At 43.4% G+C, this 72,089-nt stretch overlaps 2 protein-coding genes across 3 annotated transcripts in view; one reads left to right on the top strand and one right to left on the bottom strand.

The window, feature by feature from the left end:
• Window positions 1-8,024, top strand: part of GPC6 (glypican 6) — a 1,097,931-nt gene extending 1,089,907 nt beyond the window's left edge. For both annotated transcript variants that reach the window (XM_034758270.1, XM_034758269.1), the window contains 2 exons: window positions 2,113-2,288; window positions 7,474-8,024. In XM_034758270.1, the coding sequence (XP_034614161.1) occupies window positions 2,113-2,288; window positions 7,474-7,676 (379 nt within the window). In that variant the 3' untranslated portion in view covers window positions 7,677-8,024. The remainder of the gene's footprint in view (window positions 1-2,112; window positions 2,289-7,473) is intronic.
• Window positions 8,025-37,730: 29,706 nt separating this feature from the next.
• Window positions 37,731-66,824, bottom strand: DCT (dopachrome tautomerase). The gene is made up of 8 exons (XM_034759338.1): window positions 66,512-66,824; window positions 59,055-59,354; window positions 54,399-54,499; window positions 53,538-53,704; window positions 49,419-49,598; window positions 49,167-49,302; window positions 39,084-39,285; window positions 37,731-37,912 (listed from the first exon to the last, which is right to left on the bottom strand). The coding sequence occupies exons 1-8, from the start codon at window positions 66,822-66,824 to the stop codon at window positions 37,731-37,733; spliced, it is 1,581 nt and encodes a 526-aa protein (XP_034615229.1).
• Between the last annotated feature and the right edge of the window lie 5,265 nt (window positions 66,825-72,089).

The following is a 72,089-nucleotide window of genomic DNA, read 5'->3' as shown; positions in this document are numbered from 1 at the left end:
GCTCCTGTAGTATCATCAATGTCAATAAATTCTAGAAAATGCTTTTTGACAGTCACCATTGCAGGGACATTTTCACTAGGTTCTGTTGTTGTTACAAAACACACCATTAAAGTCATTTGTTCCATATGGCTGATGTCAGGTGTGCAGTCCAGAATAACAGAGTAATATCTTGCTGACTTCAGATCTGCCACAATCTTCTGTTTGACTTTTGTTGCCAGTAACTATATGATCTCATTTTGAATTGTTTTTCCAAAGTAGTGTTGTGTGTACATTTCTTGGGTGGTGATTCTTAGATGCTTCTGGAATACAGCATCAAACTCAGCCATCACCTCCACAATTTTAAGGAAGTTTCCATTGTTTGGCACATACAGCTGATCTGAAGTGCCACGCAGTGCTAGGTTTTGGGTAGCAAGCATTCTCACAATGGCAATGAGCCTTTTCAGAACATTTTGCCAGTAAAGAGACTCTGATGCAATCTTCGCTTGACGCTGATCATCTATGGTGGCCTTTAACCTTAGTCTCATCTCAAGCTCTTTCCACCTAGGGAATAATGCTCTCTGGTGATTTGCTCCCTGCTCATGGCATGCCAGATTTCTAGCCAGATTTTTCCAGTCCTTTGTTCCTGTAGAACCCAATGTGGCTGGAACATTAGACTGGAAGAGTTTGCAACAAAAACAGTATGCCACATTCTGGGTTTTGAGTACATAAGCCATGGCCTTCACTTTGTCACCATTGGGGATTTCATGCCAGTAATGTGTTGGATGGAAACTTCTATTTTCATTGTTTTTGGGGAACATGAAGTTTTTCACTTGCTGCAGCCCATGCAGTACAAGGAAGTCCCTCAGGCTACTGCTCAAGTGGATCCACAGTCCTGGATCATCTAGACTTAAGGAACTAAACTCAGCAGCAGCTGTTTCTTGCGCCTCCACCACACTCTTCTCTGATCTATACTTTTCTTCAGGAATGTGCATGGTTACATCCATTTGAGATGGAGATATGGATGCTGCAGTAGCTGCCAGGTTACCTGCACTCTGACTAACTGGAAGATCAGGCATCTCCTCACCACTCACATCCTCACTGGGGCCGGAGAGCTCACTGTGTACCTTTGTGTCTATGTATCTCAGGAGAGCTCTTTCCTGCTTAGATAGAAAAGCTTCCTTTGCTTTCTTTCTTTTTTGAATGCTGCCCCGGAGGACACTCATGACTGCAGTTCTATGCCAGCTATAGTGGCTCTCAACACTCAATTGAAGGGGACAAATAAGCAGGCTGGTAGCAGGGCCTGAGTGAGGGAAGATATCAGCGTCTTAAAGGCCTAACTGGCTCCAACTACTTCAGTTGACAGCCTGTTCTCCTCAAGTGGGTTCAGGGAAGCAGCAGGAAACAGGACGCTCCCTGAGAAGCTGGTGTTAATTAGTCCTCCGCTCTCTCCCTGCAGCTCCTGCTGCTTTCTGTTATTCCCTCTCACCTTTTCTCCTGCCTGCCTGTTATGTCTCTTGTGCCCTCCTTCCTCCAGCACAGCACTCCACCATCTCTGTGCATCTAGAGCAGAGAGAACACATATGCCCCAGCAGCAGACACAATTTTCTACACTCTGGGTCCTAGTGGTGGCACCCCCCCCCTCCAGTCTGGCACCTGAGGCGGCCGCCTCAGTTCGCTTCATGGTAAGGCCACCCTGATAAAAGAGGGATAAAAATTTAAAAAGTACAAAGGAATACCAGGCTAGATAATCATCTGGTATAAAATAATGTAGCTCCTCTGACATAAATGGAACTACACTAGTTTTCATCAGCTGAGGCTCTGGACATTTAGAGTTTTCTCTCTATACTAGTAAATCTCAACTGTGGTTTGCAGAGGCAAGAGCGCTTGCTGATAATAGGCAGAGTTAACCAGTCAGATGATGTTAACTCTTCTTTGTTTCTATATGTCAAAGCTCTTCCAAAAGAACAGTAGCTATTAGACTCTGTAAAAGTGACAAAGTGGTTTTCTAAATATTTTTATAAGAAATGTTAAAGACAGTTAATACTGTCAAATTGCTTAGTATAGAATTTGCAGTATGGTCCACATTTCCATAAAACATTATATACTGAGCCAATTGTTCATTTTGCTATCTAGATACCTGCCTGAGATTATGAATGATGGGCTGACCAACCAGATCAACAATCCCGAAGTAGATGTGGACATCACAAGGCCCGACACCTTCATACGGCAACAAATCATGGCCCTAAGAGTCATGACTAACAAACTGAAGAATGCATACAATGGAAATGATGTAAACTTCCAGGATACAAGTAAGCAACTGATTTTGTGAACAAACATATCCTCCAAACAAATTCATAAACCCACCCCATCAGGGCCATTATAAATTATAATAACTCTCCTTAGTTATAGTAATCTGCTAAGTATACCTTATTCCAGATGGTCCTGGGCTGGAAAAGTGAAGCAATGTAAGGGTTTGTCTACATAAGACAGTTTAGCCTAAAGTGTGAATTTAGGCCATGTCTATACTACAGGGACTATAGAGGCATGGCTACTTCACTATAGCTATGCCGGCATAACCTCATAGTGTCAACCCAGTCTATAGCAATGGAAAGGATTTTTCCAGTGCTGTGGGAACACCATCTACCAGAATGACAGTAGCTAGGTCAAGGAAGCATTCTAGCTGTGTCTACACTGGGGGGTTAGGTCAGCGTAGCTATGGGGCTCAGGGTTGTAGATTTTTCACACCCCTGAGCACCATAGTTATGCCAACCTCAATTTTAAGCATAGGCCAGACCTCACACTGATTTAGTTAAACTGGTGCATCCCACAGTGTGGACATGCTTATTTCAATTTAATTTAAGTAGATTGGGAGCTAAATCACAATTGTCTGTTAAACCACGGTAAGTGTCCACATGGAGGTTTGTACCAGTCTAATTAATTAGTTTATCTGGCAAAACTTTCCCACGTAAACAAATACTAAAATTGCTTCAGTGATATCATTCCCTTCTCAAGGTTAACCATTTACTGGCTAGAATCCCTGCTGAAAGTTGTTACTGATCAAGTTCCACATTCAAGTTCTCAATCAAAGAATACAGTGTACTCCACGATCTTCATATTAGTAAAAGTCATCAAGGAGAAATCATATATGGGTGGAGTTCTGTGGTCTTCATGAGAAGGTATCAGTTTATACTTTTCAAGATCAGACTCACGCAGTATTTTTTTAAACGGATCTGATTTTGTGCTACTAGTTGTTATTACTGCAGTTTGTTAGTTAGATTATGGTAGCAACCAAAATACACTATAGACTTTGCAAGCACATTCTCATATAATGAAGATTGTATAACAGGGGTCAGCAACGTTTGGCACGCGGCTCGCCAGGGTAAGCACCCTGGCGGGCCGGGCCAGTTTTATTTACCTGCTGACGCGGCAGGTTCGGCCGATCCCGGGCCAATGGGGGCGGCGAGAAGCTCCACGGGCGAACGATGTACTGGCCGCGACTTCTCACCGCCCCCATTGGCCCGGGACGGCGAACCGCGGCCAGTGGGGACCACGATCGTCCGAACCTGCCGCGTCCGCAGGTAAATAAACTGGTCCGGCCCGCCAGGGTGCTTACCCTGGCGAGCTGCGTGCTGAACATTGCCGACCCCTGTTGTATAATCTGAGAAGAGGACAAAATATGGAGGGTGGGGGAAAGAGATAAAATGTACAAGTAAACTGATCAGGGAGGTGCTAGGCTTATGTCTTATTGAAGCAATTACATGTTTGTTTTGTTTTGTTTTTAAGATGTAGCATTATATTTGCCTCCCCCTTCCTCCTGCTACAATTCATCTCCCCAGCTTTCTACCACAGCAACTGCCTGAGTCTATTCCTGCATCCATAAGCTCCTTGTTTCAAAAATTCAGTCCCCTCCCTCCATGTGAATGTGCACCTGACTCAAAAGATAAAGAACAGTAATAATCAGGAGCCCATGTACTTAGCAGCACAGTGGGACCACATTCTGCTGCAATGTTCATTTGTTCTTTCTCCATTCTTGCCTCCTGCACCCAAATGCATACAGGACTAAGGTGGGAACTTAGAGTCAGTTTCAGCAATTTATCTTCTCAAAATCCCTGGGCCTCAGCATTTGCTCTATTCTCTAAACAGCCTAGCTGCACAGCTTGCTCCCCTGTTTTCTGGGTGTAAACTGTACACCAGCTCTAGCTCATCAATCCACCTCCAGCCTGGCTCCTAAAAACTGTGCCAGAATGCACACTGTAATCCAATTGATTACTCTCTGTGGGCAAAATGTAAAACAAGAAACAGTTGTAGGTGGGTCCCAGCAGGGCAGGGAGAGTGAAAATTGCCAAGTGCCTGGTTACAACAAAATAATGAATTCTACAGAAAAATGCTGAATTTTGTGATATTTTAGAGAAATGTCTAATTCCATGGCTGCACAATTCATAGGCCGAAGGGCTCTGAGTGAGATGACTGGGGCATTTCCCACCTCTCAGACCCATTGTTTCATGCTCTTTGACATTTCAGACAGGGATTGGTGTATCCTCTAGTCACTTTTTTGAGGTTATTATACTCCAATTCCTGTCTGCAGCCTCTCATTCAAACTGCCTCTTCCTCTGCGTATACTCTCTATCTAGTGTTATAGTTGTACCGGTTACACTAAGGCCTTGTCTACACTACACAGTTTTGTCGGCAAAAGGCAGCTCCTGAGGATGCTGCTCCTGGTAGCCGAAGAGACTGTGGGAGAACTCGGAGGGAATCACAAATATTAATGTGGAATTGGCTGGCAGGCAGACTGGGTTGCTGCTGCGGGGGGTGGGCGGAGAGAGACTGATGTGCTGTGCAGAGCCCAGGCCTCATGTGTGGAGGTGTCCCCTGCCCCAGGATTGGTTGTTCAGGGGCTGTCTGAACTTAAAGAGACAGCATGCCGACACACTCTCCCCCAACACGTACACTTCCCCAACACACACACTGTCTCTCTGACATATGCACCCCACACACACAATCTCTCACACACTTCCCCAACACACACTGTTTCTGTCTCTCGCTCTCTCTCTCTCACACACACACACACACACGCGCACACTCTCCCTGCCACACAGTCTTCCCTCCTCCCACCCCTCACATACACTTCAGTTGAAAAGTGACCAATAGTCTAATAGGATGCCCATGGAATGATGGGATTGAGAAATCTGCATCATGTGATGCTGTACCCGCCCCATGAGGCATTGCAAACCTGTCCCAAGGCACCCTGCAACCAGTTGCACAGTGGGATAGCTACCCACAGTGCACTGTTCTCTGTGTTGATGCAAGAACTGCTAGTGCAGACAGGGCTGTCCCTAGCAGGGTGTGGGGCCCAGGACAAATCAGCCTCCCTGCTACTCTCCTCACCATCCGCCCAGCCGCCGCTCACCTCCTCATCTCCCTCCCCCATCTGCCTGGCTGCCGCTCACCTCCTCATCCCCCTCCTGCCTCCTCACCCCCCCACCTGTCCGCCTGCTGCTCGCCTCCCTGTTCATCTCTTCATCCCGCTAGCCCACCTGCCTCACCTCCACGCCCGCCTCCTCACCTGAATATTGGGACAAATGATACCCCAATCGTACAATGGTCGGGACACAGGACAAAGGGCTAAATATCAGGACAGTCCCGATTTGATCGAAGCGCGGGACCCCCAAAAGCGCGGGGTCCAGGGCGGCCACCCCAATTCGCCCTACCCAAGGGATGGCTCTGAGTGTGGATGCACTCTGCCGACATAGGGTAGACATGCAACTGCGTGTTAATTACAGCGGCATAACTCTGTAGTGTACACAAAGTCTAAGTATCTGATACAGTGAAACTTCAGACATGAACTTCCTTAGTCTCATTTTGCTTAATCAAAAATTAAAACTCTAGTTCTTTACCATGAACTGCTTTGGCCACTGCTGACCAGGCGAAGAAAAGGTTTGGAAATATCAGGAAAGAAGCCAGATTTACTTCAGAGACAAATACACATCTGGATGTGATGCAGTAAGAAGATCTGGACAGATGCAATAAAGAGAACAAAGCATTGTTATCTCACAAAAGACAGTGAATGGAAGGGATTGAAGTGTTAGAAAAATTCTAAATGTAGGAATAAAATGAAAGGTGCACTTTTAATCATTTAAACTGTAAATTCTTCAGAGTAGGGACATTGTCTTCATGCTTGTTTGTAAAGTCCTGAGCATGCTGGTGCTACATAAATAATAATCAGCTATGTCATAACATAAAATCATGTATCCCTCTCCAAATTTTTGATGAAGAACTTCCAATATTCTAGAGGCAGAAAACAATGAGCATTATGCTCACATGTGTATACAGAAGATTCACTAGAGATAGGACAATACGCATGAAAAAAATATCATGCAAATAGCCATTAGGTGTACTAAGGAGAATCAACATACTGTCTAGTAGTACTATTGTCACTATAATTGCAGGCTAGGTCTGCTAGAGAGCTAGAATACATGTACAGAAAAAGATATGTTAAGAGACCAACACTTCTTTACTCTGAGTTATCACAATGTCCTGTATAAAATTAGCATAATTAAATGTAGTATAGTGACTAATGTCATATAATGGAATGATACAAGGTAAAGTAATTTTTTTATTTACTTTTTGAATATTTTATTTTATATGTTGTCTTGTTGGTTGCATGCCAGCAAATTGACATTTATGGAAGTCTCTCTTAGATACTGTCCCATTTAGAAGGTATGAGTTTATGAGACAGAGGAATCATTGCAAACACATAGGCATAATAAATCGAAGTGGTCTAATTTGCAGCTGGATTCCTAATTAATATATTCAAGAATCCAGATGTGCCATAGTTCAGCAAACAACCTTAAATTGAAAGCCTAAACACCTAAGGGTTGAGATAAAAAAGCTAAAGTGATCGTTTCGTCTCTTACCTACACTAGTGTTACTCCATTGACTTCAAAAGAGTTACTCTTGCTTTACACTGATGTACGAGAGAGAGAAGAGAATCACCTTTTCTGTGTATGTGCAAGGTTACTAATGTATTAAAACAGTATTATTTATTGAGCAAACGTGTTCTCTGTGCTGTTGATAACATAGAGAAAGTCACAGTCTCTGCCCCGTGCAGCCTGCATTCTAAAGCTTTCATATGATACTTGTTTCCTTTGGTACCATTTGGTTACCAACATACATTATGCAGGGAGTACATGCCATCACGTTAAGAACATGCTTAAACCCATCCCTATTCAGCAAGAGTTTAAGTACTTGCTTAAACTCCAGTGACTTTCAGTGACTGCTTTGCAGAATAGAGATGGATTTAAACACAGGCTAAAGAAATTTGCTGAATTGGGGTCTTGGACCACTGCATAATTCACCAATTATGAGATGGGCTTTTCCACCGTCCTCTGAGACATCAGGTGTTGGCTACTTCTCTGAAAGTCAGAACAATGGATTTGAGGGATGAATGGTTGAATTCTATGTTCTTATGTTGTTTTTCTTACCTCCCTGTGCTAGGTGATGAAACCAGTGGCTCAGGAAGTGGAAGTGGTTGCACTGATGATATCTGTCCGACAGAGTTTGACTTCATCACCACGGAGGCACCACCTGTTGACTCAGACAGGAGAGAAGTAGACTCTTCAGCAATCCAGTCTAGCCAGTCACTGTTTACGTTGTTCATCATCTGCATCGTCCTTGTACTGCAGAGACAGTGGAGATAATCCTGGTTCTGGTCAGAGAGACTGTGTTTTAGCTACAAAAACAGCCAACTTGCTCCTTTTCTTACACTCTTGGACTATGGACCATGCCACAAATACTTACAGATTTCTATGAGAAGAGAGCAGTACTGCAGCCTGCTTCCCTTTTTGTTTTCCCAAAGAGTACCAGGTGCCAGACTGAACTGCTTCCTGTTTCTTTCAAGATATCTGTGAAGACAATGTCCACTCTTGAGAGAATTCTTTCTCAGATCTTTATTATTGGAGACTTTCTGAGCTGCATTATGCTGCAGAAGTAAAAAGGATCTTACGGTGTGAGGGTTTCCTTAACAAGAAAAAAAAGAGAAAGAAAGAAAGAAAGAAAGAAAGAAAGAAAGAAAACAAAGTTCCTTCTAAATCAGGCCAAACTTAAGGCTGCTGCATTTTCAAGAAAAATAAAACAAAAAGACAACAACAAAAAAGGAACAAAAAGACAAAAGTTCTTCACAGACACCCAGGCATTCTCTAAGGGTTTCTGTCCAGTGATTCAGGTCATCAAAATTATCATTCCTATTGCAAGGAAGTTTGGATTTTTTTTCTAACACAACGATAAGAATATGTTTCAATGGTGAATATCTTGCACTCCATCTGCCAACAACATGAAATTGGTATGAAGGTACAGGAAGCTGAAAAAAGAAGCTTGTCTTTTAGTATTATAGTAACACCACTAAGCTCAGAATATCATGTTACAGTTGCTTATGATTTAAATCTTGATGCCCAGTAAAAATTTGAGTAGCTGCACTATTTCTCTAGCTTCTTTCAGTACTGATGGTTACATAATTGGCACTGATTTCCACCTCGCATCCCGTCAACAATTGTGGTGATGCTAAACAAATCTTCCCTCAAGGGTTTGGACAGAAAATAATATCTTGTGATAAAATCTCTTTTCTTTTGCCACAGGTTTGACATTGATTACAATTTTCTGCTACTGTGTTCATTATCCTACCGACCTGACAATTCTTTAATGGACTGATAAGAGTGATTGGATCAATAAGTGAGTTTCACACATAACTACATCCTTTGCATTTGTTAGTTTCTGTATCACAAGGAGTACTGTGCTACAAAAAGTCAAGACAAAAAAATATAGTACTGACATGGAGATTTCTTTCACTTTTTTAGTCTTAGTATGATCATCTATTTTTATATATATAAATATATAGAGATCACAGATTTTAACTTCTTAATTACAAGCTCAGGGTTGACACATCTTTGTAAGAAAAAAAAATGTTCTGTCAACCAGCTCTTCTTTTTTTGTGCTGCTCTGGAAAGGAACCTTTTAATGACTGGCGAGCACAAGAATCAAAGAAGACAACCTTTTTACATATCCAGTGTCCATTTCTTAAGGAGTTGAAAGGGGGAGAGAACCCCTTTTGTGTGTGTGCATTCGCGCGGGCATGTGAGTTTGTGTGAAATGCCTACAGAAGTACACAGAGCAGTATGACTTGTTTTGTGATGGCAATTGTATTCTCTCATGCAGTGTTTCCCAAACTTGGGACGCCGCTTGTGTAGGGAAAGCCCCTGGTGGGGGCAGGTTTGTTTACCTGCCGCGTCCGCGGGTCCAGCCGATTGTGGCGCCCACTGGCCACGGTTCGCTGCTCCAGGCCAATGGGAGCTGCTGGAGGTGGCGCAGGCCGAGGGACGTACTGACCGCTGCTTCCTGCTGCCTCCATTGGCCTGCAGCAGCAAACCGCGGCCAGTGGGAGCCGCGATCGGACCTGCGGATGCGGCAGATAAACAAACTGGCCTGGCCCACCAGGGGCTTTCCCTACACAAGCGGCGTCCCAAGTTTGGGAAACACTGCTCTCATGCTTCAAGAATATGTCACTTTAATAATCATTGCCCACATGGATATGGCTCTGGATAGAATATCCCTGGTTTGCATTGGATTGCATGACCTGAGTGTGGAGGCTATTTTAAAGCCTGGGTAAATGAGTGTCAGCAAGTAGGCATATAGCAAAACCCTTCCTTCCACCCGCAACAAGAAACAAAGGGCTTCTGTGAAAATTCTGAGCGGTATTGAAATGATTTGCTACAAATATAATTCCTGGTTCTTATAATGATTCTAGAGTTGTTAAGGACAAAATATGAAAACACTTTAAAGTAAGCCAGCCACGTTACAGTTAAGATGTTGAACATGTAAATCTTATATGTTCCAAACTCATTTTCTTATCAAATTATAATTAGCTATCAATTTAGCCATTAAATTAAAGTAGTAAACACACAGCACAATAGGATAAAGTATATTTAAGCACTTTTACCTATATATATATATATATATATATATATATTTACAAACTACTATCAATATATTGTCTAATAAGAAAAGCAAAATGTCAGTTTTTAAGACCCTGTATTCAATTTTTTGTTGTTGTTGTTGTTCATTTAAAACTTTACAAAGTTCAGCATTGTTGGCCCAATTCAGTATCACATGCTTTGTGGAGAAACTATCAGTTTTATAGCCAGGCTCTGTGTTCATAGCATACATTTCATAGATAGATCTGGGCAGTGTTTTCAGCCATCTTCATGTTTCACTTTAGAACACTTAGTGGCTAAAGTTAAATTTCTTCATTAACTCAGGCTATGTCTACACTAGCACTTTTGTCGGTAAAACTTTTGTTGGTCGAGGTGTGAAAAAAACCACACCCCTGACTGACATAAGTTACATGGACAGAAGTGCTGCTGTGGACAGTGCTAGGTCACTGAGAGACGCTCTCCTGTCAACATAGCTACCGCCGCTCATTGGGGGAGGTTTAATTATGCCGATGGGAGAGCTCTCTCACTTCAGCATAGAGCAGCTACACGGAGACCTTACAGTGGTGCTGCTGTAAGGTCTCTAGTGTAGACAGTCCATATCAGTTAAATCCAACCCATACAGCAGATTTGGTTGACCCCTGGTACGCCCCACACTAAGAAATTCTTTCCTCTGGATTTTTTCATTGATTTCTACATACAGTGGAGCGTGAGGGAGATTTCTTTGAAATCCCTAGGACTCCCCTAGTCCTCAGCCTTCTCATTCTATACATCTACTGGCCCTACTTGCACTGCTGCACTTCACAAGTCCTCATTCAGAGTACGAGGGATTCAATTTGACTTTTACAATTCAGTGTTTATCCTGTGGTAAATGATGTCAAGTTCACCTGATTACACTCTGTCAAGAAGCTTATGTAATGAAATCAACCCAAATATATTGAGGCACTTTCACTGCTGCATCCAGCTTCTGCTTGGTAAAGCAGAGCTGGGGTAGATTGCAAACAAGCCTCTTGTGGTTCCCTGAATCTTTGCACTATCCCTGGCGCTGGTTAGGGCAGCGTGCTGGCTGAAGCACATAGCTGGAGCCCGCATGCTCTTGCCACCTATCCCACTGTCTTGGCCCAGTACACACCTCCACCCACCTCAATATGTCATTTTGGAAGGGAGGGAGACATAGGGGCCAGCTATGCCTGCTGGTGAATCTTCCCATATCAGCAGAACCCCCAGCAGGGGACTTGCAAGAGATGTCAGCTCAATTTGCAGAGAGCAAAAGGAGTGGATGGTGGCAGAAGATCTGCTCTGCTGAACCAAATTCATCCTTAGTTTAACATAATTGGCTTCATTAGAGTTATGCCAGGAGTGAATTTTCCCCATAGTATTTCTCTGTTTCCCTATTATTTTTTAAAAAGTGAGGCAATGTCAGAACATGGAGATCCCTCTGTATGAGAGGTCAAGCACATAGCTATTGGAGAGTCCCTAGCTTGAATGTTTCTCTCACAAATCACATTTTGCTGAGATTTAAAGGAGCTATTAAAACAACAGAACATATGAAATTGGGAATTAAGAAATAAAACAAACAGTGGTGTTTATAAATCCAAGAATCTAGATCATTTAATGTGCCTCTACTTACATCCACTTTACTTCTAATAAGTATTTTGGTGATTTTTTGTGTGCCACAACTGAAATAATACGCTTCTGTTAATGGTTGTTAAAGTAAGAGAGAATAAATGACACTCAAACTTTTCAGGAGTCTGGACCTAGAGTCTGAGGCAAAATCTCTGGATTACACAGTCCTCCAGTGTCACATAATCCTGAAGTTCTGTGCAGCTTTGATTACAGTTTATAAATGGAGGATTTGAATGAATTATATATGGTAATGAATAATGCGGTCAGCACACTGTATTTTTTATTTTGGTATTAATTCCGTTTATTTTACCCTGTCCCCACCTTGTCAGAATGCTGCAGATTTTTGTATTGACAACTCATCGCTGTATCATAGAGGTTGTCAGGGGAGATGCTGGAGGATGCAGCAGTTGAGTAGGAGGAAGTTGTGGAATAGTGGATTGAGATTTCATCTTAAACTGGAGGAATGGGGGAACCTACTGTAAGGAGGTTTTCAGGACCACCAACCAGGCCCACAGTTTACTTTATGACCCTAGCAAAAGAGACAATCACTGCTTGCTGTAGTAGACAAAACCACTGCTAACTTCAGAGTTCAGATCCAGAGGTTTATTTTAGCATAGATACAACGTGCCACACTCCAGTGATCAGCTGAGGGTGACCAACCAATGATCTGGCTGAGTGCACGGCTGTACACAAACAAAGACAAAGACTTAAGTCTCTATGCATTCCTTTATACACAAGATGATACCATACTTTTATCAACACCTCCGCCTCTGATTCATTACATAATACTTAATAATGTTCTATGACCAATATAAGATTCCTCATTACACTCTAAATTATACCACTTATCTACTTCTGAACCATAACAAAACTATTCATCTGAATATTTGCCAGGGATTTGGGGACTTTTCTTGTTTATCCTAATTATATTTGGCAGGATCCTCTTAACCTTTCATTGTATCTTCATCCTTGTAACCTTGGCCGTGTTCTGTATCCAAATCAGAGACATGTCAAGAACTGAATAGGATATTTAGTACACTAAATGGCTTTGTTTTGCACTCATTCCCAAAAAGGAGTATTCAAAGGTCTTATGAACCAAACTATTAAACTAAGCCCCCATTTATATGGCTTATGCATTTGCTTATATATTGCTAGCTGATATGTAAAGTATATATTATCCATTAAATACATGTAGGCCCTTACCATTTTATATGCGGTAAGTTCATCTAATCACTGTCTCATCTCCTTACTCTGACAATGTGCTCCAGACAAGGTCATGGTAAAGGCCAAGATATCCCAGTTCCCTAGAGACCTTGTGTTATTATCATCGCAGCGCTTTGCTCACATCATTCTCCACACCTTTTTAGCATCTGAGTATGAATGGTAAAGATCAGCCAAGCAGTGGGTGGTCTCCATGTCCTGTGGAGCACCCTTACAGATGCAAGGTTTCCCACTATTGTCTGAACCGACCCTCACCACTTCCATGCAATAGTTAAAAAATTAGAGTTAGAAAATGTAGAACTGCTCATGGAGAGCTCTAAACCACATGCTAAGCCAGGTCACAAGAAGCATCACTTGTCCTTAGCTGCCAACCAACCCAAAGATCATGCTCAAATGTCAATATAATTAAATGGCCATTTAAACACTTTTTTTCATTGTTGTTTTTAACAAAAATCAAAAAACAAAAACACTGCACCTCTCCTGTGATTCTCCTTTCACTTTATGCATAAAGAAAACCCATTAAGACCAAATAAAGAATGTTTTAGATTGCTTTCAGCCATGAAAATCAGATCGTCACAAATGTATTTATGGAAACAAAAGAATGCATACAGATTGCAGTTATTAACAAGAATGCCAAATTTTTAAACCCACAAAGTTGGCATTTGTTACACTAACCCACAAAGTTTCTACTTTGCTATGCCTGATGGATAAGAAGGAAGAGAGCCAAGGAGAGTACAGTATCAAGTGGCATTGTGAAATCCTCAAACTGACACAGTTTCAAAGGGAGACAGAACATTAAAATGCTGAGGATTAGATGCAGAGTGTTGTGAATACATTGTCAGAGAGTGAGAGAGAGAGAGAGCGTGATGCATACATCCTACTAACTAAAGATAAACAATGCACTGAATGGAGTAACATTTCCATTCTACACAGACACACTCACTGTGATGATCACATTAATGTGCAATTATCCATCCTTGTTGAATGAGCAAATGGCATTCACAAAGATCTAGAATTGGTGGTAACTTGCAGTACAAAGCAAAAGACAAATGACATTTGCTATTAACCGCTTTCTCATCTTTTCTACAGCACAGGAAACCAAATGGAGAAACAAGAAAGCAGGCCTGCACTCCTAATCTAGTGCATTCATGAAGCTGTAGTTAAAAACAAAACATGTAGACATAAGAAAGGGAGAAGATTTAGAGATATTCCTGCTGGAAACTTTTTCAACAGCCTCTTGTAATTTTATGGGCTTATTTATTGACCCAGATTATTTGCATAGTTATCTGATGATAACTTGATAGTGGTAATATGAATTGCCCTCAGACTAGAGTTATTGTTTCTAATCAGTGGACCATGTTGTGATGGGTTGGATCACAGAAACCCCCTTGGGAGCTGCCACCTAATGTACCAAGACTACCTCTGCTCCTGTTTTCCCTGCCAGCTCAAGACTCCAGCACCCTGTCTTGCTGAGCCAGACACTCCCGTCTGCTCCAACACAGACCCAGGGTCTGAATTACTTGCCCCAAAGCTGCAGGTTTACCTGAAAACAGGTCACAGAAGTGTGCTTGTCTATAGCACTCAGATGCCCAACTCCCAATGGGGTCTAAACCCAAATAAATCCGTTTTGCCATGTATAAAGCTTATACAGGGTAAACGCATAAATTGTTTGCCCTCTATAACACTGATAGAGAGATATGCACAGTTGTTTGCTCCCCCAGGTATTAATACATACTCTGAATTAATTAATAAGGAAAAAAGTGATTTTATTAAACACAGAGATTAGGATTTAAATGGTTCCAAGTAGTACAGACAGAACAAAGTGAGTCACCAAGCAAAATAAAATAAAATGCGCAAATCTATGTCTAATCAAACTGAACACAGATAATCTCACCCTCAGAGATGCTTCAGTAAGTTTTTTCTCAGACTGGACACCTTTCAGGCCTACGCACAATTCTTTCCCCTGGTACAGCTCTTGTTCCAGCTCAGGTGGTAGCTAGGGGATTCTTCATGATGGCTCCTCTCCCCCATCTGTTCTCTTCCACCCCTTTATATATCTTTTGCATAAGGTGGGAACCCTTTGTCCCTCTGGGTTTCCACCTCTCCTCACTGGAAAAGCACCAGGTTAAAGATGGAATCCAGTTCAGGTGACATGATCACATGTCACTGCAAGACTTCATTGCCCACTTCCCAGCACACACATATACAGGAAGACTCACAGGTAAAACACAGCCATCTGCAGACAATAGTCCTGGTTAATGGGAGTCATCAAGATTCCAAACCACCATTAATGGCCCACACTTTGCATAATTACAATAGGCCCTCAGAGTTATGTTTTATATTTCTAGTTTCAGATACAAGAGTGGTACATTTCTACAAATAGGATGATCACACTCAGTAGATTATAAGCTTTGTAATGATACTTTACAAGAGACCTTTTGCATGAAGCATATCCCAGTTACATTATATTCACTTCTTATTATGTTTTTATAAAACCATATAGACTGCACAACGTCACACATGTAGTTTATAATTCTGTTTTTACATTTCAGATAAGGAACTAATTTGTGTCAGCTATATTTTATGGGTGAAATCCTGGCCCCATTGAATTCAATGAGAATTTTGCCACTGACTTCGATGAGGCCAAGATTTCAACGAGAAAGGTAATTCCCTTTTGCAGAGAACATTGCTATTTGCTTGCATTCTGATTCAGAACCAAAACCAAACATTTTAAACTTCTCTGCGAAAGGGAGTAGATCCCAGACTCCAGGGCAATCTGCCAGGCAGGCTACCTCCCAGCCCCAGACCCTGGAAACCTGGGTCCCTGACGCCAAGGCAATCTTCCTGGCAGGCTCCCCTCAGCATGCCAGTTAGGCTGCAGAGGAGCCAAGCAGGTGGGCTGACAGGAAACTAGGCAAGTTTCCCATGGAACCCTGCCTGGGTTTAAATTGAACTGGTTCCATGAATCATGTCTATTTTGTTGCATTGGCAAATTCCAATGAAAAAACATTTGTGGAATTTTTCTGACCAGCTCTAATTTAGCCTGTATCTGACCATGCAGCTTCAGCGTTACGCTGAGTCACAGATGCATTAGGGATTTTTGTCTCATAGTGCACTGGAAGTGCTCTCTCCATTCCCTTAGTCCTATTCCAGCCCTAGTAAATCTGTCAGGCTACATCTTTCAGGAAGCAGGCAGCATCTAGTGGTGAAGGGGGTTTTCTGTTACTAAGGGATCAGAAGTTGGCCCTTTTCTGTTTTCATTCATCACTGAGGGGGAAAGAGGTAATGGAAGGACAGTTCTTTCTCTTTCCTTTCAGCTAAAATACATTAAGCTGCAATCTACCAGACTTTCCTTGGACCTTACTTAGGCAAAACTCCCAGGGAAGACAAATCCAGTCTCCCTAAAAGTCAGTAAGCGTTTGACCTGAGAAAGGGGTGCAGTATTTGACTTTCAGTTTTGAGTAGCAGAGAAGGGAAGAAATGTAACTTCTCAAAAATTAGGGCAAGGCTACACTACAGCGCTACATCAGCCCAGCGGCACCGATGCAGCTGTGCCACTGTAGCGTGCCTGGTGAACATAGATGCTGGAACTACGGGTACTTGAGGTGGTTTCCATTATATACAGGGTTTACAGTTTGGTTCAATGGCTCTCAGGAGCCCCACTATAAAAATTGTTCCAGCACTCCTGACAACGCACTATGCCGACGGGAGAACACTCTCCCGGTGGCATAATTTCTCCACCTCTGCGAGAGGCAGAAGCTATGTCAGTGGGAGAGTGTCTCCCGCCAACATAGTGCCAGTGTAGACAGCATTTAAGTCGATGTAACTTGCATCGCTCAGGGGAGTGTCTTTTTCACATCCCTGAGCGACATAAGTCACATCTAAAGCAGTAGCCCTTAGAGGCCAGTCATTTAGACAGCCGTGCAGGTGTCACTCCGTGATCTGCTCTTATGTCTCTGCTGAACTTGGCACTCCCACTCAAATCATCTGAGACAGGAATCCTTGTAGTGTATCGGTATTCTGTCCACAGACTGTCTTATTCTTCCAAAAAGGCTGGGGGGATAGTTGGTGGCTAATTGGGAGAAGCAGTGATTTCAGAATGAAACACAGCAAGTTTGTGATGTAAAGAGGGAAAGGAGTTAGAATCAACAGGATTGCATAAGGAGTAAGGCAGTTACAATACCACTGTCCAGCTTTTGCTTTGCTTCTCCTGGCTAGATAGCTTTCATTTTACACTTGATTTTACAGCCTAACTGGCAGCTCCCCCACATGCAAGAAGTTGAAGGCTTCCTAGCTCAGAGAAGTTTTCTAGGCTGATGCTAGGCCTTACAGGCACACTGTCTGGTCCTGTATCTTTCTGTCCCAGGCAGTAGCTCTGCTCTCTGAAACAGAACTACGTGATTCCGAAGTCTCTAGTCTAAGAAACATAAATAATGTAAGCCCAAAAGCCCGAGTTTATTTGAATGACTCATTTCCAAATGTGTCCAGTGAGCTGTCTTCTAAAGCCCACAGTGGAACTTATTTACACGTCCCTGCTACCCTAATGCAGTGGATGAAAAGGTGTTGCGTCTTCCCAGCTGATGCTCAAACTGGTAGCTGAAGGTAGTACTGATCTCACCCCAGATAACTGAGAGAAATGTGAGTTACAGGTAAAAACCCCTGGAGATGTGTGTTTGGAAACTAAAGACTATTATATGAATATCTGTTAAAGAAATGCGCTAAGCACCATTTGCCCATTGTCACTCTGTAGTTCAATATAGGTCAAACTGAATTACAAAAACAAGCTTTGCCCAACAAACGGTGTATTTCTTGCGCCCACTTTAGCACGGTTTGCAGGCTATTAGAGAGAGAGAGAGAGAAGGCAGCTATCAATTTCTCTCCACCTTGTTTCACTCACTTCTCAGTGTCACCTAATCTTGTCTGGCTTGAATGGCCAATTTTCCTGAACCCATCATCTCATCTAGAATGAAGACTAGTGCATATGCTGGTCATATCCACTTCACAGAACAGCACAGAGGTGACTTTCTATCTTCCTTCTAAATAGCCTCTGGAGAGCTCTGCATCAATGTTTAATTTAGCAACATGCTGCAGCCAGAAGAGATAATAACAGTTAAAATCCTGTTCACATCTTTTTCTTCTTGACAGGATCTATTCCACCTCCACCTTCACCCCTTATTTTCCAAACTCAGACAGCTGGGTGTAGTACTATAGCTGTTAGAAAACACTCTGCATCAGTGGTTCCACTGTGACAAAATATTGCTTCTTTCTCTTGCCTTGTGTTTTGGATTGTCCTGTTGGTCTAGTCATCCAGCAAAGCCAACAGCAGAGCATTTGCCAATTTGCTGAAACCAGAGTTAGCTCAAAATGCCACAACAACAGCAGAAGTTTGCAGTCAATACTGTGTGATATGTTTTGGTTTTCTCTTTGGGGTTGTTTTTAGAATTTCATCCTGAGTGTCTGTCCGTTTATGTTTATATCAACTGTGTGAGCATTATGTTATATGGGTACATTATACATACCTCTGTGGGTCATTTAGGCACTTAAATGAGGCAGCCAGATAGAATCCTAGGACTGGAAGGGACCTTGAGAGGTGATCTAGTCCAGTCCCCTGCACTCATGGCAGGACTGACTATTCAATAATGCTCAGCAGCCAGGCCCACATCCACAAAGAGATGTAGGCGTTGCAACACTGAGCGTCACAATGCCTCACTTACAATGCGGAGGGACGGGATGGGAAGAGATAGGCACTTTAGACTGAAAGCCACAAAAACCAGTATGTGAGGTGAGGCGCCACCTAAGCTACCCAGTGGGAGATGCTGATGAGAGGGATGTGCCCTAAGCCCCTCCCCCTCATGGAGATAGGTTCAGGGAGGTGCCTGTCTCTGCTTAGTGATCAACAAATGGTAACCCCCCCACCTGCAATCTGGCACCTTAGGCACTTCTTATGAATGAGTTAGATACCTCCACACAAACAGGCAGAGGAGGTGCCATGCCCCACCTTATAATTTTTAGTCTAGTGGTTAGAGCACTCCCCTGGGATATGGGAACCCAGGTTCAGTTCCACATTCTTTGCCTGAGACGGGGAAGAAAGGATTTGATTAGGGGGTTCCGACCTCTCAGGATAGTGCACTAACCACTGAGCGATGGGATATTCCAGTGTGGGAGAATCCCTGTCTTTCCTGTCGAAGCTTTTCTACTGTAGCTAAGTAGTTAAATAGCCATTGAGCCAGGGAGAGAGCATGAGAAGAAGAGAATGACTCTGTAGGGCAGTGTTTAGCGCACTCATCTGGCAGGCAGGAGAAGCTGGGGGGGGCCCAGTCTCCCTGCACCAATCACTCTGTCATTAGTTATCCATAATCCACTATTCCACAATCCATAATGGAACAGCTTCAACAGAGAATGAGGGAGTCCCCTATCAGACTATCCCATACCTCAGTGGTTAGGGTACACTCCTGAGAGGTGGGAGATCCCTGTTCAAAATCTTTCTCCCCATCAGGCAGATAGGGGGGAACTGGATCTTCCATGTGCTGGGAGAATGCTCTGACCACTGGGCTAAGAGTTATAAGGTGGGCACTACCACCACCAGTTTTCAAATAGGGCCTGAGTTGATAGATATGCTCAGAGACTGCCTACCAGATTGGGACCCCCACACAGCTTTGGTGGCCAAGCATCTATCTTCCTCCAGTTTTGTGAATTGCTCTGGGACTTAGATGAGAGGGCTGCAGCGGTGCACATGCCCAGAGGCTGAAACAGAGGCACTTAGAGAAATTTTACCTTGAAAACATAGACACCGAGTGGGTTTAGGTGCCTACAAGATTTAATGAAGGTTCTGTGGCTCACAGTGGAGCCAAACTAGGACTTAAGCACCTAAGCCCCAGATTTGGGCACACAATCTGGGGTTTGGGTGCCTAAGTACCTTTGTGGATCTGGGCCATAACCCTTTGTACGCTGAGTGTAAAGTGCTGACAAATTGACGCTGGTTCACACAGATGTAAATGATTACACAAGGTGCAAGGCAGGGTCAGGTCCCTACTATCCTTAGTCACTCACCCATCAGCCAGTACATCCAGATTCATGCAGCTGCGAACTTTTCTTTTTTACTGTGTAACTATGTAATCAATTCCTGGACACCAATGTGCGCCATGGCTGCCCTCCAAACAGCACACGCATGGCATGACGAACGGCTCTCAAGACCAGCTGTCCTGAAATGGCAGCTGCCACAAGGTAGGTCAAGGGCTGCAGTGCAGTGGGCTGAAGCACAGCCCCTACAGGTGGCTGCCTTAACGAGGTGTGAATGTGACAAAGGGGCTCATCAATAAGAGGTAGAGATGCTAAAGAAAGGGATTAATATAGCACCCGGAGAGTGAGAACACTGGCACTCAGCTAATGACACAGTTACCTTTTAATTTGTTTATTACAAGTAAATTCTGCTCATTTGTCAAAAAACAGTCTCTACTGCTTCAGCTACAGGAAAATATCCATTAGCTAGCCAGTCAGTAGGGTTTATAGCCACTAGAAAGCAACATAGTCACAAAAATTGAACATATCTGATTTTCACTAGTTTTGTAGAGGTGACTCGTAGTAACTATGTTCAGCTTCCTTTGTAACAGATTGCTTCCTATGGAGCCCCCTCAGTGGGGTTATTGTCTGTTTCCAACATGCCTTTGTGCAGCTGGCCTTTTAAATTAGTCAGAACCAACAGCTGTAGCCTTAGTATGTCCATTCTGCATCTGACTGATGCTTGCTGTAGCGCCTCCTTTTCCATCAAGTGAGTGTTCTTTGTGCCTGTTATGTTTTCCATTTCTTATGCCTGAGGAGAGGGCACATTCCCATTTACATACACACACACACAACCCAGTCTGCACTAGAAAAGGGTCATTGAAAGAATTTTATTTTGCCACCACTTTCCTGACAGAGAACTAATAGGTCAATAGAAGCTTGGGCTGGATTTGATTTTTATAGGAGTTTAGAGCTTGGGTCTCTGACAGAGTTCTCACAGCAACTGTAGAATAATTGTGGAAAATAATAAGACTGCAGCTATTAATAGTATCTGCAGTGCTGTTAAGTATGCCTTCCCCCCCCACACACACACACACAAAGAAAAGAAAAAAGGAAACAACAACCTAGCAATCATCCCATTCTTGTACATCTTTGTGCTTTGCCATTATAAAGTTTGTCATTTCTTGCTCTCAATGTGAACAAAAAAATGTAAAAGCTCACCAACCCCTCAAAAAAAAAAATCTCCATTTTCATGCTGGAACAATTGTTCAAATGACCTAATTTTAAAAAAATATGTTCCCAGAAAGCGAATAGAGTGAGATATTGATGATCAAAGCTCTTGTTCTGTTTTGGGATTCTGATGATAGCATGCATAATCCACATGAGGTTTGCTCTCACTGCTTATGATAGCATCTGACCCCTCAACTGAATTACAGCTTTATAATCATACTCTCCCTATCCATTATCCAAGAGCCTGAACTACATTACAGAAAAGCTACACAATAAATTACCTCTGCAGCTACTAGATTTTCTTAATCACACTTTTTTCCCTTACCTAACATTCTGCTCCAGGGAGGTTTGACTAGTAAAAATGAATTCAGAATCCTCAGCAAATACAAGGAAGGGAAGCACTTGACATTTTCCAGATATCCTCAGATGGGCACTGTTTGGCCCATTATTTTTCCATTTACCTGTGAGTTTTTACTAAGTCCAGCACAGGAAAGTTTATAGGGTTTCACAAGGATGTGTTCAGTAATGTAAGAATCATTTCTTCCCTCAAGGCGTATTATTAATGTTGTGCTTCTCAAGCCTGTTTGTCTCATGATTTGTCATGTCAAATATGTTAAAGCCAGTATATTTGGGAACCACAAAGCAGCTAGACCCTGAAATGCTGTGCTCCTGTCCATTAGTAAGAGTCTGACTGCAGGGATCTTTTGGGGGGGGGAGGGAGAGGAGGTGTATTTACATTCATTATATTTTTCTTGCTGAGCTTGCTTTTTTCATGCACCTTGACATTAACATCCTGTTAACACAAATTCATGTCAGTAACTGGGCATCTTCCTAAAATATAGGCATGTACTATTAGATCTTGCTTTCCAGGCAAGGCAGCCAAGCCTGGTGCAATATCATGTTGTTAGACAAAGGCATTTGGAAGAGGCTACACATTTTATTTGCAAAACCAATACTTTATTTTGTTGCCTTTGGGAAAGCCCCTTGAAGTGCTTAAAGCACAGTTTGAGAGTTAAGGTCCAATTCAAATATTCAGCAACAGCTGGAGACAATAACTACCATTCCCAAAGAATAATTTGATTTGCCCTGCCTTTTGCCTGCAAACTTTGCCAGTATAATGCTTGTCAGACAGATCATACCTTGTTAGTTTTCCTGCTTCATACTATACATATATTCATGAATATGTGTTTTCATTGACAACAGTGTAAGGCAAAATTATTTCTGTCATAGTCTTACTCTACTGCTTACGTGTGTCCATATTTTAAAGGATAACCATTTGTAATGACTTGTTGGAGAGTCAAGTCAATAATCACCTGACCACTATCTTTTGTGAAGACAACATTAAGTAACATATTTTAATTCTGGTGATAAGACCCCAGAGGGCACATTTCAGAATAGATACTAAACAGCAGCGTATTGCCACAAAGACACTTTAGCACACGTTTAAAAAGATTTTTTTTCCAATTGGCCTGAATCTGATTAGGAGAAATTGTGGGACTTTTCTCACTTAAGTGATAAGATACAGTGGAGGGTGATGTTATCTTGAGATAATCAGACCTCTAAAGCATTAAAAGGTGGGATACATGGTTAAGTACCTCTAAATCCAGAGCTATCAGGAAGTCAGCTGAAAAGTCCTTATTGCTATTATGAAAAGTCTTTACTGGGAAAAGGCAGCATAAGTTCCAAATATTGAAGTAGTCTCTGATCAGAGATGGTTTTAGGGGTATGAGGATGACATAGACCAAGGGGAAACCATTCCCCACCAGCTGACTGGGACCCCATTGTGCAACTCCCTCCTTCAGCCATGATGATCATTTTAGAAAACAATGCTACAATTCATGGCCAAATGATTTACCGAAATGGAGACAATGGGCTCCCAGTCTGGGGTTGCCAAGTGGTGGAGGATCAGAAAACCTGTGACACCACCTCTCAGTGGAAGTTTCAGTTAAATGGTGGGTTCATAAAGAAATATGCACTTTCCTTTTCTATCTTTGTTAGCGAAGCTGAATGGGCTTCCAGTCCTGCTTCCACTGAAGCCAATGTGAATTTTGCAATTGACTCCAAGGGGGGGAGAAGTGGGCCCAGTGAGTTGATGCTAGCAAGTTCTGTGCTTATTTCCTCAGTGTCAATTTGCTGAACTACATATATGATGCTTATTTTATTAGCTCCTAATAACAATAATACTAAAGTGTGGGGCAATCTTTTACACTGTTGCTAATATATTCAGTACTGTATGTATATATACTTGACACCTCAGTGAAGACTTTGACATGCCTTATTCATTCTAGCTATTTTTATGGTATGGTTTTGTTAGATTGCTTTACCATAAAAAAAATAAAACTGTAACTGCTCTGACATTACAATTGTCCTATTCATTTCTATTTAATACAAAGCTGTCCATGTTCATCAGCTCTCCCCATTCTTCATCTTATCACCTTCATTTTACTCCATGAAGGAAATGTATTCTGGTGGGTTGAAAACAGGGCTTTCAGTACCCTCTGATGGACTACAATAAATATCTAAAGTAAGTACGCGGCTTGTGTCTTGTGGTTTCTTCTTAGCTGAATAAGAAAGGTGCTCTCTACAGTGCCACTGGAAGAGTGATGAGGTAAGATAAATCTTCCAAATCCTTTATGAAGCTCTCTTTCTACAGTATCCTCTGCGATGGATGAGTTATATTCATGAGTAAGGTATGTTACTCTAAAGTATGTTAGGGAAATGAAGAACTATGGAGATGCCCTGATGCCCCATTACCCCATTCCAAAGTACACAATATATATTGACATAAACCAAGATATCAGGTCTAAAATTTCAGTCAGAATTTGCAGATTCCGCTTATTTAAGGGATTATTACAAGGGACTGCTGCCACTGAAAATAATGAAGACAGCTGCCTGTGTCTACAACTAAGAAGACAATTTTATAATGATACCATCAAAAAACAATATTTCCAGTTTCATTCTGAATCAGAGAATTTGAGGACTCATTTTGATACCTTATTTTGTCTTTTGTGCCATTTAATAAATACCTGTCTTGGCAAGTGTATGGAAGTTTGTTCATGTGTCTACTATACATGGGTCATCAGCTTATATCTGGGTACATACAGTAAAACAACAGTAGAATTTTAATTGTAAGTTAGGGCTTGATTCTTTAAGGAATGTGGGAATGTGGCCATTAAGCAAAGTCTATTATAGTCCAAAATTCTGGTCTTTTGCTTTTTTGCCCCATTTCAGTTACTGCATTTGACTCTAACATAATAACAGCTACTGCCTTTCAAGAAAGACTCATTTTTATTTTTTCTGCCTTCACAACCTTTTTGCTACTAGCCACAATCATCATATCCAGTCTTTGGCTAAGGGAGTAAGAGACCTGCATTTCCTTGTCCATCCTTATTTGACATAGCATTCATAAGCATCCCTCTGACTGTTAGGTCATTAACGTTCCACCCAAGGCCCAAAACACTATTACTACAGAAGCCTATAGGGATCTTGTTTTAATGCGGATCACACAAAACACAGTTCTGTAGAATGGCATCAACAAGCTCAAATCACACTCCTCTCCCTCACAGTGGGGTTGTAAGAAGTAATTAATTAATTCATTACTATTTGAAAACATTCTTTGCAGATACTATAAAGTGCTCTGGATGTGACTGTAAATCTTACAGGTTTCAGAGTTGCAGCCGTGTTAGTCTGTATCAGTAAAAAGAACAGGCATACTTGTGGCACCTTAGAGACTAACAAGTTTATTTGAGCATAAGCTTTCGTGGGCTACAGCCCACTTCATCGGATGCATAGAATGGCATATATAATGAGGATATATATATACCTACAGAGAACATGAAAAGGTGGGAGTTCCCCTACCAACTCTAAAAGGCTAATTAATTAAGATGAGCTATTGTCAGCAGGAGAAAAAAAACTTTTGTAGTGATAATCAAGATGGCCCATTTAAGCCAGCTTGGCAAGAAGGTGTAAGGATACTTAACATGGGGAAATAGAGTCAATGTGTGTAATGGCTCAGTACTCCTGTTCTTTTTTGTAAGTATTACAACTACCAATAGCAGCAATCCTGGCTTCCCAGCCCAGAAAGTCAAGCACATCATTTAGGCACTCTCAGCAGCCGCCAATGGCCAGTGTAAGGTAGTTACAAGTCTAGACACGATCTGTCTATGAATTTGGCTGCCATAAACTGCCTAGAGAAGCTGTTTTCAAACCAGATTTTTGAATCCTCACGTGCAAAGAATATGCTGAAAGTGCATGCCGTCCACCACATCATTACAGGACCGAGCCGAGGGACTGTTCACAAATGTTCCTGTCACACACTTTGTGACACAGCAGGCAAGCCCTGCACTATTGCTAATGACTCTGCTACCATGACTAATATTAACTGTCAAGAAAGGTTCTTAAAAAGCAATAAAATCACTCTGAGGCGTAACCACCCCCCATCTTGTTCACCTGCCTGGTAGTTGCCAACCCTCCAGGATTGTCCTGGCGTATCCAGGAATAGGAGATGAATCTTTAATTAAAGATTATGTCATGTGACTAAACCATCAGAAATATATCCAACCAAAACTGGCAATCCTAAGAATGAAATTGTTCAAGGTAGAAAATGTCTGCCTTAGGGCACCATTTCAGACTTTTGGGGGGAGTCAACTTTAACCATGATTCCAAGAGCTACTTAGGCCCTTGAAAACTCTTGTATTTTGGCAGATGATAACTTAGGCCAGGTCTACACTACCCCCCTAATTCGAACTAAGGTACGCAACTTCAGCTACGTGAATAACGTAGCTGAAGTTCGAAGTACCTTAGTTCGAATTAGTTCGAACTTACCTTGGTCCACACGCGGCAGGCAGGCTCCCCCGTCGACTCCGCGGTACTCCTCTCGGCGAGCTGGAGTACCGCAGTCGACGGCGAGCACTTCCGGGTTCGACTTATCGCGTCCAGACTAGACGCGATAAGTCGAACCCAGAAGTTCGATTTCCAGCTGTCGAACTAGCGGGTAAGTGTAGCCAAGGCCTTAGAAATTAGCTGATAGGCGCAATGTATGTAATACCTATATAAAGAGAGAACAACATACAAACACCAAATAAAGACATATTTTAAATTTATATGTAAATTTAGAACAATCAGGAGATAATACAGCAAAATATTCCCAATCCCAAGCCTTGAGGTATCAGTTTTGGAGCTTTAACACAGATATCAGAAACACACGTTACTCATCCTCTAACTCCAGATTAAATATGATCAATGTACAAGAAAGATTTTTAAGTCCTGCCCTTGCTTAACCCTGAAAGTGAAATTGGGTTCTTTCTGCTTCTTTCATCTTCACCAGTAATGAATTCAACAATTCTGTTGATGTATGAGGCCAAAAAGAATACAGCTTGCTTTCCTTGACTGATGTTGGTTCCTGCACCATTAAGAATAAAAGCATATTTCTATACATAAAATAAACAGCTCTGACCTGAAACAGAGAAAATGAGTGTATTTGATTGTGATGACATTTTTACTGAGCTGATTTTCTGACCACAACTGGACTTTAAAGAAAAACATTTATTTTTATCAGGCTGTACATACAAGATATGCCATTTAACAATCTCATTACCCATCATCTAAGATATTAGCTAGGCACATGTGCAGTCTTGAGGGTAGTGTAACGGAATGGGGATCAGAGCTGCAATACATTTCCAGCTCTAATACAAACATGTTCTGACATCTTGTGGCAAGTCACTTAAGTGACACTGGTTAGGTTTAAAATTTTAATGTATATTCTTACTTTGTTACTAACTCTTGAGTACAACAATTGAAATAATTGTTGAAAAATCTAGATTACTTTCTATTGTTTAGGCTTCCTAGTTTTTTCAGTTCACCAAGCTTGGAATAGATCCTTTAACTTTTGGAAATATCTTACTAGGACAAGGCCCTGTGGGTTTATACTGCACCTGCTGGGGGTTCTAGGGGTGTTACCTTACTACAAATAATAGTAGACTGGAAACTGACTTTAAACAGGAGTGAAAGTGACATTTTCTGTCACTTCTGTTTAAAGCCTTGCACTTGCACTTCTGTTTAAAGGCTAATTACTTTCCAGAAGGCTCTGAAACACAACACTACAGTGATTGAGTTGCAGTTCTCACAGGAGAATATTTAAAAACAAACACCAAGAAAATGCCACATTTTAAAGTTGAGGGGGGGAAAATGAGTCTTGTTTATTAGTGAGAATATATATATATAATGTACCATTCTGTGTTTACATGCTTGTGCCTCAGTTCCCATTGCTGCAAAATGGGAATAATAATAATACTTCCCTGCCTGCCATGTGGAATTGAGATCTGTGGGGCCTTCTTAATTGTTTGTGTGGGCCCTAGCACAATGGGGGACACCTACTGATTAAGGTCTTTGGGCGCTACTGTGACATCATCTATTGAGATGCCTGCTGGTGGTAGCTGAAGGGGACTTACATGGTGGGTGGGATGTCGGTGGAGTATAGGTGAACCTCTGTTTTGGCCAGCAGCACAGCCCTCATCCCCTGTGAGCTCAGCGCCTGCTGGCAGAGTTTGCAGCACAGCACGGACACACACCTGCCCTTGAAGCTGCAACCGCTAGTGAACATGATGGCTCTGGACCAGAAAGGTCTGTCCCTGGTCTCTTTGCAGGCAGAGGTGAGGGGACTCCCTGGTTCTGTGAGGGCAAATGGGCCCCAAGATCCACTTACCTGTTCCTAGCCCCACCCTTCTTCAGTTCCCCCTCCCTCAGGATCCTTGCCCAGGGACTGTTCCCCCTCAGCTGCTCTTCCCACAATCACTGCCCCCTCCATCAGGGCAGAGCCCTATGCCCTCACCTCTCCCTTCCCTGGAGATTGACTCCCCTTTCCCCCCACAGCTCTCCCCCCCCCAACTCCAACACACCCCTTCCACCACTGGTAGCCCTGTGCTTCCCCTGTCCTTTACACACACACCCAACGGGGTACTCTGTGCTCCCACCACCACCGTCACTGGGGACTCTGTGCTCCCTCCTCCCACCCTGACTGATTCCTTCCCTGGCCCGCCCCCAGAGGCAAATGACTGGTGGAGGCAGACAAGGGAGCAGGGTGGGTGAGCTAGTGCAGCAGAGGAAACTGACCACAAGAGAACCCCGACTCCTGGAGAAGGGGGCCTGGCTGTGCGGCACTGCTGGTTAGAGTCCTGTGAGCAACCCTCCTGTATGAAACTTGGGGGAGGCTGGTGCCTCCCCACCCTCCCTAAATGGCGCCCCTGCTGCCTTGTGATTTTTCCTGCAACATTGGGGGACTGGGCTTGAGGTTCCTCAGTGTGCTCTGCATTGTGCACCAGTGCGGATTCACCTCAGAGCAGACCCCCCTTGGCCAAACCACGAGGAACAAAGTTGTATTCTATAAAGAAATATAGACCAGGTTTACAGTCCAGCAGCCTCCTCACTGCCTGCCTCAGACTCCCACCTTCAGTGCTGAAACTTCCTGCTGGGCCTCAGGGAGAGGCTACTTCCTGGCAGGAACCAAGCAGATCTCCCAGCATGGAGCAGTTTGGGGTCCACAACTTGTAGTTCCCATGGCTGCTGCTGAAGCACACTGGACCTTGGCCTACATGGGTTTCAGTTAAATACAAACCCTTTTAGAACACTCAGTCTAATGTGCTAGCCTGGGTCAACATCAAGCAGGGCGATGGGCTGCACCGGGCATATCGTTTTTCAGTTCTGGGCATGATGTTACCACAAGGCTATTGACAAATTGGAGAGAGTTCAGGCAAGATCAACAAAAATGACCTGAGAGCTGCAGTGACTGATTTATGAGGAAAAAATAAAGAGAGTAAATTCTGAATAGCTTGGTGAAGGACTCACTGAGAGGGAGAAAATCTACAAATATTTGATACTTGTAAATATTATAGAGAGGAATTATTTCATGCTATGCAGGGCTGGAGAAGGGAGGGTCTAATTAGGTCTAACAGCATGAAACAAAGAGGGGACATTTGGGCTGACTTGCAGTAAACATTTTCTGCCAGTGAAACACACAAAGCTGTAGATCAGTCTACATGGGAAGTTGTAGAATCATAATCATGGGGTACTTTTCAAACTAGTCTGGCTAAAGCACTAGAAAATGTATTGTTGAAACAGTTCTGCCTTGAGAGGGAGATGTACTTGAAGTTCTAATAGGCCTTTTCCTTCTCTGATTTCTGTGAAGTCTTTGTTTCCCCCACACAATAATAATTGGCTGATGTACATTACAGTGCACTGAACTGTTCCAGAAGAATCCAACAATTTAAAATGTCCTTATCTGTGTGACAGCCACAACAAAAACGAACAGATTTCTGTTCTGCAGAATTGACTGGCGGGCAGGAGGAGGGGGAAAGAAGCTTGCTGTTTCCTGACTGCCAGGTGAGTTTACAGCAATTTGTCAGTCAGGATTTTGAGTAGTTATTTTGTTTATACAATAACATGCACATTCATAATGCTCAGTACAACCTGACTCTACTTTGCTTCTGTGTAAAATGAATTGTGTAATATTAAAGAGAAGCAGAGAGCATGTTTTTGTATGCTGCTACACTGAAATGGATTATATCGATAGGAGCTAGGCTGCTGTCAAATGATTGATGGCCAGTGAGGCAGAAACACCAATGAGTGAAGTAGTAGGCAGACAGTATAAAGGTGTTGACTGAAAGCTAGTCAGTTTCACCTGCCAGGATAACAGTATGAGGCATACATCTAAACAGGATGTAGTCAATCTGCAGACCTGTTATAATAGGGCAGGGAAGGGGCAAGGGTGGGAAAAAAAACATCTTTTTTTCTTCCAGGAAGTTTCTTTCTAGTTTTTAATAGAAATGTACTTCTCTTTCTCTGCTCTTCTATTGCAGTCCAGCCCCCCGGGGGACAGTTCCTCCCTGCCAGCAGATAAGAGACAGTGCAACTGAACATTTGAGTTATGTTATCTCTCTGCATATGCCCCAGCTCAGATTGTTTTAATTGGAACGTGGCATTTGAAAAATGATGAGTTCTAAAAATGGAAAATCCATAAAATGATTTGCAGAATTGTGAGGTTTGTCTTCCTGAGATTGCATTTCACCATAAGGAAGAGAAGATACATTTGATCTTAATGAAAGGATAAATTGTCATTCTGTTAAAAATCCCACATTTTCTTGTTTCCAGAAAAGCTGGTTGTGACGTTCCCCTGGTATTATCTGGACGGTGATCTGATAGGTCACTCCAATCCTTGACTCTGGGAGCCAGTCTTACCCTGCTCTGCTGTGAGAACGCCCGCTCTTGGGCTGTTCACGCACAGCCTCTAGCATGTAAGCTGCTCCCAGCTACGTGAGTGAGCACTTTTGGCCAACCACTGCTTGGATTGTGCAACTGAATGACATGAGCCAATATCTCCGGTCCCAGACACAACCCTATGACACTCCGTCTTGCAGTGTCCAGTTATGCCCACTGGATGCTGCAAGCTTATATGAGTATGTCAATTTAACAAAGAAATTGATATGTACCAGGCTTGTTATCCCAAGGAGAGTCTCTGACACACTTCAAACCAACTGCTTCAGGTAGAATAAACAAACAAATTTATTAACTACAAAGATAGATTTTAAGTGATTATAAGTCAAAGCACAACAAGTCAGATTTGGTCAAATGAAATAAAAGCAAAACATATTCTAAGCTGATCTCAACACTTTCAGTGCCCTTACAAACTTAGATACTTCTCACCACAGGCTGGCTGGTTGCCCTTCAGCCAGGTTATGCAGAGGTCTTGCAGATCAGATGATTCCAGCTCTCCTGGTTTCCAGTTGTTCTGGTAGCTGTCTGAGTACTGCATTAAAAGCAGCTAAAAAGGCCTAAATCGTTTCCCCATCTGACTTTTGAATGTAAATAATTGCTGTACCTGCCTCAGCAATATGACGCAGTCATGTGTGAGAGGGAAATAGTCTCTATGCTTGCGAATTGCAGGGGCAGTCTCTGTGAGAGCATTTCTCTCTTTAGATGCCTCCCCTCCTCTCCTTCCCCCCACCCTCCACCCCGGAATGACAAGTTTGCAAATCCCAGTTCTAAAAGACATTGTCAGGGAAAAGAGGAATTCTCTGGGAAACTCAAAGGAAAGAATGTTAGTTTGTTTTCTTGGCTTTTATTAATTCTACTTGTACGTTACCGTGGTTGAGATCATTGGAGAAATAGCAAGTCTTTGTACAGCCTATTGAATTAGATGTATGTGCTCACAACATACAGTCATGAAATTAATAAAAATATCTGCTTAATACCACCACTCGAGCCCATTGCTTTCACCATTCTCCTTCTCTGACTGTGTGCTGTCCAGTAAAGGTTTGCTGGTTCCCTGGGAATTCCCATTGGCATAATATGACTGCATATTGGTAACAGTATTCACAGGAGAAACTGTTTGCAAGATTGAGCTCTGTCGCCCTGACTTTGCAATGAGTTCCATCTACGTTCAGCAGCCTACCTGTGTGAAGCTCATTGCAAGGCCTTAGCTCTTCAAGGCAGGGCTGTTGCCTTTCTGTCTTTCTGAAAATTGCCAGCGTGCTGTGTCACTTGGTAAACTAAATGGATAATAAGAACATGGCCCCCCTTTTTTTTTAAGTAAGGAAGGTATTTTTCAGCCTGGCATAACTCAAAAATAGTTACATGGATTTTAATCACATTTTTCCATTTAAACAATCACCTGTCAACGGAGAGGAATGGCCCATGTGTGTGTGTGTCTCTCTCTCTCCCCCTCCTCATTTGGTTCCATCCCTGTAGTGGCTGGAAAACCTCTGCCCCAAAGAAAATTCAGCAGACGTTAACGAAAGCAGGTGGTTGAGAATTGTTTTGCAACTTCTCGTCAATATCATAACTAACGTTCTGAAGTGGCGCTGCTCCCTGGCTGCTGCTGCTTTCCCAGAATGTCCCAACAGAACCCTGACCATTCCTATCCACCTAGTGGGTCGGGGGTTAATTTACCAGGCAGGTTCTCACAGATTCTTTCAAGAGCTTCCATTTTCACTGTCAACTTTCCTACAGAAGGATTTAGCCACTTGGAGCTGCAAGGTAATTATGCCATCATTAACTAGGAAAACCTATAGACATTTGCCAATATCTGTGTCTTGTGGCATAAAATGTTCTTCTCTCTTTTTACAGTTTGATCTAGCCATCAAGTTAAACCCGCTCAACCGTGCACGAAAATCAAAATGGTTACCGACTCACTGCATCACTTGTTTATTTGCATATGAATCGTGCTTTGTTCCTGAAAGAGCTTCATGTAAATTTTGTCGGTTCAAATTTTTGAATCCAATACAGCCCTGTTCCTGAGCCAAATGCAATGTTATTCCTTACAACAGTGGTTCTCAACTGGGGGTACGCAGAGGTCTTCCAGGTGGTACATCAACTCATCTAAATAGCTGCCTAGTTTTACAACACTTGTGCTTTTCATGTAGCCTGAAATCAGTACAAACTAAAAAATCATACAGGTAATGACTTGTTTATACAGCTCTATAGACTATACACTGAAATGTAAACATAATATTTATATTCCAATTGATTAATTTGATAATTATATAGTAAAAATGAGAAAGTAAGCAATTTTTCAGTAATGGTGTGCTGTGACACTTGTATTTTTATGTCTGATTTTGTATTTTTATGTCTGATTTTAAGTGAGGTGTAATTTGGGGATATGCAAGACAAATCAGATGCCTGAAAGGGGTACTGTAGTCTGAAAAGGTTGAGAGTCACTGCCTTACAATCCTTCCTCAGCTGCTATACTGGAAAACTACTTTAAAGAAAAATGAGGCAGAGAACTTTACAATGTCTCCAGGTGGTTTTCAAGTAAGCCACAAGAGGGCATGTAGTGCTTTTATGTACAGCAGATTATGCCATGCTTTCACTATTAGTATGAGTAACTGCAACAATAAGGACATCTTTAAAGCTGCAGCTATGATGCCAAGGACATAGGCAAAGAGGGATTGAAACTGGATTGCTTGGCATAGGGTTTTTTTTATTTTTATTACTTAATGGGCAGAACTTAAGTCTTATGCATTAATTGCACTCCTGAGAGACTAGAGTCCAGATCACAGAAAACACCATCACAGTGGGTTCTCTCAGCAGACAGACAAGGACTGAATGAGCACAGACATTTGCCGGATTTACCCCTTTGCCCTTAGTGAAGGCCTCTTCTAAAAAACTTTTCTAGTGTGTCACATTTTTAGCCCTTTTCCTGACTGCATCCTATCACTGCCTTCAGTCCAGCCGCAGGCTGCTAGGAAGAAAAGCAGAATGGGAGTGAATGCTTGTGGCATTTTTTTTCAGCTTGTGCTATTGGAAAGCCCACCAGGTTAGCACAGTGGGAAGGCACTATCTTGTAAGCTGAGTGGCCTGCGTCCAGGAGAGAAAATGGCATTTTAATTTGAAAGTAGCTCCCCATCTCACCACCACTGTGAGATTGCTGCTCATGCACCTTAGAATCCATCTCGCACAGGTGGCAGGAGGTAGCACATTCCATCGTGGGACAGCATTCTCAGCATTCTGCCAGTCTAGAACTTACAGAGGCCTGTGGGAGTAAAAAGGCTGCTGGTGGGAAACAAGGGTGGTGCTATAAAGTGACTGTGGGTAGCAAGCTCACAGCTCAAGAACTGGTGGCCTTAGCTGAGAATTGAAAGTAGCCAGAGAGCGCACTGATTGAGTGCACTCCCTCTAGCAGTCTCCTATGAAGTCAGGGCATCTGTGAAATACTTAGCAGCAATTAAAGTTGCTCCCCATACAGTAGAAAAGCAAAGAATGGGTGATGGCATCAACCTCCCCAATTTGGGCTTAAATCCCATTAAGAATAGGAATAATTTGGCTGAGAGGCTGTGTATATAGATCATTGCCAGATCAGGGCATGTATCTACATAAAGCACATGGACCATCCCATTGGCACTTAGGCCATGCCCCAGAATGACCATCCACAGTTCCTGTCACGGGGCAGATAGTCTCTTCATCATGTTTCAGAGGTGCCAGACTCCAACCTGAATTCCTGATGGTAGTTTTTTTTGCTGTAGGTTTATGCACAGCACCAGCCAGAATTCAGCCCCAGTGGTTGGACAGCAAGGAAGAAAGAGGAAAAAAGTACTCCATCCAAAGAAATCCTTTCACAGGAGTGGACGAAATGTTGCCCTTAATGTTCTCCACTCCTGGGTATTTAGTTTCCAGTAAAGGTAGGTCAACTGGTTGCTGGAGTTTCATGTTCACTACTTTTTTTGAGTCCACAGCAGCTAGAATATGTTAATCACTGACCTGTGCTGGTGCTGATGATTGCATACGCTGTAGCATCAACACTTAAACTCCATTCAGCACACCAGGAATTTAAAACAAATCAGCAAGAGGTCCTTACAGAGAAATGGAATCTAAGTCTAACCTATGAAAGTACAACTGAATGGTTCACAAATTTAGTTCGGCTCAACTCTCATTGCAACATTGGTTTCTCTTTGCCCTGTTTGTGAGGATAGTTGTACTTCACATTAAATGATGCAGAGATAGGTAATAAACAATCTACCAACAATTTTGTATTTTTTACTACAGACACTCCAGCACATGAGAACTTTCAATGAAAGTTGGAATGCTATATATACTGATTAAGAAAAATGTAATAGTAAGTCAGAGCACAAAAAGCTATTGGAGAGCCAAAAAAAACCCCACATTTACAATGCATCATGTGACTGAATGATGTATGTTGAGTTAGGATATTTTACTTATGTAATCAAAGCTGATATACTTTAAAATATGACTCATTGCATGTAATGACATATATTTAATGTAGCATATACAACATCCCCACATCCTCAAAGTCAGTATTTTAGGAACAAATTTTGCACTTAGCAGAAATTACAATAAGGACATATGTATGCAAAGAAAGCTAAGTATATAACAAGATTTGCACATATCTTCCATGATTAGTGTGCTTTACAGTTAGATTTATACTACCACTGTCAAAATACTAAGTCCTTTAACATGCCAAATGTTTATTCAGCTAGTTAAAACAGAGATTAATTTTTCTAGAAATCAACACAGTAAATTGTACCATAAAAGATACCATAGGTAAAGCATAGCAGTGAGTAGTTCCAACAATATAACGTACTATCCACTGAAGCCTACAAGATCCATCCAGGACTTAATAAATTATGGGAACAGAGGTGATCTCAAGAACATATGGCAAAACCCTGATACAAATGCAATATTAAGCCAAGTTACTTACAGGCTAGTGAAGAAAGCAAGAGGGAAGAGTGGGAAATACCAAATCCTGTTTTAATCCTCCTCCCATACCCAGAGGCTTGGAAAACTAAAGAGCATTTCAGTCATTCCAGGTGAGGGGCTTAATTTCTGCATCCTACACTTTGAAAAATGTTTTAGGACTAATTTGTTCAATACTCAAGAGTAACATTTTTTCAAGTCACTAATGTAGGAGAATCTGTATAGGTTGAAATGAAAAGAGACTACAAAATTTAGAGGGAAATTTGAAATACCGGACTCCTTCTCTAGCTGACATTGTTCAGTAGAGGAAGCCTATGAGAGAACTTACTAGAGCTAAATTCTTCCTGGTGTGAGGATTTAGCTGTTGAGGCTGTAAAATAACATGCTATTCCATAATGTGAATGAATATATAAAGTGCCAGTGACATGTGCCAATATTACACGGGTAGGGAAGGGCAGCAGCTGGAGTAACAAAAGACTGAAAATGTTTTTGCTCTCTACTGCTGCCTGTAGAGAGGACCTATGCCTGCCAATGGGGGGTAGGGGGGCAGAGTGAGGGCAGCCAGCTTCAGCAGTGTAACTGAGCATGTTCAAAAAGAACAGAATAAATTTGTTAGTCTTTAAGGTGCCACAAGTACTCCTGTTCTTTTTGCGGATACAAACTAACATGGCTGCTACTCTGAAACCTGAGCATGTTCAGTCCATGTGAGCATTAGGGTTGCCAGATGTCTGGTTTTTGACTGGAACATCCGGTCGAAAAGGGACCCTGGCGGCTCCGGTCAGCACTGCTGCCCAGGCCATTAAAGTCCATTTGGCAGCGCAGCAGGACTAAGGCAGGCTCCCTACATGGCTCCGCTCAGCTCCTAGGACGTGATGACATGTCCCTTGGTTTCTAGGCAGAGGCACAGCAGGGGTGATTCTGTGCACTGCCCCCACCCCGAGCGCCGTCTCTGCAGTGTCCATTGGCCAGGAACCACATCCAATGGGAGCTGCAGGAGTGGTGCCTGTGTGCAGAAGCAGTGTGCACTGCACTGCGCTGCCTGACTGTACCTCTGCCTCGGAGCCGAGGGACATGTCGCCGCTTCTGGGGAGCCACCTGAAGTAAGCGCCACCCTGAGCCCAGACCCCGAACCCTCTCCTATGCACCAACCCCCTGTCCCAGCTCAGAACCCCCTCCCACATCCTGAACCACTCATTTCTGGCCCCATCCCAGAGCCCGCACCCCCAGCCGGAGCCCTCACCCCCTCCTGCCCCCCCAATTCCCTGCTCCAGCCTGTAAAAATGAGCAAGTGAGGATGAGGGAGAGTGAGTGATGGGGGGACGTGGAGTGGAGCAGGGGTGGGACTTTGGGGAAAGGGTGGGGCAAGGTGGAGCAAGGGTGTTCAGTTTTGTGCGATTAGATAATTGGCAACCCTAGTGAGCATGCTCAGTAAAAGCTAAGCAGCAAATCTGGGGTGGGGATGGGATCCTGCGTCTCCCCCCCCGCCCCCCGATGTGTCGCCTCTGTCTGCTGGGATTGGCCTTAACAGTTCTGTGAGGCCATTTGGGAAGGACCACATGGGGTCCTACATATCTATGATCTAATTTCTGCCATCCATACACAAACACACATTCACTCCTGCTTCTCTGGTACTCATAACACTGCCATCTCCTGACAATTTCCTGAAAATCCTCAACCATTTCAGCTGTGTCTGACACCCACCACCCCCCCACACACCTCTTTCCTCTCAGCATAGTCTGAGAAGTTTCCATGTGCAGAAGGGCAGGTGCAGGATTCAGGCTCTGCCACAGGCCCCTGGTGTGTCTGTTTAGTTAGAAATGAATTCCTGCTCATTACTTACTTGGACATGGGGAATTTGAATTAGGGAGTTTCCTGGTGTTTATTTTAGTTCTTATGCAATTTAAATTAAGAGCTCATTCTGTGGCTTAAACTGTCCCCACATATTCCTTAAAATATACCATCTAGCCACACCCCCAGAAGAGCATTTGCAGAATCGTACGTGGAATATTTGAGTCCTTTTTTTAAAGCAACATCACTTACTTGCAATATTGTTTTATTCCTGTATATAAATCTACTATCCAAAGATATATAGTCAATGAAATTCTGCCTATCACAGTACTGTTAGTTTAGAAAAATATTTAGGAAAAATATTTGCATTTGTCTTTGTTTTTCTTTTTTTCTGGCTTCAGGATTCTCCGATGATGTGATCCAAACCTGGGCATCACAAACTACAAACAATCTTTGGCAACAGGAAAACTCTATCCTGGCTTAGGCTGTACATGTACCTCGTATGTTGTTTCAAAATGTTTGAAGACATGAGACTGATGATCCCAAATGACAGGAAAAGTACAGGTCCACTGAGATGAGAACAATGTAGCTAGCTGTCTAGCAAAGGAATGTGGGTCAAGTTGTTAGTTCAGCACTTGGCTGAGAGTTGAACAACTAATCAGGTTAATTTCCTACAGGTAAATCTGATGACGCAATGCTACAGCACTAGGCCTCTTCTGTATAATTTTTTTTGCTGAATCTTGCATTCATCAGTGGTTCAAAACCTTTTCTGTTTCTTCTGTGCTGAAAGAGTGCAAGCAGCATAATTAGTACAACTGAAGCTATCAGTGCTCCTCCAATAGTGGATCCAACCGTAATAGCCCAAGCATGTGTTTCTTCAAGTGAATCTGTAAATACAGAAACAATGTCTGAGTTATAGAATGGGAATAATTTTGTTGTAAAATCACAAAGGAGGAGGAGCAAATATTAGACTTTAACAACAGTAGGATTATTATTACTTGTATTGCCATAGCACCCAAAGGCCGCAGTGAGGGTCAGGGCTCCATTGTGTAGGCAATGTGCAAACATACAATAAAACACAATCCTTGCTGCAAGCGTTTATAATCTAATGTAAAACTAGATACAAGAAGCGAGTGTAACAAATGAAAGGAATGAGACAGGAAGGACAATGGAAAGAGGGACAGGAGCACATAGTTAAAAAGCCTCGCGATGGACAATTTGCAAGTTTTGGGTCAGGATTTTATTTATTTAGGTAGCTTTGAGATAAATAAGGAAAAATGAATGATCTCAGCAATACTCACTAGTGTGAAGTGCTAGAACACAATATGTTTTTATCAATCCGTCCATCCCACCCCCACATGGCAGAACATCTTTACCTGGTCTTTTCACTGTCCCTTTCAGAAGATTATTTTGGGTAAAATATTCAGAAGCATCTCAGTGATTTTGAAGCCAAAGAGTATGTCTATACAGCAGAAAAAGACCTGCAGCAGCAAGTCGCAGAACCCGGGTCATCTGACTCGGCCTTGCGGGGCTCTGCTGTGGGGCTAAAAATAGCAGTATAGACATTTGGGCTCAGGCTGGAGTCCAGCCTCTAGGACCCTCCCAACTCCCTAGCTTTCAGAATCTGGACTCCAGTCTAAGCCCGAATAGCTACACTGCTAGTTTTATCCCCTACAGTGTGAGCCTGACCCATGCTCTGAGACTTGCTGCTCCTATTTTTGGGGGGGTTGATTTTTTTGCAGTGTAGCTGTACCTAAGTCTCATTTTCAAAAGTGACTACGTCTCTTTTGAAAATGGGCACTTAGACTTCTAAGTCACTTACGCATTTCTGACAATTTTACCCTATGTATTCCTGATGTCAGTTACTGCCATCTTCTCCCTACACTGACTTTCAGTGAGACTTGGGCCCCTTGGTTCCTTAAGCCCTTTTTGAAAAATGTGACTTAGGTGCTTATGAAAATGTTGCTCTTAATGCTCAGTTATCTGAAGATCTTTATGTGAAAAGTTGAGTGGCCCAGTCTCTTACTCTGCAATTCCTTTAGCACTTCTGTTAGTTACCTGGCAGGTCAATGGCATAGCTGTAGCCAAGTTGTTCTGCAGCTCGAAAGAGTTGAGCGTTGGTCACAGGAGGGAAGAAAGGGACCATGTTGAACATCCTGTTGTGCCCAATAGGGGCCAGCTCTAGAGGCCAAGCATTGTCAGAGGGGTTAAATTGTTTCATCCACTCATCAAAGATGGCATCCGTAAAAGAATGAAGGACCTGTCAATTCAATACACACACACACACACACATAAACACCTTTCTGGTTCCAACAGCTTCCAACATTTTGTGCTTTTAAAAGAATCCCCAGGACACAATCGGTTTGGAAGTAGGAAATATCAGTAAATATCACAAATTAGGCGTGCGGACGCTGTCGCACTGAAGAGTGCTGAACTCCCTAGAAGCTGGATTGGCCCCTTGTCATCTGCCCTTCACTTTGCTGCGCTGCCTCAGGAGCCCAGCAAGGCCCAAGCTACGACTCACCAAGTGTCACAATTTAGTCCCATCGGGGAAGGAAGCTTGGCCGTTTCTTCTCCTCATGCACCTACTTTCCCCAAGGTGGTGGGGCAGCAGTGTTGACCAGTGTACTGAGAGAGCAGAGCCTTGGTTCTGCTGGCTCCCTCACCATGACAGCCCACTCCCTGCCCATCTGTGCCGGCTGTAGAGTAGCAACCTGGTGGCGACTGTTAGCTCCATATAATGTAACCTGCAATGCAAGTAGCCCATTCATTGAGCAGGGGATGTATATTCCCCTACATGGGCTCATAAAACAGTTTAAAATTGAGCCCTAATCTAAGACAAAGATTAAAGAGAAATGAGGGCCAGACTTTCCAGCCCACTGGATCAGCCTTTCACTGGTAAGGGCAGGGAAGCTAAGTTGGTCTGGTTTACATGCCACGGAGCCAGTAAAAGGTATTACCAAGATGTCAATTGAAGTAGGACGGGGGCTGTTTTATTATACACAGGTGTGTTTCTTGCTACACTGCTCCCTCTGACCCTAGAAGTCTGAGTTACACCAAACTGGACAATCTTAGGGTGCGTCTGGAAGGTGTGATTCCCAGCTCACGCCGACATAGCCGAGCTAGCTCTGCATTTCAAAATGTATCCGTAGTGGCACAGGTGGCTGCTCAGCCTGGCCACTCCAAGTATAATCCCACCCGGCCCCCTGAGTACATAGTCAGACAGATACCCTGAGCTGCCAGCTGTCTTGCGGCAGCCATGCTGCTACTTTTAGGCACTAGCTCAAGTAGCGCTAGCATGGCTACGTCTCCACAAGCTGGGAGTGTGTTATCATTCATGATAACACATGAAAACAAAATAAGGCACCAAAAAAGAGTGAGACATAATGTAGACGTACTCCTAGGCTTTCTGCGACTCATACTAAGTGGACCAAATTCCAAGGAGATGTGTAAAGGGTGGAGGGTGCCAGTTACACCTTGGTAAGTGGATATGAGTCTAAAAACCAAGTCTAGGAGAGTCTCTATGAAGTCTAAGTGGGTGTAACATACATGTTTTAGGGGCCAATGAGGGTGTAAATTACATCAACTTATTCCCTTTCTCAACTTAAACTCGCTTATGAATTTGGCCATAGGAGTCCTCACTCTTTAGGTTTTAGTCTTCAGGAAACAGTCTTCCAATTAGCATTGCTAACCCTCCCAGAACTTCTGATGCAGCAAAGACACAAAAAACAAATTATTCTGCACTTTAAAAAAAATTCTCTGGAAACAGAAGGTCCCGATGAACTGGAAAAGAGCTTAGGTGATCTCTGTATGTGGGCAAGAAGAAGATCTGGAAAGTGGTCTGTCAAATCAATAATGCCAAGTTCGAAACACTTCAGCTATGGTACAAAAGATTCAGGAGCTGCCAGGGAAGAACAGCGTTGTCCAGTGTTGTTTAATGTGAGCTATTTTCTCCTCACTGCAATTTTTGAAATGCATAGTTTTCCATTCTCTTTTCTTGTTTTCCCTCCTCACTAATTTTCTCTCTGAGTGCTCAGCACATTTGAAAATCAGGCCACTTATTTAGGTGCCTAAAAACCTTAAATCTAGGCACTCACTTTTGCAAAGCTTGGCCTAGGAGTTTATGACTTTGGGTTAAAACGGGCTGAGCTCAGCCTTTCAAATGCAAGTATTTCTTCAGCGAGTAAGTTTTTGGTTAGCCACCAGAGGGAGCCCATACACTCCAGAGAAAGAGAGACTCTCAAAATGGACATATAGCAGGGAGGAAGAGGGGTTTAGAACAAAGTTTACAAAAACGTTTAGAACATCCAATCCTTTTCAACATAATGACAATTCTGAGTTTCCTTAAGCTGAGCTACTAATAGAGAAGTACTTCATCCTTGGCTGTTCCGGCATGCTCAGATAGCAACGGTAGCAAGACTCTTTGGGCTAGATCAGGAGTAGGCAACCTATCACACGCGTGCCGAAGGCGGCACACGAGCTGATTTTTCAGTGGCACTCACACTGCCCAGATCCTGGCCACCGGTCTGGGGGGCTCTGCATTTTAATTTAATTTTCAAAGAGGCTTCTTAAACATTTTAAAAACCTTATTTACTTTACATACAACAGTAGTTTAGTTCTATATTACAGACTTCTAGAAAGAGACCTTCTAAAAACGTTAAAATGTATTACTGACACGCGAAACCTTATATTACAGTGAATAAATGAAGACTCAGCACACCACTTCTGAAAGGTTGCCAACCCCTGGGCTAGATTCACAAAAGGACTTAGGTGTCCCAGAATTAGGCTTCACTGGAATTCACAAAGGCCTGACTCGGCTGCCCCCAAAGTCTGCAAGCACCCCTATTTTTGTAATTAAAGTTCCTTAAACACCATGGTTCCGGCTCTGAGCACTGCAGCCCCACACCTGTCATCTGCATGCCTAAGACCAAGGCCAGTTGGGGGGTGTGGGGGAGGGCAGGAAGGCCATTTGGCCTGGGCCTGAAGCTCAAAGGGGGCCTCAATTTTAGACACTTGTTAATTTTTTGACATTTGATAAGTTTCACAACTTGTTTTTATGTGCATCCCTATTGGACCAGAAAAGCATTTGTTAAATAAAAAAGTATTCAAATTATGTCTCACTCTTTTTTGGTGCCTTATTTTGTTTTCATGTGTTATCATTTTTAATTTTTATTATGGCTAGGGGCCTCAAAGCTGGAAGTGGTCCGGGCCTCTCTGGACCTCTGAGAGGGTCTGCCTACGCCCCAGACAGTGCAGTAACAAGGGGCAGATTAGCTCATCCACTTATTTTGCCTGCAGGGCCCAATCAAGTAAGCATGCTCAAAGCTCACCTACCAGATCAGGGCCCTGTGGAGGAAGACACCTTCCCTCTTAACTTTTAGCCCAGTGGTTAGAGTATTAATCTGGGGTGTCCCCACTTCACTTGAGGGGAACAGGAATTTGACCTCGCCTCTGCCTCCTCTCAGGAAGTGCTGTAACTACTGAGCTATGGGATATTCCGATTTGATTCTCCCTCAACCTTCTCCTTTTGAAGCTGCTCTACTTTGGCTAAATCATGAAAGAGCAATGAGAGCAGGGGGCCTGGACCCTTGGTCTCCCAGGTGAGTGTTATAGCCAATTGGCAACAGAGTCCTTCTCGCACTTGCTCTCTCTCTCTCTCTCACTTGCTGGCCCCATGATTCTTCCATTATTTATCCACAGTGGAACGGCTTCAAGATTAGGACAGAAAAAGCAAGTGGGAGAATGACTCTGTAGTCTGGTGATTAGCACACTCACCTGGGAGGCCCAGGTTCCAGCCCCCTCCTGTAATGACTTTTTAAAATTAAGTATCAGAGGGGTAGCCATGTTAGTCTGGATTTGTAAAAAGCAACAAAGAGTCCTGTGGCACCTTAAAGACTAGCAGATGTATTGGAGCATAAGCTTGCATGGGTGAATACCCACTTCGTCAGACGCATGATGTATTCACCCATGAAAGCTTATGCTCCAATACATCTGTTAGTCTTTAAGGTGCCACAGGACTCTTTGTTGCTTTTTAAAATTAGTTATCCAAAGCATCAACAGGAGAGACTTGGGGAGCCTCACGTCAGACTATCCCATAGCCCAGTGGCTAGTGCACTCACCTGTGAGGTAACAGATCTTTGTTGAAATGCCTTTTCCCCTCACATGTAGAGGGGACTTTAACTGAGGGGGGGGGAGTGGTGTCTCACATCCCAGGTGAATACCCTCACCACTGGGCTGAAAGTTATGAGGGAGCTCCTGCTTCTCCTCCCACCCCTGCCTAATGCCAAGAGAGGGTTTGCAGCTGAGAATGCTAAGCAGAGGGAGCTGCCTTCCTACATCCTAGACTTGGGCACCTATCTCTGAGAGAGGGCAGGGCTTAGCACACACCCCTTGGCTTAGCATTGCCCAGTGGCTAGCTTACGCGAGGAGCCACCTAGCATGCTGGCTGTTGTGAACCCCATTCATTGTATAGGGAGCCTCGATGCCAAACTCAGGCTTTGTGAATCCCAGTGATTTTCTAGGCACCTAAATGTCACCACTCCTAAGTTTCTGTGTGAATCGAGCCTCTTCTTCCCCCCGTTCCCTACCTCCCCCCAGCACCTCTTACAGATGAAGCCCTTGCTACAGTTAGCCATGCTTGTGTCTTCTCAAGGTTAGACTATTGTACTGTGATCTATATGGGGTTTCCCTTTATCATTCAAAACCTTAAATTAGTTCAGAATGCGACTCCCCACCCGTTGAGCCGTGCTTCACGCTGAGAGAATGTTGCACTAGTGCTTCAGTGCCATTGTCCAGTGATGTGTAAGATGTTGGGTTTGGTTTATAAAGCCCTACCAAAATGGCTGAGAGGCAGTCTCTATCCCCTCTGCCACAGTTACAGTCAGCTCACAGGATTAGAAGGACAGAGAATGGCAGCACATTTTCCAATAAGCTCTTTGACTCTGGAACTCATTCCTCTCATTGGTCCAAAAGAACCTGCAAGCCTCAGCTATTATCTTAGGCTTCTGTGGTGGGTTGGGTTAAGCAACATGGTGTGGGAAAGAGTTCATTGATTTTGTCATAGTGCCAACTTACTGAGTTGCCGGGAGGAGCTCAACCCCCACTCTGCCCAGGCCTGGCCCCCACTCCACCCCTTCCTCCAAGCCACGCCCCCCCACCTCTTCCCACCCCCCCGCTCCTGCCCTTGCCCATCTCTTTCTGCTCCCTCCCCCACTTCTTCCTCCCCCCGTTCCTCTCCCCCCCCCAGCACCTCCTCCATGCTGCGGAACAGCTGATCCATGGTGCGCAGGAGGGTTGGGTGGGAGGGGGAGGCTCTGCTCCTTGGGTCACTGCTCCAGCCCCAGAGCACCCATGGAATCGGCACCTATATATTTTAAATATCTGAAAAAGTGCCCAGAGGATTGGGATGGTGTGGGGAGTCTTTTTAAATCAAAATTAAAGAAAAATATTATTTGGACTGTGATAGGCCCAAAAGGTAATTGGTGCTTTCCAAACAGAGAGGAGCACAATCCCTGCTGAAAAGAATATCCTTGCTGCTCTTTATTCTTTACAATGTTACAAGCAGTGTAAAGGTGCAGATAGCATCCAAATACCATAATAAGGTTCAACCATGTTTGTACATGTAAGCAGAGTCAGGATGAGCTCTACCCTGACATCTGGTGGTGAATTATGGCGAGTGTGGAAAAGAACTCCAGGGGCTGATCTTGTTTGCATAGGCACACCCACTCGCCTGGCATGAAACAACAGCAACTCAAAGTGGTTACTTTGGCTGGTGTGGGATCCCCAGTTTCTCTGTTATTGGGGCAGGAAGAATAAAGTTTTGTTACCCTGATTCTGTGAATCAAGGCCAGTGGAACTGTTGTATGACAGAAGGACTGAGTGAGTCCTTCACCATTACCTAAGTAGCATTTGCTTGTCAAGGGGCATGGGTTACAAAACCCAGTGAATTGAGAGAGGATGGGGGCAGGTATTTGTACCTGATGGTATGGGCCCCTCTCTGAGGGGTTGAAACACCAATTGCACTACCTCCTCTCTCCACTATTGAATGTCAGAGCTAACTTTGATTCCATTAGAAGTCTAGTTACAGACTGCTGAGCTGAATTCACTTTGGGCCAATGGTGCACTAGCACTGGGGCTCCCCTACTAAGAGCTGAAATCACAAAAGAGCTGAGATCACTGAGGCTGTGTTAACTAGTGAAGGAGCCTTAAGCTATATTGCTAAGCGGCTGGTGGAGCAGCTAGCAGAGTGGAGCCTTGCGGGACGGTTGGAGTGGAGCTGAGCAACTCACAGGTCGGGGAGCAGAGCGGCTGGAGGAGCAACTAGCAGAGCGGAGCCTTGTGGGAGCGGCCCAAGGGATGGCTGAAGTGGAGCAGAGCTGAGTGGCTCACAGGTCGGTGAGCAGAGTGGAGCAGCTGCCAGAGCAGTTCGTGGGACGGCGGGAGCAGCTCACGGGACAGCTGGTGGAGTGGAGCAGCTCGTGGTGAAGGCTGCGGCGGAACCCCGTTGGCCTCGGATCACGTAAGGTGCCCCTTAACACCCTGTTTGCCCCCCCCCCCGAACTCTGGGGCTGCGCTGACCCGGGGCCGAGACTTCGGGGGGGGGGGGGTTGCACTTTTGGGACTTTGGTGATCCTTGGGTTGCTGGTTTCAAGAACCCAAGGGAAAGGACACAGCCCAACTTGCTGGGGTGGGGGTTTTTTTGCTCATGGTTTGTGTTATGAATCCTGTTTGTGGTGTTTTTCCAATTTAATGCTGATGTCGTTTACCTCATGTTATTAAACATTTTCTGTTACACTCAGACTCCGTGCTTGCGAGAGGGGAAGTATTGCCTCTTAGAGGCACCCAGGGGGTGGTATGTAATTGTCCCAAGTCACTGGGTGGGGGCTCGAGCCGGTTTTGCATTGCGTTATTGAAACGGAACCCCTAGATACAGAACCCGGCCCTTGTTGCTGCCAACTTAGATGGGCAGAAGGGTTACATACAAATATCCCTCATCACTATATAAGTCATATACCATATAAAATAGGATGGAGGCCCCCCCTCCATTTTGCCTCTCCTCATGAACTTAAGATTCTGATCTCGCAATTGGATTGGAGAGGGCAGGTCCCTTCACTCACATGAAGCTCCTCTGAGGTCCCCCTGAGATTGCAGGATCAGGGTCTAACTCTTGTCTATACACCATTCTCTTCCACCCCCCTTACTGTGTACAGCATACTACACCAAATTAAACTCCTTTCCATCCACCTGATAACAGACCATTTATACCATGCCACGGCACCCCTGAATTTGGTCCAGAGTTTTCCAGAATAGTGCTGTTCGTACTACAAAGCACCTGCTAGAAAAAGTTGTAGCTAAGTCCATTTCAGACAACTATCCAGTACCAAGACAGGGGGCCACATTCATTACTGGTGTAATTATTGTCTTCAATAGCCACACTAGAAAACTTTGATCCGCAAACCACCTGATGAAAAGTAAGCCACTGTATAAAATAATAATATCATGAAATAAAGATTTTTCCTGTTTCAATTTTTTAAAATTGTGTTTCTTTTATTTTAAAACACAGCTACCCAGCAGGCATCTCATTTCAGCCGGTATCTGAACTAGCAATCACAGCTCACTGCTGACCCTCGTTCATTAAAAATCTAAATGTGTTTTCAAAAAGAGGCTTAGGAGTAAGATGTGAACGTCACTGAGGGATATAAAAACTCTGAGGGAAATAAATCGGAGAGCTACTACAGGGTCATTTAGGCTAATACCTACACACAATAATTATGGCTTCATCTACCAAAGGCAGCTAGCTCTAGAAACACGTAATATTAAAAAGCTTCTCAGTGAATTTGGCAAGAAGCCGTGTGGAGACAGAAATGTATAACAGGCTCAGCTACTGAAATTACATTTCTCATTGTTGTCTGATTCATTTTTAAAGTTCTGTGTTCTACTGAAGTACCAGTAAAATTATATGATTTTTATCCCCCAGAACACTCCAAAAATGAGATGTAGCTCCTCAGCCTATCCCAGTGAGCTGACTTTTAAATAAACAAATAAACTACTGACACAAACCCAGATTAAGTCTGATTTCAGTGAAAGTTAGGTGTGTAACTACTGCTGAGGATCTGGGCTTCGTATTCTAAAATATACAGTCCTACTCTCAAAATCTCCTTCTGCTGAGATATTGACAAGAATAAGATGAGCTAAATGTAAAATTAAAATTCAAGCTGTGTCAGACCAGCAACTCTTCCACTTTGAAGGGCTGCTGTTCTTCCCTAAAAGATGACTTAGCAGTTCTGCAGAAAAGGACCTGGGGATTACAGTGGATGAGAAGCTGGATATGAGTCAGCAGTGTGCCCTTGTTGCCAAGAAGGCTAACAGCATATTGGACTGCATTAGTAGGAGCATTGCCAGCAGATCAAGGGAAGTGACTATTCCCCTCTATTCGGCACTGATGAGGCCACACCTGGAGTATTGTGTCCAGTTTTGGTGCCCCAACTACAAAAGGGATGTGGAAAAATTGGAGAGAGTCCAGCGGAGGGCAACAAAAATGATTAGGGGGCTGGGGCACATGACTTATGAGGCGAAGCTGAGGGAACTGGGTTATTTAGGCTGCAGAAGAGAAGAGTGGGGGGGGGGATTTGATAGCAGCCTTCAAATACCTGAAGGAGGGTTCCAAAGAGGATGGAGTTTGGCTGTTCTCAGTGGTGGCAGATGACAGAACAAGAAGCAATGGTCTCAAGTTGCAGTAGGGGAGGTCTAGGTTGGATATTAGGAAACACTATTTCACTAGGAGGGTGGTGAAGCACTGGAATGGGTTACCTAGGGAGGTGGTGGAATCTCCATTCTTAGAGGTTTTTAAGGCCCAGCTTAACAAAGCCCTGGCTGGGATGATTTAGTTGGTGTTGGTCCTGCTTTGAGCAGGGGATTGGACTAGATGACCTCTTGAGGTCTCTTTCAACCCTAATATTCTATGACTTTGGATTGCACTAACTGTCTTGACAATTTGTCCCACTTTATTTAATTACTAGTAGATGTGGCAATATAAAATACAAGAGGAAAAACTTTTATTTTGTATTTGAAGTAGTCATTTTTAATCTAGGAACTTCACTACTTCTATCCTCCAAATTCTTGGTGAGAAAACTGCCTTAGAGGTGTTGTGACAATTGGGCCTTCAAATTTACCCTAATTGTGAGTTCAGCTGTAAAAAGTGAGTATAAGTTCATAAGATGTCACCATAACCTGTAACAATAAATGTTGATGGGACAAGATGCAAAAGTGTGACAGAAAGACTGGATTAGTCAAAACAAAATGACCTACTGATTTATTTCAAGGGCGGTGTTAAGATCATGCTTGGTAAACATATAAAATGTGGGACTAAAAATCAATGAACCAACATTGATGTGTCATAAACTAGGCCTAATTGGTGGACATAGTAATGAGGGGATGACCCACCATTCTCTTTATAGGTCCTTAAAGAAATAGACTTTAGGGAGAAAAATTGGCTATTGGAGCAAAGCTTCATCATCATGGCTGCCACCCCCACCATCTCCTGGGGCATTTAGCCTTCATCCTCCTGATCCTCAGAGATGTCCGGGCCAGAGATGACATCTCTGGAGGGGGGATCCAGATGACACTGCCACCTCTACGGCTCCAGCTGAATCCCAAACACCATCTGGGATGAAACTGGATCAGACAGCAGCAACACAACATCTCCAGCCCATCTCAACTAACTTCTCTTTTCCCCAAAAAGACCAATATTACCATCTTTGACACCATCTAACAGGCACTCACACATGGGGGTTTTTCCTTCTGAAAACTCTCTCCAGTTAACAATGCAAAGGAACAAGGGGCATTGTTAAAATTAGAGGTTTACTTAATACTTAACATTGCAAAGGCTATCACTGTTTTCCTTCTTTTCTATATCTTTAATAAAAGGTTGGAAGGATTTTTAATGGTTTATTTGCCATGGGATCTCTGTATGCCAAACCCCAGGCCTTGTTTAAGCTGTTTAATGTTGGACACTGACTGGGTTATGTGAACACCATTGGCCCATATATTCCATCTAAATTAACACAACAGAGGCATATATTCCATCTAAATTAACACAACAGAGGCATATTCAGTTGCAATAACATTAGGAAAATGACATACCACAAAAATTGGATCATTGGCTGCAGCATGAGGGGAAGCGCTGGTTCCATTCAGGAAAGAGTGAACCAAGTTATGCAGGCTCACCACTGGGGAGACAAAAGTTCCATCTGGTTTACCAAACCCTTCCAGGGAATTCCTGTGTGTGCGATAAGACAAGAGTTAAGTAACCATCTATTGACCAGCACTACCTCCAAATGTATGTATAAAAGGCTATCTTTGGGCTGCACAAGTTATAGGAGTTGGGGCACAAACCTGAAGCTGAAATTAGAATTCCGGAAAAAAGGAGGATTATCAAACTCTTGAAGTGAAAGGCAGTTCTGGATATCTTCCATGGTTGGCAGCTGCTCGCCAGACTTCCCTTGTGGGTTCCTCCGTAGAATCCCTTCATTAGTCCCATTACACAGTGTAACCAGACGGTTGTAATCATCCAAGCTTAGATTAAAATCAAAGTTGAGTGGAACAATTAGAATAGGATGTTAGAGGGTGAGGGGGTTCACTCTGACAGAGTCAATAGACACTATACACTCAGTCCCCCACCACAACCACTGGGATGGCTCATGTCCCTGATGTTAAACACACATGCAAGTGTTTGCAGGATCAGAACCTCAGATGGTTTGAGAAGTTTTGTACCAGAAAAGAAAATGGTCATACTGGTAATCTGAGCTGGAATCGTAAATCTGCTTGTAAATGAATCATCTTTGAACTGGCTCCAACTTTCACATTTCCGCCTTTAAAAATCTCATGAAGGAGATTGATATGGATGTTAGCAAGTGGGTGCCACATCTTTCAACAGGATAATGTGGCTAATTAAATGTCAATGGTTCCACTAATTTACTGTCAAGTATGCTTCCTTAGCTGACATGTAGCATAGCTGCCCAACCAAAAACAATTACTCCTGGCCCATGTCATAGCAGCCCCTTCTACACTTCCTCACCTGCTATTTGGCAGGGATGGAGAGACTTATTGTAGTACAAGCCAGAGTCTTTAATTATGCACCACTTCTTTCTTTGTTCACTGTTCAGCTCAAGCTTGGGACAGTATTTGTGCTTGTTTCTCCCACACTGTACCCCAACTGGTGGCCCCATCAACAGGCCATTAGATATGAGACTATTCTGCTCCCATTGAAGTCAATGGCAAAACTTCCATTCATTTCAAAGGCAACGGGATTCCACGTGTGTGGATACCTGCACCTTCACAAAGCCCCAAACACTTAATCTAAAACTGCAGTGGACTCCAGGCAGAGGCAGGTGTCTGTCCACATGAAGTCAGATGCAGGATTGGGTCTTTCGCTAATATATGACAAACGTATTGTCTATGTACATCAAAAATGAAAACTATATTACCAGCTGCCACATGGATGTGGTAAAGATTTAGAGGATAATCTATGATATTGTATTCTTTGACACGTGTGATCATGTAATTAAAGACCATATTATACACAGGGCCATCTTATGGTCACATGTTCAACCTTAGCTTTCTCATTTCGTGTCATTTGAGGTTTAAATGTATAGCTTTTCCATTAAGTGTACATACGTTTTTGTATTTTGATTTCCTTGTTTTCTTCCCAAGAAGTTAAAAGGAAAATCCAGAGTTTTTAAGTTCCAGTAGGTGAGCTTACAAAGCTCTTCCCTCTTGCAGACTTCACAGACTTGCCCTGAGGAGGCTCTGTCTTCCACCTGCTATACGGCAGTTACAGTAGGGGTTCCATTATGGCTTGATTTTCAGTGGCTTAGCTACATCTGCAAATTTACCATAATCATTTGGGCTGAAATATCACAGCAGCCTGATTACATAGACCAGGGGTTGGCAACGTTTGGCACGTGGCTCACCAGGGAAAGCACCCTGACGGGACGGGCCAGTTTATTTACCTGCTGATGCGGCAGGTTCGGCCGATCGCGCCCTCGCTCACCGGGGTTCGCCGTCCCGGGCCGATGGGGGCGGCGAGAAGCGGCGCAGGTGAGGGATGTGCTGGCCGCGGCTTCCCGCCGCCCCCATTGGCCCGGGATGGCAAACCGCGGCCAGTGGAGGTCGCGATCGGTCAAACCTGCCGCGTCAGCAGGTAAATAAAGTGGCCCGGCCCGCCAGGGTGCTTACTCTGGTGAGCTGCATGCCAAACGTTGCCGACCCCTGATATAGACCGTAGTTACACTAGTGTAAACCCCTAATGCAGAAGCACTGCACTGTGCAAAGCAAGGGTTATGCTGATGCTGGTAATGCACTGATATAAGCCCTGCTTTGCACGGGTGCAGCACGTAAACATCGGGGGTTGCACCGATGTAACTACATCTTTACACTGGCGCAAATTTCCTTAAAGTAGATACGGTCTCACTTTGCGCCCTTGGCCCAGAGCAATGCAGTAAGGATGGTGGTGGGCTGTGGAAATGCAGGAACTAGCTGACGGGTAAACAGTTATTCAGTGTTCCAGACTTCACCCTTTTTACTTGGAGAGAGATGGAATATGAACCACATTGCATTCTATTTTATCAGGCATGCTGTTATCCGCTAGCATCAGGTGCTGTTTGTATATCAATTAGTGTGAGGAGTCCTGTAACGCCAGGGATAGAAGTGGTGAAGAGACTCATAGACTTAAGGGTCAGAAGGAACCATTGTGATCATCTAGTCTGACCTCCTCCACATTGCAGGCCACAGAACCTGCAATAGACCCCTAACCTCTGGTTGAGTTACTAAAGTCCTAAAATCCTGATTTAAAAACTTCAAGTTACAGAGAATTCACCATTTACACTAGTTTAAATCTGCAAGTGACCCGTGCCCCATGGGAGATGTGAAGTGAAGCACAAGTCTCATATGACAGTTGCAAAGAATCCAGAAGATTCTATTTAATTTTAAATTAAAATGCATATGCACAGTCTACTGAAATAAAAAAGTAAAAATTGCTCTCCTGTAACACTGGTGAAGGAAGAGTTTAGAAATTTCAGTATTCAGGGAAAAAACCCATCCCATTCTTCATGTTACTGACAAGATGAGGGCAGCAGCTATATGAAAAAGACAAGATTTTCAAAAAATCAGTGCCTAAAGTTAGGCTTCGGAGTAGATATTTAGGTACTCATATAAGTGGCCTGATTTCTAGCCCTTCCACTTTTTGCCATGGGCCTGGCCCCCTGCCCCTCCTCTTCCCCGCAAAGCTCCGCTCCCGGCCAGGCCGGAAGCTGAAGCCTGGCCTGGATAAGAGTGGTCCAGGGAGCCCAGACAGCTGTGGAGAGCTGTGGATTGTCCACCTGCCTGGGGTGGGGGGCCTGAGATCAGTCCCCGGCCCATGTCTCTTCTCCCCCCTCCCCCCCCCGGGCTCCTGCCTAGGGCAGATGGAGGGTACATAGCTCCTCATAGGTGTCCAGGCAATTCTTCAGCCTCCAAGGCCCCGCCTCCTGGCCAGGCCAGAAGTCAGAGTCAGGTAAGAGCCATGTGGGCAGCTGTGGGCAGGTGGAGGGGCCCGGGCTCCCCAGTCCAGCTCCGGCTTCCAACTTGGCCATGGGGCAGGGCTTCATGGAGCGAAGACGGGGGATGGGGTAGGGCCACAGACAGAGTGGGGCCTCATGGCAGCCCCACTTTTAGGAAGAATCTGTCGCCCCTGTGCTGAGCAGCTCCCAGGACCTTTATGCCGCTCCAAGCTTGGTTGAAAAGTGCTACAGGAGTATTATATTTTCCTGTGTTAATGTCCACTTGTCCATCTTAAAGTCCCAATCCTGCATGTGAATCCACAGTCGAATCCCTGCACTCACACAAAGCCCCATTGACTCCAAATGGGAAATGCCTAACTAAAGTCAGTTGCAAGATCAGAGCCTTATTTTGCAAGAAACCAGTTCAATCTCATTTTTTAAAAACTATTTCTAAATCTGAGGTGACATCCTGGCTTCATTAAAGTTAATGCAAAAATTCCCACTGATTGCAATAGGGCTAGAATCTCATGTCTGGTATTTTCAGACTGAAGAGGCACAGATTTTTCAGTCTAATATGAGCTCACTATTAAACACACAGGAAAATTCCTATTGACAGAATTTTCAAGAGCTTTTGGTTGGCAAAGTGAGCTAACATACTAGTATTGCTCCTCTAAATAATGAGTCTCTAGTATGGCAAACATTTCTAATACCTCAGTCAGTCTTAAAATTACTGTCTTTAAGTAAAGTCCTGTATCAAATTAAAAAAAAATAAACAGTATAAAAATGCAGACTATATCTGAGGAAATCTTGATTGACCCCCACCTCTAGCCCATCCACTAAGTTTCACAATTTTTACAAGGAAATCTAGGTTCTTTTTCTTGCAGTTCATGCAAATTGAAAGAGCAGTTCATGCTGTTAGTGGCTAATGAAAACAAGTGTTAGTTAGAATGCTGGTTTCCCCTACACATTCTATTACCTATTGCACACTATTGCCCAGCGTGAGAACCTTGAATTCTGACTTATTAGGCTTGGATCTTCTGGTCTTGATGCTCCAAAAAGCTGATCTGTGCACACATCGCACTCATTTCTACCTGTGGCAAAATTCCAATAGGGCAATGCAAAGGATTCATTGCCAATCAGTCTCTATAATGAAAAGAAACTTATTAGCAAGAAATCATTCTTTAAAAAGAGAAAGAGAGAGAGGTTACTGATACCTGGCTCATCTATATTTTAATATTTGAAACCACGCTGCAGTTTTCTCAGAATACTGTTTCAACTTCCTAAGGTCACTGATTCAAATCGGTACCTTAACTAAACACTGTACCATCTGATGGCCTCGTATGTTAAGTGGTTCCTAGTTCTGATTCCTACTGAAAGTGCTGATGGCCCAAAAAGTGGTGATTCTGACATTCTTGGGAGTCAGCAAACAGACCAAGGGCACAGAGTGGCCCAGCATGATGACAGAAATACCCTGAATAAATGTAGAGGCTGAACCACCTTCTGATGAACTCTGAGGCATGCTGGCTATGTAAAAATATTATATTGCACCTGCTTTTGTAATACCTGTTTTTTTTTTAAAGGGGGTGAGGGACAGGGGATAGAAGACTGGAGTCTTCAAACCAATCAGCACTTCCTGAGCGCTAAATTCACTTTTAAAACAGGGTTAGTGAATGACCATTCCTGAAATGTCATTGTCTAAGGAATGTAGCCCAGACATTCAGTTATGCCAGGGAACTCTGTGTTGGCATAATAGAGATTCAAAGTAATATGGGAAAATCACAATAGTAAGAGTCATGTAAGCATCTTTGAATGTGCCAAGATAGAACGTGTTGCTAACCTGGAGATCTCTTTCCAGCAGCAGCAAATGGTACCTATGCCAAGTAACAAAGGCAGGTCCTTGGTGGGAGAAATCTATAGCGGTGAATGGGCGGCCAGGTCCTACAAAAAGGAAGGCACAGTAAGAACTACAGCATCCAATTAATGTTAAATAGACAAAGAGTATTTTACATAACTGGCTTTATGAGTTTAAAGCTTTATTAAATGGAGTTCATGCTAGAATGGTATCCATCAGAAATATAAACATTTTAAAAGGGTTGGTGAGAATTTTTTTAAATTTTGAAATTGATTAAAATGTTCACCAAAATTTCACATTCCAAAAAAGGGGGGCAGTTAGACAACATTTTGCACATTTTCCCCATGTTTGACCAGCTATAATTTGAAAGGAATCCCTTCATTAATCTTCATTGTGCCATAAATCATAGTTATTGTCGTGTATGTACAACATGGTATCACTATGTTATTCAATAGTAACATAGTGCTGCTTCCCGCAGCTCCCATTGGCTGGGAACGGTGAACCGCAGCTACTGGGAGCTGTGCGCGGCCATGCAAATGTAAACAAACTGTCTGGCAACCCACCAGAGGATTACCCTGATATGCCACCTGCAGCCCATGGACTGCAGGTTGCCCACCACGGGCCTAGAGACTCCAAAATGTTTAGGTGCCTAACTCCCACTGAAATTAAATTAATTAAGCCAATGGGAGTTAGATGCCTAAATACCTATGAGGATCTGGAACTAAGTGACTTACACAAGGCCACAGAGGAAATCTATGGCAGAGTAAGGACTTGAATCCAGATATCAAGGGCTTGTCTACACTGGCAAGTTTTTTCGATGAAACTAATGTCACCAAGGAAAAATTGACAAAAACAAAGTCACCAAAGCGGGTCTGCATTTGCTCCCTGTGTCGATAGATTGTGTCCGCATTTGGGGCACCTTTGTCAACAGCCTGGTGACACCATCCATTGCTAGGTGTTGTGGGAATGCAGAAACGGAGTGCGGCACATTCTGGGATGTGCAAAATGTATCATCATGCACCACTTTGTGTCCCACCCCTCCAAAGGTCTCTGGCTTCCTTTTGCGCTGTTTTCCAACTGTCATTCTTTTGTAGTGCGTGCCAGCATCTGCAGTGAGAGAGAATGGATCCCGCATTTCTCTTCTATGCGCAGTTAGCTGTCATGAGGACATCACTCATGGCAGCACAGTTACTCTCAGAGTTACTCGCAAAGTTAGCAGAGGATGAATCACAGGCACCCGAGTGTGATAAGGACGGCAGCAACTTATCAGTGCTTTGTGCATTCACAGAGCAGCTGCATATGGTAGACCGTCGCTTTTGGGCTAGGGAAACAAGCACCAATTGGTGGGATTGCATTGTCATGCAGGTGTGGGATGACGACCCATGGGTTCAGAACTTTAGGATGCGTAAAGCAACCTTCATGGAGCTATGTGCTGAGCTGGCCCTGACCTGCGGCACCAGGACACCAGATTGAGAGCTGCCCTTTCGGTAGAGAAGCATGTTGCAATCACTGTGTAGAAGCTGGCGAATCCAGACTGCTACTGGTCAGTTGCAAATCAACTTGGAGTAGGAATGTCCACTGTTGGGGCTGTATTACTCCAAGTGTGCAGGGCAATAAATCGCATCCTGCTACATAGGATCGTGACTCTGGGAAATGTGCATGAAATAGTGGATGCTTTGCAGAGATGGGTTTCCCTAACTGTGATGGGGCGATTGATGGCACACACATTCCAATTTTAGCTCCAGACCACCTTGCCTCTGAATACATCAAGAGGAAGGGATACTTCTCCATGGTGTTGCAGGCACTTGTGGATCACCGGGGGTGTTTCACGGACAACAATGCAGGCAGGTCTGGAAAGGTGCATGACGCACGCATCTTCAGGAACAGTAGCCTGTACAGAAAGCTGCAGGCAGGGACTTTCTTTCCAGGTCACAAGTTCAAGTGTGGGATGTGGAAATGCCCATAGTAATCCTGGGAGACCCGGCTTACCCCTTACAGTCCTGGCTCATGAAACCTTACACAGGGCATCTGGACAGCAGCATGGAACGTTTTAACAACAGGCTGAGCAGGTGCCGTGTGGTAGTTGAATGGGCCTTTGGCCATTTGAAAGCTCACTGGAGGTGTTTAAATGGCAGGCTAGACCTTACCAATGATAATATTCCCATGGTCATAGCCATGTGCTGCACTTTGCATAATCTGTGTGACTCTAAGGGTGAAATGTTTGCTCAGGTGTGGAGCACTGAGGCAGAGCGCTTGGCTGCACAGTTTGAACAGCCAGATGCTAGGGCTGTCAGAGGAGCCCAGAGGGCTGCTATTAACACCAGAGAGGCTTTGAGGAACCATTTGACAATGAGGGAAAGTAACACGTCTGCTTTGGAGTTGCTTCCCTGGTACATCCATGTACAATTTTGGGGCCCAAGATCCATGCAACACAATGCTTTAGAAGCCTGTTCCCGAGAGTGAATTGATTGCTATACGCTTTGTAGAACACAGAATAAAAATGCTGTACCATTAAACACCTTAGGCTTTATTTGTTGTTAAAAAGGGGAAAACCTCACAACAGTGTGTAGCTCCAGCTATCACTGTGCAATCTGTGAGAGGGGGTGGAGTGATAGGGAAACTCAGGAGTGCTGTGAAGTGAAAAGGAATGTGTGGGCATAGAGGGGGGTGGGATTGACAAGGAATTGTGCATCTGCTGCAGTGGCGCTCGAACTCGGATCTGCTCAGTCTGCAGCTGTATCAGAGACTTGAGCATCTCTGTCTGATCCTCCATAACTTTTACCATCCGCTCTGTTGCTTGCCTAGCAAAAGCAGCATTCTCTTTTCTGTCCTGCCTTTCAGCTTCCCAGCACTCTCTGCCCCCTGGTCTGCAGCACCTCGCGGAACATGTCTTCTTTGCTGTGCCCAGGTTTTTTTCTTATCTGCCGTAGCCAATCCGCGGGGGTGTGTGATGTGTTCTTCACGGTCTGTGCTAAACAGAAGAGGGATTGTTACATTCCAGCAAACGATTGAAACATTTTAATAAAAAGGGCATTTTGCTAGCAGAAATCACTTTCTCTCTGAGATTCTAAGGAGGCACACAGCTCCGCGAACACCCCAATAATGGTGAGTTTCGGGAGGGGGGGAAGGCGGTTGTCAATATGGACAAAAAGGTCATGGCTTGCAGGGCAGCTTTGCAGGGAATTCATTCTAAAATTATTCCACACTTTTTCATAGGTGGCCAACCTGCTGTCTGACATCTTGCTGCTGCAGGTGACCAGAGAAACCAGGGCTCAGCTGCTGAATGGTTGCGGCTTCCACCCTGGGCTATATGCAGCTCAGCTATGTGCCGCTTTGGTCCCAGCTCCAGTGATTGCTAAATGGCACAGTACAGTTTCCTACAATGGGGGAAACTAACAAGGCTGCAACCCTTGGAATCTGTGGCAGAGGATTAACAAGTAACTCTTTGAAACTTTCCAGAGCCTCTCTCTGGAGGATTCCCTGCAGGTCTTGATGTCCATCGACACCCTGCTTGGCCTTGCAGATTAGCTACACAGGGCAATGTCCAGCTCAAAGAAAACACTACCTGCCTTCCACTTTTCTATTCTCTACACAAGCCACAGCAACTTACCTGGAGTCTCATCTGCTTCCTGCTCCCCATTGAGCACTTCTGGAGTGGAGAAAAGTTCCTGGCTGCCTGCCCCACCGGGTGACCCTGCTGGGAGCACCACATCCTCTTCTAGCTTGTCTTCTTCATCCACAATTTCAGCCTCTGGGTTACCCCCTTTTTCAACTGCATGTGAAGTATCCACGGGGCAATTGGCAATGGAGGTGGGGTGACCACCGAGGATAGCATTCAGCTCCTTATAGAAGCGGCAGGTCTTAAGTGCACCATCAGAGCGATGGTTCGCCTCCCATGTCTTATAGTACGCCTGCCTCAGCTCCTTTATCTTCGCCCTGCACTGCTGTGTGTCCCTATCATAGCCCTTTTCGCACAAGCCTTGAGAAATTTGCCCATATGTGTCCCAATCCCTACGGGTCACTCGCAGCTGCGACTGAACAGACTCCTCTCCCCATATACTGATCAGCTCCAACAACTCAGCAATGGTCCAAGCAGGAGCGTGTTTGGTGCGATAGCCAGCCATGCTCACCTGGGAAGCCACCTGGGAAGCTCCTCTGGGAAGCCAGCAAGCAGGAAATGAGATTTAAAATTCCTGGGGCTTGCAAGAGGGAGGGGCAGGTTGGCTGCAGGGCAGCGGAGTTCAAACCGCTGACCAGAGCGGCAGCATGGGAATTGTAGGATACTTTCTGGAGGCCAATAAAATTGGAAAAAAAACCTGGCTGTTTGTCAACAATAAAGGGAGGGAAAAAGACAAAAGTCTCTCGTAAGGGTGGAAGCTTTTTGTCACCAAAACTAGGAGATTGGTTTTTTCTCCGAAAAAAGTGACCTTGCAGCGTGTACGCTATCGCTGTTTAGTCACCAAAAGCCAGTTTTTGGCGACAAAACTTGCCAGTGTAGATAAGCCCTAGCACCCTAACCACTGGACCATCCTTCCTTTCACCATGACTTGATCACTTTTCAACTTACTTACCTTTGTTCAATGATTACATTTTTACCACCTTCTTTACATTCTAAATGCCTTAGTAAAGAAAAGTACCAACCTAATAGGGTGTCCCTGACTGAGTAGTAATGAAGCCACACAAAGCAGTTATAAATACTGCAGTTTGTAACTTGTGGTTCAGTTCCATTGGGCCCAAGGAGACTCAGCCAGTGCTGTGTAGCAATCACATAGTCTGGGTGAGTGGTATTCTTTGCACGGTCTAAAGCATCTAAGAACTGTTCTTTCTCCGCTGCAGTCAACGCATGGACATTTTTCCGGACAAGAAGTGGCTTCCTTTCATCACAGCTGGGGCCAGTCCAGCCAAACTTGCAGTCACCACAGTTATAGCCAGCAAAGTTTCCTATATTAAGAAAGAGTTTGGGTTTAGGAAAATGTGTCTATATTAATCAATACACAAAAGAAACTGAGACTGAAATGCAAAGGAATTGAGTTGGTTAGTCTGTCTTTTCCCTAGAGATTTCTATTCTGGCAAGGTTCAACAGCTGAGAATATTGGCAGCTTTGTCAATTGCTTAACTAAAATGATGGCTCATTTCCCAGAAACACAGCAGGGCCAAGATTCATAGAAGGCTGGTTATCAAGATAAAGTGCCAGATAAAGGGCTTGATCCTGCAAGGTACTAAGAACTCTGGCCCTGATCCAGCAAAGCATTTAAATATGCCCATAGTCTCATTGAACTTAATGTGACTACTCACCTGCTTAGGTTAAGCAGATAATAAAGTGCTTTACTAGACTGGGCCCAGAGTACGCAGCATCGTACAGGACCAAGCCCAAAGACAGGATGTCTGACAAAGACTCCTGCTCTTTAAAAGTATTTTTAAAATAACAAACCACAGGGCTGCTGCTGGTGGCACACTGAGGTATCATTCAATGGTGCAGTGATACTATGTAAAAGTATGAAAAATTGTATTGTACTATGTGTAAAGGTCTTTTCTCACCCCATTGCCTTATTTCTAAAACAGGCAGGCATCCCTCTGTTGACAAGTACTTTTTGTGCTGTCTACTCAGGTTTTTACAGTATTATGAAGATCTCTGGAATACATGGTATAGGGAAGCACAGTAATCCCATATGGCTCAATTTTAGCACTGCCACATAATCTAGAGCCAAATAACGTTATAACAACAACGTGCAAATTTATTCTACAACCACTTCATAAGGGCTTTTAGGATTGCCACTGGGCAATCCTGTCAGTTACTAAGCTTTATTAGATACTTTTAGAATTACTTAAATAATGGGATTTAAATCTTGCTCTGTTTTCTCAGCCTGATTATCAATTGTACTTCCACAGGTTAATGTCAACATTATTCTTTCCACCAAATGAACTAGCCCATCCGCTTTTCTTTGGAAACTGTAATGGTAAAATAATGTGATTAATTTCAGACCGGGATTGAACTTTACCGTATTGTACTCGGGGGTAGAAGTTCAGCACACATTCAAAATACAGAAATTTAACTTAGAAAACTGAAAAAGAGGCAAGAGCAATGAATGCTGATAACTCCTTATAGCTTTTCAGTGATTCTGAAGTACTTCCTTATCCAACCACTGTCACGATCTGTGCCAGAAACTGCTGTGATCGCTTAACAATAATCCCTTGTAGTGGGTAAACAATCATATACCAGATTCTGCTGTCAATTACTTCAGCTTTACACTTATGTAGCTGAGATCAGAATCTAGCCCAAATACAAAACCCTTCTCGTTTGAACTGAAGTGTAAGTATAATTAGTGTCAATTGCCATTTACAGGGGCCACATATTAATGCATCCATTCATAAATCATGCTTGCAAAGTGCTTTGTCTAATTCAAAACACACAGCTTATTCAAATAAGAATGAGCTTCTTTCCCCACTCTGGTATGGAGGAACTGTCTCAAGAATTGCAATCACTCCTTTCCATTATAAGAATTTGCAAAAACTGAGTCGAACGATAGGTACAGTAGGTGCACTTAAATGAACTGGAAAAAGCATGCAACAGATGCAAAGTTTACATCTGAAAATAACTAATGTTTGTATGTTATCTTTCAGTTAGACTTATGCCAAAATGTACTTGACATCCATTTTAAAGAGTTGATATTTTTGCATCTACCAGCATATTAAGTCAATCCTTTACAGAAAGCAAGGTTGTGAAAGCAGCTTTTCAATAGGTTCTTTGACCACAACTCTCTTTGGAAAGAAGGGGGAAAGGCATTGGGTTTCACTGATCACAGTTTAGTATCACATTAACCAAAGTAGAACTAAAGCATTATATCTGCTTAGAACTAAAATGAGTAAAGAAAAATACGTTTAAGTAAAGTGCATGATTCAACAAAAAAATTCAGTCAAACTTCAGAAAACTACAAAAAGAAGAACAGGAGTACTTGTGGCACCTTAGAGACTAACAAATTTATTAGAGCATAAGCTTTCGTGGACTACAGCCCACTTCTTCTGATGCATATATGAAAACTAGTAGATTACTTATCCTGGGCCCCTCAAAACCAATGACTCGTGTTTCTCAAAAGTGCCCAGCACTCAAAACTGTTATACTTTCAAAAGAGTTCAACTCCCCAATAGGCAATTAAAAGATGTGGCCAAATTGCCAAAAGTGACCACAGTGGGAGCCATTGGGTACTCAGCAATTAGTAAAATCAAGCAATTTATCTGGATACATAAGGGCTTGTCTATACTGTGAAGAAAAGCACACCAGAGGGGTGTAAACTGTACAGTGGTCTAAAGTGCTGCACTCTAATTGCCCAGCGGAGATCTTGCAGATGCACTCTAAAAGGGATCTAGTGCATATTGCTGCAGTTCCGTTTGAAACAGTACTACATTACTGCACACTAGGAGTCTTCTACTGTGTCAGCAGCAGGGTCTACACAGAGCAGTTAGAGCACAATACTTTAGAGAGCTCTAAATGTACACCACTCTAGCGTGTATTAAAGACAAGACCTTTGTATGGATATTGAAAATCTTGGCCACTGCCTCTTAGAGAATCCTTCATCAGTGTTGCTTACAAATTGCCACTAATGATGTGCTGTGCCTAACGGGCATATTCTAGCCCAATACAATCATCTACACAGCAAATGGAGTTACACCCTAGCTACCTAAGAGACTTGATGAAGACAACACAAAATGTTGCCCACCAAAAATGTTCAAACTTGGACACTCAGCAACTGGACCAATTTGCAGAATGAAAGAAAAGCATGCACACAGCAACCAACAATCACTGTGCGGAAACTATTAAAACCAATCCGACTCCTGAGTCAGCACAGATCTTTTAACATTCCACTGGAAGAGCTGCTGCATTCAGCATCAATCTGGTTGAATCTAAATAGAGTCCAGATGACTTCTCTTAAAGTCATCTCTTGAGTAGCAAATGTTGTTCCTGGTTTTGTGTTTGATCACTGCTGTATTTATAGAATAGAAACTGTAAAGAGGAGGAGTATAAAGGAACCTAAGATAAAAGAGAGGAAAAATCGTGCGCTAATGAAGGCAAAGAGAAAAGCTGGATGTAAAGATGTGAGGAAAATGACTGCTCCAAAGAAAGAACAAAGGATTAAACAATAAGTCAGCTAGCTTAGGACGCAAACCTGTAAACACTTACTCATATGCTTAACTTTACTTCCATATAGGGTGACCACATGTCCCATTTTTAAAGGGACAGTCCCGTTTTTGGAGACCTTTTCTTATATAGGAACCGATTACCCCCCGCTCCCTGTCCCGTTTTTTCACAGCTGCTATCTCGTAACCCTACTTCCATATGTAGTCCAACATCAACTGGATTTGACTTCAATGGGGCTTCTCGTATGAGTAATGTTAAGCATATGAGTAGGATTGGGGACTTGATTCCTTAAACTTTAAAGCATCAGGTTTCGAATACTTAAATTCTTTAGAATTAAAGGTTTCAATCAACTTAGATATTCTACCACAACTAGGGTGACCAAATAGCAAGTGTGAACAATCGGGACTTTTTTTTCAGGGGGATATAATTGCTTATATAAGACAAAGCTCCTAACCACAGCAGATAAATCATTATATAGCGGTAATTTGGATGAGATCTTAGAAAACAAGATCCTCTCTGTTCTGAAAGCACATTTAAAATCCCATGGTATTTGCAATAAGAGTCAGATTGGTAAAGCTATTCTTGGCCAGAATTCTCTCTCTCTCTCTCTCTCTCTCTCTCTTTCTCTCTCTCTCTCTCTCTCACACACACACACACACCATCTCTCACATTTGCCCATGTGCACCCCCCACATTGAATATAATTAAGCATGCTGTGCACCAGGGCCTTATCCAGGAAAGCCTACCTGTACAGAAAAGTATTAAGCACTTGCTTAAACTCAAACACATGCCCAAGTGCTTGCCTGAATAACGATCCAAATGGCTATCTGTGACACCTGAATTTAGTTTGCTAAACTTCTGGGGATCTTCCAAAATAAAAAGAGAGATAGTAATGTAGTTTATTATTATTATTTTATTATTTGTAAAGTGTTCGGAAAATATGAAATGCTGGATTAATATGCATCTGAAGAAATTAGATTTTTTACCCACGAAAGCTTATGCCCAAATAAATCTGTTAGTCTTTAAGGTGCCACCGGACTCCTTGTTGTTTTTGTGGATACAGACTAACATGGTTACCCTCCGATACTTGGATTAATATTATCAGTCTAGCCAAAATCTACATTAAAAGAACATTATTAAGGTTGCAAAGTCAAACTCTCCAAAGTTAGGAAACGCCAGAGTTAAGGTTGCCTGTGCATGGGTATTATGATACAGACTTTATAAACATGATCACAGACTATTTTTTCCATAGTACTCCTGCCTGATTCAGTGTGCAGGATGGACCGGCTCTGGGGAAGGAGCAGGGCTGTGTAGTTAAGGAAGCTGTTGTTTGTTGGACCATTTGTTGCAGCAGGTGGAAGGTGTGCAGGGAATAAGGCAGCGAATCAAAAAAAAAAAAAAAAGAGAGAAAGGACAGGCTCATGGTTAAGGCAGTTGAATGCTGTGCTGGAGAACTGGAGTCTATCTCTGCCTCTGTCACAGAGTTCCTGGATAATGCTGGGCAAGTCTGAAACCAGACAGTTCACAGGTGGTCACTAACTGTGTATTCCATTTTCTGGATGCCTGAGATGAGACCCTGGGGTGTGAGACCTCAGGAGCACTGAGCACAGACAGCTCCAACTGAAGTCAGTGGGAGCTATGCTTTGGAAATATAAAGTGCTACATAATGCAAATACTCCGAATAATCAGGTCCCAATTATCTCAAACTGGGCACCCAAACATAGTGGATACTTTTAACCTTAATCTCTCTGGCCTGGCTCAACAAAGGAGCCAGAGAAAGAATGACTCTGTAGCCTGGTGGTTAGGGTACTCACCTAAGAGGAGGGAGACCTGGAGCCAATCTCCCTGCTCCAATAACTTGTTAATCATTTTTCTACAGTGGAACAACTTCACCAGGAGATGAGAGACCCAAACATCAGAATCTCCCATAGTTCCGTGGTTAAAGTACTCTCCTGAGAAGTGGTTACCCCTCTTCAAAGCTTTTCTCCTCATCAGTCACAGGGGGAATTAAACCTGGGTCTCCCACATTCTGGGCAAGCAGTCTAACCAGTGAGCTAAAAGTTACAGGGAGGGGGCACCCTCTCCACTGGCTGGATTTTGAATGGAACCTGGTCCAGTAGGCAGCCTCTGAGCATATCTACCACATTGAGCCCCATAGGTGAGATAGGCTCTCCTCTGCTTATCTTTCCCCAGTTTGTGGACTTCACTGGAGCTTAGGTGGGAAATAGGCATCCACATACAAGTGAGGCAGCAGTGCATGTGCTCAGCGGCATAAACTTAGGCAACTAAGGAACTTCAACAGTAGAAATTTAGTCCACAAGTGAGGTTAGGCAGCAACTTAGCAGGGGTTTGGTGGATCACGGCAAAGCCTAAAAGTCAGACATAGGTGCCTAAGTACCTTTTGGGATCTGGGCCTCAGTTCCCAATCTGTAAAATAGGGATAATACCACCCCCACACCTCAGGGGTGTTAGGGAGAAACCTTAATTAATGTTTATGAAGCACTCAGATACTACAGTGATGAGTACCATAGACATGCCCATGAGGAAAGTAATAATTCTGTCTTCAGTGAAGGGTTCGAATAATGTATAGTAAATAAGGTCTAGGACCACACATTGAACAACAAGGATATACCAACATATTGACTAGCTGCTCATTCAGTGAGCACTGTCTATCCTGTGCACTGAATGATGCAGGGGTCCTGTGGAAAAATTAGTATGTGATCATGTAATTAAAGACTGTATCATAAAGCATACGCACAAGGGAGGGGGGCAAATTAAGTTTGCACAGGCAGACTTAATTCTGGCATTTTCCTAACTTTCGAGTGTCTGACTTTTCAACCTGAATAGTGTTCTGTTAACATTATCTTTTATACCTAGTTCTATATAATAGCATAGAAAAAAGACAAGAGTTCACGATCAAATGCCCCAGTCTTCTAAAAGCTTATGCATGCACATACAGTTAGTTAGGCACATGTATATGTGTTTGCAGGATTAAGGCTTAATTCTGCACTCCTTAGTCAGGTGAATCGTCCCGTTGAAGTCAGTGTGCTATAGGATATTGAGGGTTTGATGTTCACATAGTGTACTCAGGACTTGAAGTCAATGGGACTCCTTATCTAAGGTTCTGTCTGCACTGCAAATTCAACTGCATTGGCGGCTGCTACAAAGCAGTTTTCTCTCCACAAAGTTAAAACCACTGTTCTATTTTGCAATGCTGATGGGACTCAGTTATCTTGTAAGCATTGTACTAAATCTCGGCATGTGTCCAAATTTTAGCACTATTATTAAAGCACTACTAAGTCCTGTTGGCTTTAGCACAATTCTTAACATTAGGTCCTGTCAGCACTGCAAAGCAGGACTAAGTTTACCGGTTGGGATCCCTGACATCCATAAAATTTTCAGGGCAGACAGTGCAAAATATTACTCTGGTAGTAATTAATCCCAACTCAACATGTGCTGATATAGGTGTACAGCTTCATCCAGGGCTTTGGAGCTATGCTCGGGCTCTGCTCCAGCTCCAGGCAAAAACCTGCAGCTCCACTGCTCCGGAGCTGCTCCACGCTCCAGCTCCGGGCTCTGCTCCAAAGCCCTGGCTTCATCCATACACATTTCTACAGTCACAAACCCTGTCTATCCTACCTAACAAAACAGATTTAAATATGGGTAGAGGTGGGATGGAACAGCCTCATGGCCAAACCATGTAACAATAATGGGGGGCGCTGGGCGGGGAGTTCCTGACCTGTGAGTACAGAGGGAAAAAACAAAATTTAAGCGTGAGAGAAAACTATGCTCTAAACCTGTTTGGTGTCTAGGCCAGTTCATGTTCCTCTCTCACCGGTAGAGTATGGCTTGGCCATATTTGTAGTACAGCTGGGAGGGATCACCCTTCCTGATCCCTTTTCTACAATCAGGGATTTGCTCTTCTCTGGAGCACAGTTAGTCCATCCCTTTCCTCCTCTTCTCACCTGTGCACTGGCAGCTCTGATTGAAGAACTTCAGGGGCCATCGTTCCCGGTCATCCACGTTGCGGAGGGTGTACGGGCCGCTCCATGGCCTGGTGTCCACCTGCACCTCCCTGCATGATCCCCTGCCCTGCTGGGAGCCACACACATTGCCTGGCTCTTGCCCCAAGGCTGGGCAGCAGCGCTTGGCCAGCAGCGCCTCTACTGTCATGCAGACGCGGGGGAACTGCGCCTCAGCCTGCGGAGCGCAGCAGCAGCTCAGGTAGCCCAGGAAAGCAGAGCAGAGCCATCTCACCCACTGCAGCTGGGAGGTCATTGCTGCAGGGACCATGCTCTGTGCCGGGTTTGGCTTCCAGCAATCAATGACAGGAGTGAGGGTGTTTCATGAACAGCCTCTGGACAAGAGGAGGACCGCACTTTTTCCCAGATTCTCAGCAGACTGAGCTAATTTCCCTCACTGCTTATGAAGTTGGCATTTGGCTTTTTGTTTAATCCTTGACTCTAACTGCCATGAATGTCCTTTGCTCTTTGGTGCTTGCCAAGATTTATATAGAGGGTGGGAGAAGCTCTCATTAGGAGGATTAGCACTGCCTAAATCCTCATGTTTAGCACATGACTTCAAGGGTGAAAAGAGGCTGGGGGGGAATCCTTAGGGGCTTTGGAACTCTGTGAAGGAGGCACATTCTTGGATTTACTTCTCTTTGTCTTGTCTGTCTCATGTGCTTTGCCAAACTGCTGACCTCAGATTGTGCCTGGGGTAGTTGGGGATACAGGGCTTTTTTGTTTGTCCATTGTTTTTTAAATCAAAATCCTTTAAACATATTAGAAGTGAAACAACTTTCTGGATTTTTAAATGTTTATTCACTGGCAGGTTGTGGCATCTTCAATGAAGCATCAGTTTGGAGCCTTGGAGGCAAAGAAAAATGAAGCAGACACAGACACTTACCATACAGTTGCAAAATTAACAAAAAAATAACAAAACCACTCATAACAGCTAGAGCAAAGGACTGTATCCTGTTGATAATGACTGTAGAGTATCGAGGGCTTGAATTGTAAATACAGTAGAACACCAGAATTACAAACACCTCAGGAAAGGAGGCTATTCGTAACTCTGAAATGTTCGTAACTCTGAAATGTTTGTAACTCTGAACAAAACGTTGTGGTTGTTCTTTCAAAAGTTTACAACTGAACATTGACTTAATACAGCTTTGAAACTTTACTATGCAGAAATGAAATGCTGCTTTTAACCTCTCAATTTAAATGAAACAATCACAGAAACAGTTTCCTTGCCTTGTCAAATCTTTTTATTTAACTTCTTTATTTTTTTAGTAGTTTTCATTTAATGCAGTCCTGTACTGAACATTATTTTCTTTTTTTTTTCTTCTTCTTCTTTTTCTTTTTTTTTGTCTCTGCTGCCTGAGTGCATACTCCCAAAAATGATGAGAGTGGTTGATCAGTCAGTTTGTAACTCTGGTGTTCGTAACTCTGAGGTTCTACTGTATTTAAGTGGGGAATGGAGAAGGCCTCCCTGTTTCTTCTATCCTCTTCACAGAAATATTGAACTACTTTGCAATTTTAAGAAGGGATATAGTATTGTCTCCTACCAACTCCTTTCCACCCCAGGATTTGCTCTTACACTATAAACTGTCATTGGGTGACCTGATTGCTAAAATCTCAGGAGGGATCAAGATGGAAGAATCACACCTGAACATTTGTTACCCAGATGGGAGGAGACATTCTGAACACGGATGCATCTTATCTTCATGCAAATTCAAACTCACCGAAGTACTTCCAGATGAGTAAGACTTTGCAGGATCAAGACCTACCTTTCTGCCAGCTCTAATTTTCTCTGTATAATTTTGCCCATTTTTAGAACAATGTGTCCTGAAATGCCATCACTTTTAAGATGATTATACAAGCCCTTGATCTATGCCCAATTTTTCCTCTGTTGAACATATATGCAGTACATACCTAGCTATCTGCATATTATATTTACACATTTTTTATAACTTAGCAAAGTTACATGTACATCAACAATAACTTGAGATATTTAGGTATCTGTTAAATATTAGGTACTTGTAGCGGGGTGGTCACCCACTCTGACCCTGAAGGGGTTAAAGCAGCCCTGGACATGGTTGCACCTGGGAAAAGGTAGTCTGATGGAGAAAGCAGCCACAGCTGTAGCTAGCTTAAGCAGGGCTTAGCTGGCCCTTATAAGAGGGCAGTGGGCCTGAAGAAAGGACATTCCCTCTCTAGCTTTTTGAGAGAGAAGGACCAGGCTTCCTGGGAGCTGAGAAGGGTACTTGGATAGCATTTAGCTGTGAATGTTTAAAATATATATACATTTTTTTATCTATCTATCTATCTATATATATATATATGTGTGTGTGTGTGTAATGTATTAAATGTCATTTCTATTTGTTAGAGATTAATTCTGTAGGTATTTCATCTCTCTAATGTTACAGTAGTTTTAAATGTGCAGTTTTAAAAGTTTAAATTAAAATGACTTATCTGTGTCCCACTGCCCTTCTCTTTGCAGTTTCCCTTCCCCACAATTCATTGACTCATTTCCTCCCCTCTCTGACCTTGCTTCCATGAAGACTATCCATTCCTCCATCCTCATGCACTGCACAACAGGCACCTACATTTTCTTTTTTTTTTTTTCTTTTCTTTTTTTTCCCCCCTCAATCTGTTTCCCTCTCTTTTTAGTTTCCCTGCCTTCTTCGGTCTTTTCCTCACCTTCCTTCATTGCTTTCCATTCCACTCTTCTTCCCCACTTGAGTTCTGCCAGTACTACATCAGTTTCAAACTGAAAGGCATGGTCTCTCACAGGACCTTGAACAATAAAACAAATACTTGTGATGACATTTTTAGCAGGAAAAAAACAAAAAGAACAGTGCTGATATTTTGCTAGGGCTGGATGAAGGGGGCCTTTCATCCTCACAGTCAGGAAAACACCAGTATAAAAAATAGTGTAAATTAAACACACCGGATTAAATACCATTTTTAGCAAGGTTGGGGAGGATACAGAATTCTTGGCAGAGGCAGGCAAAGTATCAGTGATCAGGATTCACAGGGGGAACCATAGAATTCCTGCATCTGAAATCCTCCTGAAGGTATGTTGAGAAACAAGAAGCCAGCAGGCTCAAGAGGAGTTTCCCAAAGACAATATTGTTTAATATATTCCCTCTACCATACTCAAGGACAGATAAATACTAAGCTGGAAAAGTGATTCATATGGGATGTATTTAGGTTTTTGGACAAGTGGAATATACAGACAGGATATTCCATGCATACATTTAAGTGAAAATCAATATATAAATAGAAGACAAGACCAGGTGATGGGGCAGAATTGAAAGCAATAATCACGGATGAAAATAAAAGAAGAAAGATTCTCCCACGTGGAAAAGAAGAGGGGAGTGCAGGGAGAATAGAGGTTAAAGTTCAAGGAAAACAGACTATCAGGGAGAACAGAGACAACTGTGTGCACTAGAGACAAAAAAATAAAGGCTTTGAAAACACCAAGAGAAAACAGGGCAAGAGGGGTTAATATTATGGGAAATAAACTCGCTCACTACAATCAGGTCAGAGGTGTCTCAAGTTGGACACTCAGAAATGATGGATGCTTTTGGAAATTTGGGCCACTGTTTAAAATTAAAATTGAGTCTACTTCTCCATTCTGTTACAACTGTTTTCAACCCCAGGTATCCAGTGGCTTGAGTGTCATTACATCAGGGTAAAGCTGGTCGGAGAGAATGAAGAATCTGGCCCTGTGTAGTAATACTTTAAGGCTGGCCACAGGCTTATCCATTAATAACAAACTCAAATTTATGCTAATTGAGTGCATTTTTCATATATTTAAAAATCTTATACTGTATCCCTTCCATATACACCACTACCTCGATATAACGTGACCTGATATAACATGAATTCAGATATAACGTAGTAAAGCAGTGCTCTGGGGGGGGGGGGGGCTGCGCACTCCGGTGAATCAAAGCAAGTTCAATCTAACGTGGTTTCACCTATAACGCGGTAAGATTTTTTGGCTCCCGAGGACAGCGTTATATCGAGGTAGAGGTGTACATAACAAGAAATTAGCATTACGCAGAATGAATCAAATGAAAAAGAACCAGTGCAAACTTTCATCCAAAATTCACATAGAACCCAAACTTTTACTGAGGTTCAAAACCACTGGTAAACTATATTTTCATGCACTTCTGAGCTTCCTGGTTTCATCTAGGTCAGAAAGTGGAAAGACCCTGAGCATAGCTTTTTCCATATTTCCAACCCCTCTGAAAGCAAGAACTACTTGAAAAAGCCTGTTCTTGAGAGATGTTCAGAACAAAATGAGTCATATATTGTGTATTCAGACAAGCGTGAAGTCAGTGGGGTTGAACAGAATGTAACGTTGTTCGGGGGTTTAGCCATTTTGTTTTGTCACTGTCTTTTACCCTCCATTTTGGTGCACTGTCTTTATATTTGGTTTGGCGCCCTTTTTGTGGTGTCTAATTTTTGTTTGATTAACGTTTACGTAATCCTGCCCAGCAACTGAGCAAAGGCAGGAAACGCGAACAAAAGAGTGGGAAAGGGTCACATGATCCTAAGTAATCTGCCTGGTAACAGGACATGATATAAGGCAAGAGTTCTCAAACTGGGGGTCGGGACCCCTCAGGGGGTTGGGAGCTTATTACATGAGGGGTTGCGAGCTGTCAGCCTCCACCCCAAACCCTGCTTTGCCTCCATCATTTATAATGGTGTTAAATATATAAACAAGTATTTTTAATATATAAGGGGGAGGGTCGCACTCAGAGGCTTGCTATGTGAAAGGGGTCACCAGTACAATAGTTTGAGAACCACTGATATAAGGGACTGACACAGCCTGACAAGTTGCTGTCCTCCCAGGAGGCAGCCTGTGTTCCTGCGTTCAGGTCAAGTGGTTCTTCGAAAGAACATCAACCACCTACCTGCAATCCATATGGTGATGGTTACCTGCTCCAGACATCTGCGGTTCCTGATCCCTGGTGTCATGGTCCTCGGAATTCCCTGGTCCTGGTTCCCTTTGCCTGCGAGAGAGAGAAAGAAGTGAGCTGAGTCCATCCAGCTTATGGTCATCTAACTGTAATGTTAAGACTATTTGTTTGTTAGCTCATTTATTCTAGTTGGGTCTGGGCTTCCTGCTCAGTGTGTTTGGTAAAACTACCAAGCTGTTTTATATCTGTTTACCTTCCCTGTTAATACCCTTTCTTGGTTTATCCTTTAAAGGTGCTTAAGTTTTCCTTTACTGTGACTAATAGGTGATAGACCCTAATTCAGGGAAATCTAGCTTGATTTGGAAATAGGGGTCTTTAAACATCTCCCTTTAGTTTCTTCTGGTACCAGTTGTGGCGACCACGGCAGGACTCTGGGTGGTTGCAGTATTCTCTCCTGCTTTGATTTTATTATTATCTGCTCAGTTTAAGGTTTGTTGAAAGGTCCACTGACCTGGTGGGTGGGAAGCACTGATAGTGTTTGTTGTCAGATGCTAGTGGTGTGGTGCTCTGCTCTATCCAATGTTGATAACAGTCGGCTGTGTGCGTGTGTT

This window comes from Trachemys scripta, chromosome 1 (assembly GCF_013100865.1).
Source record: "Trachemys scripta elegans isolate TJP31775 chromosome 1, CAS_Tse_1.0, whole genome shotgun sequence".
In the NCBI taxonomy this organism is placed as follows: domain Eukaryota; kingdom Metazoa; phylum Chordata; order Testudines; family Emydidae; genus Trachemys; species Trachemys scripta.
This window is presented reverse-complemented; position numbering and strand designations above follow the sequence as displayed.

Bases quoted from the DNA above. Each gene is read 5' to 3' on its own strand.
- DCT (XM_034759338.1), bottom strand. From the start codon at position 66,824: ATGACCTCCCAGCTGCAGTGGGTGAGATGGCTCTGCTCTGCTTTCCTG. The intron at 54,500-59,054 runs GTTGGTACTTTT...TCCTTTTTGTAG, and splicing joins AGTCAGGGACACCCTATTAG to GACCTGGCCGCCCATTCACC. The intron at 53,705-54,398 runs GTTAGCAACACG...TTTTCATTATAG, and splicing joins TGCTGGAAAGAGATCTCCAG to AGACTGATTGGCAATGAATC.